This window comes from Pleurodeles waltl, chromosome 11, assembly GCF_031143425.1.
Source record: "Pleurodeles waltl isolate 20211129_DDA chromosome 11, aPleWal1.hap1.20221129, whole genome shotgun sequence".
NCBI lineage: Eukaryota > Metazoa > Chordata > Amphibia > Caudata > Salamandridae > Pleurodeles > Pleurodeles waltl.
In genome coordinates this window covers 765,001,651-765,073,739 of record NC_090450.1, presented here as the reverse complement: position 1 = coordinate 765,073,739, position 72,089 = coordinate 765,001,651, and positions in this window count along the sequence as shown.

The window sequence follows — 72,089 nt, the reverse complement described above, 5'->3', positions numbered from 1 at the left end:
TAGGGTTTTCACTATGAGCACTGGGGCCCTGGCTGGGAGGATCCCAGTGACAAAGTAAAAACACCCTGACATATACTCATAAACAGGCCAAAAGTGGGGGTAACAAGGCTAGAAAGAGGCTACCTTCCTACAGTGACATTCCTGCAGCCAAGCCCACAGTCACCTGGAATGAACCAGTTGCCAGGAAATGGAGCACTGACAGGACCTGCACAAGGGGGGAATTTCAGTGGTGCAACAGATTGCGGGTATCAGATCAGGCTCCAATTGTGCACACAGGTCTGTCATTGTGGCCCTGTCCAGACGATAGGTGAGTATGCTGTGGAAGTCCTCCAATGTAGCCATGTCCACAAGGGATCTGTACATGGCTGCATGCCTCCTCCTCCTATTCCTCTCCAGTTGTTGGTGTCTACGTGGGCCAAAAGGAATATGGGTGTGACAAGAGCACGCATGGACACACAACATCAGAGTACACAGTGCATGTATGTGATTTGGAGACCAGAATTGTCTAGGTGTGTACAGTCGACACCAATGACGCACAGACAGAATCCAAACATGAAATAGCAACCGACTGTCCTGTAGGAAGGGACAGGTGAAAGTGACCTCACTCCACCTGCGTTAGGCGTCATTGTGGAAGGCAGCCTGCACCGCCGTGCAATTCCTTTATTGGCTAACATGGGGCTCTATGGAGTATAGGAACCAATGATGATCACTGCCATGGACGTGACTTCCATTTTCTTTCTACAACTTCACTTGATTTCTGACTGTCCACTAGACAACATCTCCACTGCGTGCACTGCTGTGACCTTCTGTCTGTTTCCTCTGCCGGTCACTGCCCATCAGAAGAAGAGGTTGTGGCATGCCATCGCCAAGGACGTGCAAACCCTGGAGCTCCATTGCCGGTGGAGCACCCACTTGAAGAAATAGTTGAGGACCTGAGACGCTGGGCCCAGAAGACACTAAAGGCCCAGCTGGGGACAGGCTCCCAACGAGGGAGGGGTGCCCGCTGGACCCTGACCCCCTCAATGGCCTGCTTACTGGTGGTGGCCTAATCAGAGCTGGATGGGTGCTTGACGGCAACACAGAAGCCACAAGGGGGTGAGACCAGTGTGTGTGGCATTCATCATTTCTTGGCTGGCATGGGGTTTGAGTGCACGTTTCTAGTCAGTTGATGCCCCCATATGCCAGAGTTTACATTCCTGCATGGTGCTGCTTAGCTCTGTGGGGTGGTATGCATTCTTGGTATTGCTAGATAGCTACCTTGCCATGGCTGACAGGGCTTAGCTGTTTCCAGTAAGTGTGCAGATAGTAGTGTATGGGTTCCTAGCTGCTGTAGTGCCTAGGCAATGGTTGATCACTGTGGTCCATACTGCCCAATCTTTGTTCCAGGGAGTGACTGTGATGTTTATGCCATCTGTGCTATTTGTGCTGTGATTGAACCTGTGTTCCATTTCTTTCTTCCCTCTCTCCTTTTGTCATCCCGTCCATGTGTGCATTAGCATCATCTGGTGAAGGAGCAAGGGCACTGGCGAGTGAGGGAGCAGCAGCCCACGGGACCCACGAAGCAGTGTCCACCGACACCGAGGGGACCAGTGGGACGGAGGATGAGGGGGGCCCCATGGGGGAGATTAGAGCTGAAACAACTGACTCTGATTCCTCCGATGCAAGCTCCCTGGTGGTGGTGGACCCCTCTGGGACCACCCCAGCTACATCATCTTCTGCCACCCGCCTACCAGCACCGCCCTCCCAGTTGTCCCCCACCTAGTTCCCCGTGCCCACTCACCCAGAAGGGTGGGCATCTCCTTCGCCCCAGGATCCTCAGGCCCTGCCCCAGTCAGCCCTGCTGCCCTCAGTGAGGAGGATTTTGACCTCCTGAGATCCATCTCTGTAGGGCTTTCAACCATAGTGAATGCCATCCAGGGGCTGGCATCCCCGATGCAGCAATGCAATGCCTTCCTGGAGGGTATTCATGAAGGCTTGGCGGCCCTACAGTGATTGTTTCAGGCTCTGCTTCCTCTCTGACGGCAGCCAGTATCCCTGTTTCTTCCATCCCCCCTCTAACTTTCACTTCCCAGTCCCAGTATTCTCTCCCCAACCCATCCCACGCACACATTCTGACAAGTATGCACCCAAAGCAACAGTCAAGACTCGCACAGACAAACACAGGCAGCACACATCAGTCCACAGGCACACACAGCCAACACACAGTTTCACACACAAAAGCAGCCAGCACTTCCACTGTCTCCCCCTCTTCCTCCTCCCTCACAGTCACAACAGCACTCACACCTGCATGCACAACATCAACAGTCCCATATTGTGCCACCCCCACAGCCTTGCCCACAGTCACTACAACAGCAGACCTGCAGACATGCATCCCACACACCACATGCACAGTCACCACCACCACCATCACACCCTCATGCAGCACACCAACCTCACTTGCAGACACCACCACAACATCCATTCACATGTCCTGTTTGACCTCCCCCACCCTTTCTACCCCCTTCAAAGACACACACACGCTTGCACTCAGACCCCCAACAGCTATGCACCTCACACACGCAAAGTGTCCATGCACCTGCACCCAAGTCTAGCACACCTCCTCCTCCTACAACCCTCTACCTCCACTCCCCATCCTCCTCCCACACCCCACCCCACTGGTCCTAAGAAGCTTTTCGTTTCCCGCCTTGACCTCTTCCCTGCTGCACCCCTGTCCTGACCATAAATGAAAGGTCCCACCCCCCTAGCCCAGTACCTCCATCTCCTGTTCGACTCCTGTTCCTCCCCCTGAGATTGCAGCTGCCACTAAGGGGCCCAAGAGTGGCTCTCCGGCCCCACAACCTAAGCCCACTTCTCTGCCCCTAAACAGAAGGGTCAAGTTCCACCTCCTCCCAAACCCAAGCCCAAGGACCCCCTACCAAGCACAACACCACCCCCTGGCCCCTGAGGTGCCAGCCTATTCCACACATGATGTCCCTGCCCAGTTGAGTGCCTTGGTTGTCAGCAGTCAAGCTGGACTTTGGATGTTGCCCTGTGGGTTGAACTGAACATTGGAGTGGCCAACGGCCGTTTATGCATATGTTTATTTTAATGTGGTCGCTATTCCCACTGGAACAGAGTGTTTGGACCAAAGATATGTGTCCTGGCTTTCTTTACTTCTGGGTTATGTTGTTGTTGATTTACTCTGCTGATTGTCCTGGGTATGTGGCATGTGTGTTTCATGTGTGTTGTGTTTGTTTGTGTGTCACTCTCTCCTCCCTCCCTTGTGTGCTAGGCAGCTGTACTCACCGTCATCGTCTTCGTTGGCATTGGTGCTACTGGACTACCATGGCGTCGTCCCACATTGGGAAGACTTGCAGCTCTGGTTTGATGGCTGCTGTGGACTCCTCTGTGTCCCTGGAGGTGGGTGTCTCCTTTATATGATGTGTTTCCACCAGTCTTTTGGTGTTGTTGCTAATGCCCCTGAAATCCCGGTGGTCTGCTATGTCATGATATGGTAGGCGGATCATTGTGTTCCGCCTGCCTGAAGAGGCCTAATGCCGTGGTGGTTGGTGTGGTACATTGGCTATCTATCAGAGGGATCATCGCCAAGGTCATTATTTGGCAGTCATTACCACTGGCCTGGCGACGGTACTACTGCTACTGCCGGCGTGGCGGTAACCTGATCGACAAGGTCATAATGACCACCAGAAGAGTGATTGAGGCTCTGAATGTTTTTGTCAACTAAAAAGAGTGAGATCACCTTTCAGTTTGTAACCTAAACATTTATAGTTAAAAAGAAACTAAAGCAGGAAATAACCACAGACTCACCTAGTCTAGGACCCTTAACTTGTAGTGTGAATGTATAAGACCTTAACCCCTAGGGAAGAGGAGACTTCTTACTGTGGAGTGTACAGACTTAGCTATGACATTCAACACTGCCAAACGATACTAGGATTTGAACCTTGAGGCTACTGAGTGACAGCAGAAGATATTAACCATTAGCCTATGAAAAAGTCTCTTTGGAGTTGAAACGTGTTAGCTGATTTTTTTTGCATGGATTAAAATACTGGTAATTATTTCTGGTGAAATGGAGTGCAGTGGTTTATTTCGTTTAGATTTACATATTGAAATATGGAGTTTGGGGTCTCTGAACTCACAATTTAAAAATACATCTTTTAGTGAAGTTGTTTTTTAGATTGTGAGTTTGAAAATGCCACTTTTAGAAAGTAGACATTTTCTTTCTTAAACCATTATGTGAATATGTCTGTTTGTGGATTCCCCATCAGGGTATGTTTGACAGTTGGGCTGTTCACACCTCCCCTCTAGACAGTGAAACAAAGGGAGCTGGGGTGTAGCCTGCATATCATGATGTGCCATCTGAGCTAGAGTGGAGTTAGAAGTGGTCACTTATACCTGAAAGGACTGCGCCTGCCCTCACACAATGCAGTCTTCAGCCGCCTGGGGTGTGTCTCGGGCTTTGCCTGGACAAGGAAGGATCTTTCAAACACCTGAGACTTTGCTGTGAAGTTTGACAAATTCAAAGGCAGAAAGGGGTATAAGAAGAGGACCCAAAACTCCAGACTTTTAGAATCTTTCTGGAATCAAGAGGAACCTCTGCCAAAGAGACGAGCTGAAGAACTGGAGGGGAGCACTGTCCCTTTGCTGTGTTGTTTTGCTGGACTGACCTGCAGTTGCTGCTTCTGCCTGAAAAGAGTGCAAAGGGTGAACTTTGCAGTGTGTCCTGTTTGAGATTGTTCTCCAGGGGCTTGGAGTAGAGCTTGCCTCCTGTTGGAAGTCTCAGGGATATGCAAGACTTCAGTTTGCTCTTCCTGCAGCACTGGGAACTGTGTGTTTTGTGCTGTTCAGGAGAAAAACTACAGCAACGTGGTCAACGACGCCACTGGCCTGCATCGTGACCTCTTGATGCTGCACGGAGATGCATCATTGGAAGACTTCAGCAAGCCGCTGCTCGCACCTCAACCTGTGGGCCCCACGCTCCGGCATTGCCTGCTGACACCGCAGCCTGGGCATCCTCGATGACACTGCTCCTGCTTGCTGAGACCGGCACTGCTGCCTGTACCGTGGCCTGCGGACGCTGCTCGTGAGGTACACAAAGCACCGTCCCATCCCGCACCACAGCCCCGGTCCACCAACGCCAGCACCATCAACTCCAGTGTCGTCACCAGCCATCCTGCCTGTACTGTGGCATGTGGACACCGCTCATGAGGGTCACAAAACACCGTCCTGTCCTACACCACCGGCTTGGGCCTATCAATGAAAGCGCTTCAACAACGACGACGGAGCTGCCTGCACCGTGACCTGGTGACTCCGGACCTCACACCGCCCCAATTTACACCGCAGTCCTGGTCTCACTGACACTGCTTGATGCCGCCACTGAGCTGCTGCCTGCACCGTAACCTGTGGGCACTGCACGTTGCATTGCCCAGCTTTGCACCACAGCCCTGATGACATACACGCCAGCGCTCCTGACTTCATCAGCCCGGAGTTCGATCTGCAACATGTGTGACTTCTAGGGCCCAACGACTCCCGCACAGACTCCGGAACCTACACTGCGACACCAAGGACGCCGCACTACTGAGCTCACTGCAAGGATCACGATGCCCTGCAATTCCAAAGGTACTGTTCCTGACACTGCAGCTGGCCCACGATACTGCGGCTGCCCTGAACTGTAGGTTTTGCTGATCACAACGCAGGTGGAGCTATTGACTTCAAGGAACTGTATTTTTGAGTACATCTTGCAGAATTCATATTTTTATTACTGTATCTTCGATTTTTATCCTATTTGGTCCTGTTTTATATAGATAAATCTTGGTTATTTTTCTAATTCTGGTGTGGTGTCTTTTTGTAGTGTTTTCATTTATTACTGTGTGTTATGTGTTAATGCTTTATACATTGCTTCTGAGATAAGCCTGACTGCTCATGCCAAGCTACCAAGTGGATGAGCAGGGGTTATCTAAGCGGGTATGCCCCTTATCCTGACTAGAGTGAGGGTCCCTACTTGGACAGGGTGCCAACCGACTGCCACCTAGAATACTGGTAATTATTTCTGGAGAAATGGAGTGCAGTGGTTTATTTCTTTCAGATTTACATATTGAGGAGGATTGGTCTACCTCCTACCACTGGCACCGGCAGTTGGCGTGCACCGTGTCTGGACTATGACCTCATGACCTTTTGTTTATATAGACCGGGAAGGTCAAAACACGTTGGTGTTAGTTGGTGGGGTGTTCTTTTATGAAATAAAAGAAGATTGACGGAATCCTGTGAGTGCTGCATTTTTAACTTTAGTGTTAAACTGGTGGAAAGATTAATGGGAACAGGTCCCTCCCTGATGCTGGCACCGACCAGAAACAGAAGCGTGCCTCTCTTGGACCTGGTGGAGTTGAGATATATATATATATATATATATATATATATATATATATATATATATATATATATATATATATATATATATGTGACTCACACAGATGATCTCACCAAAGAACATAAATATATTTCTACTAACTACAGCGTTTCAGCTTCCACCTTCCTCAGGTATTATAAGATGATAAGATGGTTTGCTCAGTGGCTGCACAGCTGACACTGCTTGATTTTCAAAAAAACAATCTTGAGTGAAGATTCCAATTGGATTGTGGAATCAATGCAGTCCTGAGAACTCTTCAGATATGCAGAAATCAAGTGGTATTGTCAGTGATGTTCAGTCCATCTCAATGCAGTGATTTTAAACGGTACATTCAGAAGTTTTCTCTGATGTCCAGTAGTTCTTGCTTTAAAACATGCTCCACAGGGAAAATCTTCAAATCGGATAGTAAATGGTCCACAAGGTTAAAACTATTGGCTACTGGTTGGTCAAGTTTCTTGTTAATTATTGCAGATTTATTGTTACTGAATCGTGTACGGAGGTCATTCACTGTTTGGCCTACACATTGTTTTTTACAGCTTTGGCGTTGGCACTGAATCACATAAATAATGTATGTTGAGCAACATGTAAGATGCTGTCTTATTCCATAGGTCCTTCTTGTAACAGAGCTAGTTACTGATGATGTTTTTAAAAGGCATTCACTTGTGATGCACCTTTTAAAATCACTGCAACTGTACTTCTGCATTTGTTACAGCTTTCTTAAGTTCAGCTCTAACAAAAAGCGATCGTAATTTGGGAACTCTTTGGTAAGCAATAACTGGCGGTTTTGGAAAAAGGTTTTGCAATTTTTCACAAGTGGATACTAAGGGAAAAGTTGTTTGTATTATATTTCTGTAGTTGGGAGCTGATGGATGATTTTCAACCAAAAATGGGATTCTGTCACTTTTGCTTATTCTATTGATGTTCCAAATAAGTGCTTCCCTGGGTAATTGCAAAGACTTGTAAAGTTGTTGCAGAATGATATGCAGAGGATAGCCATGCTTTTTAAATAATGTAACAAGCTCATATAGATGGTCTTTACAAGTGTCTTCATTGCTGCAGATGCTTCTTATTCTGAGTGCTTGCCTGTAGATGATGCTGAGTTTAGTGTGGCATGTTGGTGTTCGTTAAGTCCAGTTTAGATACAAATGAGCATCTGTAGGCTTATGGTACAGACCAGTTATAGTTTTTTGTTCATGAATGCTGAGTAACACATCCAGAAAAGGGAGATGACTCTTCTGTTTAGTATTGCTGCAAGTGAATTTGATGGTAGAATGGATACTGTTGATAAAAGCTGTAAATTGCTCCAGTGTTCTGTTTTCTGCATTCCATATTATAAATATGTCATCAATGTATCTTAGCCATACCGGTGATTTGATGTTAGAACTCGCAAGTATATAGTCCTCCAGTTTGCCCTTGAAGATATTTGCATAGGAAGGAGCCATCCGAGTGCCCGTGGATGTCCCTTGTATTTGCAGATAGTGTTTACCATTGAAGGTTAAATTGTTGGATTTAAGGATAACTCTTGCAAAGTTGGTGAGCACAGTTGTTGATGGTTATATATATATATATATATATATATATATATATATATATATATATATCTATATATATAAATATATATATTGTAGTGTATTTGAAAGGTAGGACATGTGCTGGTGTGTTGTACATGTCCTAACAGTGAAATGCTGTCAATTTGTTTTTCACTGTTGCAAGGCCATCTCCGTCATAGGTTAACATGAGGGCTGCCTTTAAATATTTTTAAAGCGCAGATTCTCTTTGAGGGCAGATAGAAATCTGGAGTTTGGGGTCTCTGAACTCACAATTTAAAAATGCATCTTTTAGTGAAGTTGGTTTTTAGATTGTGAGTTTGAAAATGCCACTTTTAGAAAGTAGGCATTTTCTTTCTTAAACCATTCTGTGACTCTGTCTGTTTGTGGATTCCCCCTCTGGGTATGTTTGACAGTTGGGCTGTTCACATCTCTCCTCTAGACAGTGAAACAAAGGGAGCTGGGGTGTAGCCTTCATATCATGATGTGCCATCTGAGCTAGAGTGGAGTTAGGAGTGGTCACTTATACCTGAAAGACTGCGCCTGCCCTCACACAATGCAGTCTTCAGCCGCCTGGTGTGTGTCTCGGGCTTTGCCTGGACAAGGAAGGATCTTTCAAACACCTAAGACTTTGCTTTGAAGTTTGACAAATTCAAAGGCAGAAAGGGGTATAAGAAGAGGACCCACAACTCCGGACTTTTAGAATCTTTCTGGAATCAAGAGGAACCTCTGCCAAAGAGAAGAGCTGAAGAACTGGAGGAGAACTGTCCCTTTGCTGTGTTGTTTTGTTGGACTGACCTGCAGTTGCTGCTTCTGCCTGAAAAGAGTGCAAAGGGTGAACTTTGCTGTGTGTCCTGTTTGAGATTGTTCTCCAGGGGCTTGGAGTAGAGCTTGCCTCCTGTTGGAAGTCCCAGGGATATGCAAGACTTCAGTTTGCCCTTCCTGCAGCACTGGGAACTGTGTGTTTTGTGCTGTTCAGGAGAAAAACCACAGCAACGTGGTCAACGACGCCACTGGCCTGCATCGTGACCGCTTGATGCTGCACGGAGATGCATCATTGGAAGACTTCACCAAGCCACTGCTCGCACCTCAACCTGTGGGCCCCACGCTCCAGCATTGTCTGCTGACTCAGCAGCCTGGGCATCCTCGATGACACTGCTCCTGCTTGCTGAGACCGGCACTGCTGCCTGCACCGTGGCCTGTGGACGCCGCTTGTGAGGTACACAAAGCACCATCCCATCCTGCACCACAGCCCCGGTCCACCGACGCCAGCACCATCAACTCCAGTGTCATCACCAGCCATCCTGCCTATACTGTGGCATGTGGACACCGCTCATGAGGGTCACAAAACACCGTCCTGTCCTACACCACCGGCTTGGGCCTATCAATGAAAGCGCTTCAGCAACGATGACGGAGCTGCCTGCACCGTGACCTGGTGACACCGGACCTCACACCGCCCCACTTTACACCGCAGTCCTGGTCTCACTGACACGGCTTGATGCCGTCACTGAGTTGCTGCCTGCACCGTAACCTGTGGGCACCGCACGTTGCATTGCCCGGCTTTGCACCACTGCCCGATGCCATACACGCCAGCACTCCTGACTTCATCAGCCCGGAGTTCGATCTGCAACATGTGTGACTTCTAGGGCCCAACGACCCCCGCACTGACTCCGGAACCTACACCGCGACACCAACGACGCCGCACTACTGAGCTCACTGCAAGGATCACAATGCCCTGCAAGTCCAAAGGTACTGTTCCTGACACTGCAGCTGGCCCACGATACTGCGGCTGCCCTGAACTGTAGGTTTTGCTGATCACAACGCAGGTGGAGCTTTCGACTTCAAAGAACTGTATTTTTGAGTAAATCTTGCAGAATTCATATTTATATTACTGTATATTGGATTTTTATCATATTTGGTCCTGTTTTATATAGAAAAATCTTATTATTTTTCTAATACTGGTGTGGTGTCCTTTTGTAGGGTTTTCATTTATTACTGTGTGTTATGTGTTAATGCTTTATACATTGCTTCTGAGATAAGCCTGACTGCTCGTGCCAAGATACCAAGTGGGTGAGCAGGGTTTATCCAAGCGGGTATGTCCCTTATCATGACTAGAGTGAGAGACCCTACTTGGACAGGGGGCCAACTAACTTGAGACCTAGAAACCCCATTTCTACATTGGTTGACTGCGGTGAAGATAGGACTTGCGTTTGCACTTAACCTACAGTGATTGGTGTACACTACTACCATATTGCTTGATTTTTTTTTTTTCTTTGATCTATTTTTGATCTTGAGTTCAAGTGAACTGCAACAACATCATGGCTCAGTCAGGAGCATCATCAGTTGCATCCCTGGATTTGTTTGAGGTGGATAGGTTGGAAACCTATACCATGAAGGAACTGAAGGCAGTTTGTAAAAGCCTCAAAGTCCAGGTCAGCAGCCTCACCAAAAAGGAGGAGCTACAAAAGGCACTAAGGGCCTGGGTAGCAGCCTGAACTGCCAGTGGGCAGTCCGTCGATCCAATGGGGGAGTCTGTGGACCCAAATCCAGGAGAAGATGTGCTGAGGGTGCAGGAGCTGCTTGGGAGGGAGGTACCACCTGGGTCAGGCAGCAGTGGTGCTTCTAAAAGGCTGACTCCAGAGGAGGTGGGGGACAGAAGTGAAGCCAGGAGGCATCAGATTGAGTTGGAGAGATTGAAAATAGAGGAGAAGAATATGCTCTTGGAGCATGAACTTCAAGTAAAGGAGCTGCACGTGCGGAGCAGGTCCAGCACTGATGGTGGCAGCAATACCTCAGTGCAGCCAGACAGAATTGTGCACATTTCTAAGAATGTAGGGAGAGATTGCAAGAAGGGAGATGACATACTGAGGTGGTTTCTGGGATATGAGGCATCCATCCACATGAATGGGGTCCCTGAGAAGAATTGGGGGCAGGATTGTGGAACCACCTCACAGAGGAGAGAAGGGACACTTTGTTAGCTTTGGGTAAGAGATGCAACCTCACCTACGCTGACATGAAGGAGGCTCTTCTCACTAGATATGGCCTCACTCCTGACAAGTACCCAGATCAGTTTAGGCATAGTAGGAAAACTGATTCCGAGACCTGGTTAGAATGTGTAGATTCTTTTTGCAGGGCACTGGATGGTTGGGTAAAGGGCAGTAATGTGACATATTTTCAGGGGCTGTACAACTTAATTGCTTAGGATCACTTGTCTAATCTGTGTTTTGCAGAGCTGCGCCAGCACTTGACTAATAGTAAGCTGACTGACCCCAGGAAGCATGCTATGGAGGCAGACCCCTGGGTGAGTACCAGAATCCTCAAAAAGGTGTATGGGGGAGATTCTGCCAAAGGTGGTCAGGGTTCCCAGCAGCAGGAGGGGTAAGGGTAAACAAAATGAGTCTGCCAAAGGGACCCAATCCAGCAACCCAGGTAAGAAATCCCACCCCCCAGGAGATAAGAAACTATGGACCCCTTCAGGAAAGCCTGCAGAGGCAGGGCACCATAAGTACTTTGCATGTGACCAGGATGGTAATATGAAGGGAGATTCCAAATGTCTCAAGTGGACACCACCACCCAGCAGTGGGCAGACTAAGGGGGTGGCCAGTGTAGCGCTTGAGAGGAGGTGGTCCCAGGTGGGTGTGGGGATCCCACTGAGATGACCCTTGTCTCACTAGGGGACAGCGAGATGGCCCAGTGAAATCTAATGCCTAACACTAAGAAATACAGGCAGTGGGTGACTAGCACTGGGCAGAGAGTTGAGGCTCTCAGAGATACTGGACCCAGTGTGACCACGGTCCGGTGTCAACTGGTGTATGAGGAGCACATAGTCCCTGATGTATTCCACCAAGTAGTTGCAGTGGACAACTCGGAGCGCCAATGTAAGGTGGTGCAGGTTCTCTTTGAGTGGGGAGGAGTCTCAGGTTCCTTGAGGGTAGCTGTGAGTCCCACCATGCCAGTTGACTGTCTGCTGGGCAACAATCTGGAGACTTCCGCCTTGAAGGAGGTGGGGCTCAGGTCGCACTTGGGGATGTTGGAGTTGCCGGAGTGGGCATGCATGTCCATTCGGTCCATGGCAGCCGGACAGGGTGATCAGACAGACCTGGACTTTGAAACAGTGGCCCGAGCTGACTGCTAAGAGGAAGGGCAAGGGGTACAGGAAACCCGCCGCAGAGGTTCCCACGGTCTGGGAGAAGGCTGACCTCAAGGGGGACGCCCTGGTACCTTCAGGGGAACAGGTGGCCGAACTGGGAGACATACCTGAGCTGACCAATTGGCAGCAAGAAGGGGGTCCCACCAGGAAGGAGTTCTGTGCAGAGCAGAAGGCGTGCCCTGCTCTCTTGGGTCTTAGGCAGCAGGCCGAAGACCAGGCAGCTGGCGCTGAGCCCAAGGATCACCTGATCTACTGGGAGAATGATCTCCTGTAAAGCGTGCCTAAGGCTGCTTAGACTGGGGCATCCCGTGTGCTGGTGGTACCCCATTGCTTCAGAGACTTCCTACTGGGTTTGGCTCATGACGTGCCTCTGGTAGGACATTTGGGGCAGGGTAAGATCTTTGACAGGCTTGTCACCAACTTCTATTGGCCCCAAATGAGAAATCATTCAGATGCGTTCTGTTGCTCCTGTCAGACTTGCAAAGCAAGTGGCAAAAGTAGAGGGAAATTTAAAGCCCCCCCCAACCCTTTCCTGTTGTGAGCACCCCTTTTGAGGGGGTGGGCATAGACATAGTGGGGCCTCTGGACCCCAAGACAGCCCTAGGCAACAGGTTCATCCTGGCCTTGGTGGACCCTGCCACCAGGTACCCGGAAGCTATCCCTCTGAGTACAGTGACGACACCAGTTGTGATGCACTGATGGGGATCTTTACCCATGTGGGTTTCCCCAAGGAGGTGGTATCTGACCGGGGTACCAACTTTATGTCCGCGTACATAAAGGCCATGTGGAAGGAATGTGGAGTGAACTACAAATTCACCACTCCTTACCACCCCCAAAAGTAACAGGTTGGTTGAGAGATTCAAACGAACCCTGAAAGGTTTGATTGGGGGTCTGTCAGACTCCATGAGGCGTAAGTGGGACGTCCTCTTACCATGCCTTCTCTTTGCCTACCGGGAAGTATGACAGAAGGGGATTGGCTTTAGCCCCTTTGAACCGTTTTATGGGCACCAGGTTAGAGGACCTCTGAGTCTGGTGAAAGAAGGCTGGGAGCAAGTCACTAGGTAGCCACCCCAGGATGTATTTAGCTACTTCAAAGGCCCAATGATTCCTGCACTGACTCCAGAACCTACACCTCAACACCTGCAATGCCACTCTCCGAAGCAAACATCGAAGATCTCAACACCCTTCAATTCCAAAGGTACTGTTTGCGGGTCTTCCCGACAACGTAGCTGGTCCACAACACCATGGCTGGTCTGAACTTTGGTTTTGTTGAAGTCTGGAATCCCCAAGGTGCCTCCTGCATTATTTGTCAGCATCCCCAGGGATTAGGGTTAAATCATATCTCTGTTCTTGGTTAAACCTTCATGTTTCTAAGTAAACATAATGTGCTGTGTCACCCAATTAGTTTTATCAATGCTTGTTTTACCAATGCTTGTTGGCTAATGTGAGCAGGTGTAGACATGTGCTTCTAATTGGGTGTGGTGTAGACATGTGCTTCTAATTGGGTGTGGTGACTCATCCACATGTGGAAACTCAACTGTTTTCCTGATTGGCTATAAATAGCAGAGTGAAGCATGCCTCCCTGCTTGGCTTTATTTTGTTTCCTGATCTCAGCATCTGATTTGGCAGTCCAGCCCCTGCTGTCATCCTCATAGTCAGGACTTTTGAGGCAATTATTTCCTTTGTTCCTGTACCAGCTGACACCAGGCATTCCTCCAGCACTCCGGAAAGAGTGCTTATCTTGAAGAGACAAATGCATTTCTGAACATTCTACTTGACTAAATGTGCTTCAGGAAGTCTGACTTTTCTTTCTCTAATAGCATAACTCTTGGATTTAAATTATGTCATTCATGTCTGTGTTTCAGGTTTGAGGAAATTGCTTTTGAAGGGTTTTTCACACACACACACACAGTGAAACCAAACCAAACTGTGCCACCCTAACTGTTTAAACCCACAGTGGAAATTTGAATTTCTTGGATTGTTTTTGTTCCTTTTAGTTTAACCCTATGCATTGCGGAAAGTTATACGTGATATCACTAATGTCCTTGTTTGTCTTTCTTGTGCATGATAAGTGTAACCACAGTTCTAATTGTGATGTGCAACAGTGAATCTCTATGAAGCCAGCCCTAGTGTCACAGTACTTATTGTTATGGTACTCAGTTTGGGTTTTTTGTAACGCAGTGTTAGTAATTGTGCCAACAGTTATTATTATCAAAGAAAAGTGCTGGAGCATCCCTGTGTTCTTCTACCACTCCCGTGCCCATATCAGAAAGAGAGATTCAGTTTCAAGGAAGTTGAGTGCACTAACTCTACTATCACTCTGTCAACAACGACCTGTTCCCTAAAGACACAGTGTGCCTGGCTGGACCGGCAAGACGTAGCAGTGATTTCTCTCTTTCTCTTCCACTCCCCCTTTCCTTTGGGACATCTGCTGGGGTTTCTATGTCTACCAGGAAGTGCCGAGAGGTATTCCAGGAGGTCAGGGGCATACTATCTCCACTGCAGGCATCTTGCTTTTCAAGTGAGTGGCCCAGTTTCGTCAGTTGATCAGAACGCTGTGATAGCAACAATTGGAGCTATCGACTTCAAGGAACTGTATATTTGAGTAAATCTTGCAGAATTCATATTTTTATTACTGTATGTTGGATTTCTACATTGGTTGACAGCGGTGAGGATAGGACTTGCGTTTGCACTTGACCTACAGTGATTGGTGTACACTACTACCATATTGCTTGATTTCTTTTTTCTTTGATCTATTTTTGATCTTGAGTTCAAGTGAAATGCAACAACATCATGGCTCAGTCAGGAGCATCGTCAGTTGCATCCCTGGATTTGTTTTTTGAGGAGGATAGGTTGGAAACCTATACCATGAAGGAACTGAAGGCAGTTTGTAAAAGCCTCAAAGTCCAGGTCAGCAGCCTCACCAAAAAGGAGGAGCTACAAAAGGCACTAAGGGCCTGGGTAGCAGCCTGAACTGCCAGTGGGCAGTCCGTGGACCCAAAGGGGGAGTCTGTGGACCCAAATCCAGGAGAAGATGTGCTGAGGGTGCAGGAGCTGCTTGGGTGGGAGGTACCACCTGGGTCAGGCAGCAGTGGTGCTTCTAAAAGGCTGACTCCAGAGGAACTGGGGGACAGAAGTGAAGCCAGGAGGCACCAGATTGAGTTGGAGAGATTGAAAATAGAGGAGAAGAATATGCTCTTGGAGCATGAACTTCGAGTAAAGGAGCTGCACGTGTGGAGCAGGTCCAGCACTGATGGTGGCAGCAATACCTCAGTGCAGCCAGACAGAATTGTGCACATTTCTAAGAATGTAGGGAGAGAGTGCAAGAAGGGAGATGACATACTGAGGTGGTTTCTGGGATATGAGGCATCCATCCACATGAATGGGGTCCCTGAGAAGAATTGGGGGCAGGATTGTGGAACCACCTCACAGAGGAGGGGAGGGACACTTTGTTAGCTTTGGGTAAGAGATGCAACCTCACCTACGCTGACATGAAGGAGGCTCTTCTCACTAGATATGGTCTCACTCCTGAAAAGTACCCAGATCAGTTTAGGCACAGTAAGAAAACTGATTCCGAGACCTGGTTAGAATGTGTAGATTCTTTTTGCAGAGCACTGGATGGTTGGGTAAAGGGCAGTAATGTGACAGATTTTCAGGGGCTGTACAACTTAATTGCTTAGGATCACTTGTCTAATCTGTGTTTTGCAGAGCTGCGCCAGCATTGACTAATAGTAAGGTGACTGACCCCAGGAAGCTTGCTATGGAGGCAGACCTCTGGGTGAGTACCAGAGTCCTCAAAAAGGTGTATGGGGGAGATTCTGCCAAAGGTGGGCAGGGTTCCCAGCAGCAGGGGGGGGTAAGGGTTGAACAAAATGAGTCAGCCAAAGGGACCCAATACAGTAACCCAGGTAAGAAATCCCACCACCCAGGAGATAAGAAACTATTGACCCCTTCAGGAAAGCCTGCAGAGGCAGGGCACCATAAGTACTTTGCATGTGACCAGGATGGTAACATGAAGGGAGATTCCAAATGTCTCAAGTGGACACCACTACCCAGCAGTGGGCAGACCAAGGGGGTGGCCAGTGTAGCGCTTGAGGAGGAGGTGGTCCCAGGTGGGTGTGGGGATCCCACCGAGATGACCCTTGTCTCACTAGGGGACAGCGAGATGGCCCAGTGAAATCTAATGCATAACACTAAGAAATACAGGCAGTGGGTGACTAGCACTGGGCAGAGAGTTGAGGCTCTCGGAGATACTGGACCCAGTGTGACCACGGGCCGGTGTCACCTGGTGTATGAGGAGCACATAGTCCCTGATGTATTCCACCAAGTATTTGCAGTGGACAACTCGGAGCGCCAATGTAAGGTGGCGCAGGTTCTCTTTGAATGGGGAGGAGTCTTAGGTTCCTTGAGGGTAGCTGTAAGTCCCACCATGCCAGTTGACTGTCTGCTGGGCAACAATCTGGAGACTTCCGCCTTGAAGGAGGTGGGGCTCAGGTCGCACTTGGGGATGTTGGAGTTGCCGGAGTGGGCATGCATGTCCATTCGGTCCATGGCAGCCGGACAGGGTGATCAGACAGACCTGGACTTTGAAACAGTGGCCCGAGGTGACTGCTAAGAGGAAGAGCAAGGGGTACAGGAAACCCGCCGCAGAGGTTCCCACGGTCTGGGAGAAGGCTGACCTCAAGGGGGACGCCCTGGTACCTTCAGGGGAACAAGTGGCCGAACTGGGAGACATACCTGAGCTGACCAATTGGCAGCAAGAAGGGGGTCCCACCAGGAAGGAGTTCTGTGCAGAGCAGAAGGCGTGCCCTGCTCTCTTGGGTCTTAGGCAGCAGGCCGAAGACCAGGCAGCTGGCGCTGAGCCCAAGGATCACCTGATCTACTGGGAGAATGATCTCCTGTAAAGCGAGCCTAAGGCTGCTTAGACTGGGGCAGCCCGTGTGCTGGTGGTACCCCAGTGCTTCAGAGCCTTCCTACTGGGTTTGGCTCATGATGTGCCTCTGGTAGGACATTTGGGGCAGGGTAAGATCTTTGACAGGCTTGTCACCAACTTCTATTGGCCCCAAATGAGAAATCATTCAGATGGGTTCTGTTGCTCCTGTCAGACCTGCCAAGCAAGTGGCAAAAGTAGAGGGAAATGTAAAGCCCCCCCCCAAACCCTTTCCTGTTGTTAGCACCCCTCTTGAGGGGGTGGGCATAGACATAGTGGGGCCTCTGGACCGCAAGACAGCCCTACGCAACAAGTTCATCCTGGCCTTGGTGGACCCTGCCACCAGGTACCAGAAGCAATCCCTCTGAGTACTGTGACGACACCAGTTGTGATGCACTGATGGGGATCTTTACCCATGTGGGTTTCCCCAAGGAGGTGGTATCTGACCGGGGTACCAACTTTATGTCCGCGTACATAAAGGCCATGTGGAAGGAATGTGGAGTGAACTACAAATTCACCACTCCTTACCACCCCCAAAAGTAACAGGTTGGTTGAGAGATTCAAACGAACCCTGAAAAGTATGATTGGGGGTCTGTCAGACTCCATGAGGCGTAAGTGGGACGTCCTCTTACCATGCCTTTTCTTTGCCTACCAGGTAGTATGACAGAAGGGGATTGGCTTTAGCCCCTTTGAACCGTTGTATGGGCACCAGGTCAGAGGACCTCTGAGTCTGTTGAAAGAAGGCTGGGAGCAAGTTACTAGGTAGCCACCCCAGGATATATTTAGCTACTTCAAAGGCCCGATGATTCCTGCATTGACTCCAGAACCTACACCTCGACACCTGCAATGCCACTCTCCGAAGCAAACATCGAAGATCTCAACACCCTTCAATTCCAAAGGTACTGTTTGCGGGTCTTCCCGACAACGTAGCTGGTCCACAGTGCCATGGCTGGTCTGAACTTTGGTTTTGTTGATGTCTGGAATCCCCAAGGTGCCTCCTGCATTATTTGTCAGCATCCCCAGGGATTAGGGTTAAATCATATCTCTGTTCTTGGTTAAACCTTCATGCTTCTAAGTAAACATAATGTGCTGTGTTACACAATTAGTTTTATCAATGCTTGTTTTACCAATGCTTGTTGGCTAATGTGAGCAGTTGTAGACATGTGCTTCTAATTGTGTGTGGTGTAGACATGTGCTTCTAATTGGGTGTGGTGACTCATCCACATGTGGAAACTCAACTGTTTTCCTGATTGGCTATAAATAGCAGAGTGAAGCATGCCTCCCTGCTTGGCTTTATTTTGTTACCTGATCTCAGCATCTGATTTGGCAGTCAAGCCCCTGCTGTCATCCTCATAGTCAGGACTTTTGAAGCAATTTTTTTCTTCGTTCCTGTACCAGCTGACACCAGGCATTTCTCCAGCACTCCGGAAAGAGTGCTTATCTTGAAGAGACAAATGCATTTCTGAACATTCTACTTGACTAAATGTGCTTCAGGAAGTCTGACTTTTCTTTCTCTAATAGCATAACTCTTGGATTTAAATTATGTCATTCATGTCTGTGTTTCAGGTTTGAGGAAATTGCTTTTGAAGGGTTTTTCACACACACACACATTGAAACCAAACCAAACTGTGCCACCCTAACTGTTTAAACCCAGAGTGGACATTTGTATTTCTTGGATTGTTTTTGTTCCTTTTAGTTTAACCCTATGCATTGCGGAAAGTTAAACGTGATATCATTAATGTCCTTGTTTGTCTTTCTTGTGCATGATAAGTGCAACCACAGTTCTAATTGTAGTGTGCAACAGTGAATCTCTATGAAGCCAGCCCTAGTGTCACAGTACTTATTGTTACAGTACTCAGTTTGCGTTTTTTGTAATGCAGTGTTAGTAATTGTGCCAACAGTTATTATTATCAAAGAAAAGTGCTGGAGCATCCCTGTGTTCTTCTACCGCTCCCATGCCCATATCAGAAAGAGAGATTCAGTTTCTCAAGGAAGTTGAGTGCACTAACTCTACTATCACTCTGTCAACAACGACCTGTCCCATAAAGATAGTGTGCCTGGCTGGACCGGCAAGACGTAGCAGTGATTTCTCTCTTTCTCTTCCACTCCCCCTTTCCTTTTGGGACATCTGCTGGGGTTTCTATGTCCACCAGGAAGTGCCGAGAGGTGTTCCAGGAGGTCAGGGGCATACTATCTCCACTGCAGGCATCTTGCTTTTCAGGTGAGTGGCCCGTTTTGTCAGTTGATCAGAACGCTGTGATAGCAACAGGTGGAGCTATCGACTTCAAGGAACTGTATTTTTGAGCAAATCTTGCAGAATTCATATTTTTATTACTGTATGTTGGATTTGTATCATATTTGGTCTTGTTTTATGTAGATAAATATAGGCTATTTTTCTAACACTGGTGTGGTGTCCTTTTGTAGTGTTTTCATTTATTACTGTGTGTTATGTGCAAATGCTTTATAGATTGCTTCTGAGATAAGCTTGACTGCTCGTGCCAAGCTACCAAGGAGGTGAGCAGGGGTTATTTGAGTGGGTATCTCCCTTATCCTGACAAGAGTGAGGGTTTCTACTTGGACGGGGTGCAAATCGACTGCAAGCTAGAGACCCCATTTCTTATAACCATGCTTTAAGCAGAGAGCACATGTACTTTAGCACCGGTTAGCAGTGTTACAGTGCCCAGAGTTCCAAAGCTGGCAAAACTGAGATCAGCAAAACAGGAGGTCTGAAGTCAAAATTAAGGGCAAACCACACCAAGGATCCTAGGTTTAACTGGTAAGGCTCCTGGGGCGAGCTGGTCTCATCCTCGCACACGGTTCCCATGTGCCGGGGACGAGACCAGGTCTTCCTGCATCCTGCCTAATGGGGGGAGCGCTAGCGCTCCTTCTCACACCCCCCCCTTTGGGGATGGAAGGGGAATTGCTTCCCCTTCCACCCCCGACCCCTCCCGGCAATCTGAGGAGGTCATCGCGCTCAGAGCGCGCCAACGGCATCAAATGCTGCAGAGGATGCGCTGGAAGCCATTTTCTTCCAGCACGAGTGGAGAGAGGACGGGTCTAAGGTGAGTCCTTCTCCTATAGGGTGGTTGGGGGTAGAAAATAGACATGGGGGAAAGGAAACAGTTTTTCCTTTCTGCCTCTGCCTGTTTTCAATGGATTCCTGCTCCACGATCGCGGGCGAGGCCCGCGATCTTGGTGCAGGAATCCACCCCTAGGCACCAGGGTTGTTCTTTTCAGTTTATTTTGGGGCGCAACCCCTTGGACAAGGGTCGCTCCCCTGGGGGCATATGTATATCTGTGTTTCGGCCCCCCGGGGGCAAATCAGCAGTTTTTTCGGCCCATCTGCCCCAGGGGGTGTGAAACCAATTATACACCGGGGATTCCATTTTTGGGCAGCAACCCATTAGGCAAGAGTAACTGCCCTGGGGGCAATATTTTTTTTATATGTTCCCCCCCCCTGGGCTAGGTCAGCCATGTTTTTGGCCGATCTCGCCCCCAGGGGGGGTCGGAAACCACTATCCCCTAGGGATTGTGTTGTGTTTTGTGTCTTGGGGGCACCCATTGGGCAAGGGTCGCCCTCCCCAAAGGGTGGACATTAGTGTTGGCCATTTCTGCCTCTCTTTGGGGCACATCGGCCTATTTTTTTTAGGCTCATCTGACCTCAAGGGGGGGCAGAAGCCACCAAGACGCCAGGGATAATTTTTTTGTTTTTCCTTTTTGTGCTGGAGCACCACCTTTGACAAGGGTCGCCCCCAAAGGGGACACAGAACTCTTGGCCATTTCTGCCCCCTTGGCGGGGAATTTGTCAACTGGAGAAGTATTTGCGTTTGTGATTATAACAGTTGATTTCTTCTTTTTGTTGTAGTTCACAGCTTTTGATTCCTTTGCTGTGGATTCTTGCGGTTTTGGCAGTAGTTGTGGTTTGCGTAGTTGCATGTTTTAGGTAAATAAAAGCAATTTACTCCAAAGGAGTATTGTTGACATGCATGAATGACATGTTTGTAGGTGGTATACTAAATGCAGGATTTTATGTGAAATTGTCCTTAGATTTGTGCACAATAGTATTTGTGTTGTCTTATGTCTAATTTGATTTTCTTTTTTTCTTTTTAGTGGGATATCATTGGTGATTGCTGTGTCTGTGCAGAGTAGTTGCTGGTGAGTCTAGATATTTCAGGCAAGTGAGTGGTATAGTTGTTTAGTGCAGAACTTTTTCTGATAAAGCCACACTTGTTTATTACTTGTTTTAGAAAGTGCTAGTTGTTGGCAATCCATCTGTTGTAAGAAAGGATTATGGCTAGCCGCAGAATGACTGCTCAGCAGGTTGTTGGCATTCTTTTGGAGACATCTTCTGACTATGATTATGAGACTGACTCTGCATCTGAGGCAGAGGATGAAGTGAGAGATTCTAGCAGTGAGTTTTCTCTCTGAGAGGAATCTTCTGATGAGGTGGCTACTCTGAGTGCACATGAAGGGCCTGTTTTAGAGGACAACACTGATGTGCCATTAGTGCAGCATCCTGGGGCGGAAAGGTTTCCCTTTGGAAGACCTGACACTTGGGTTGCCCCAAACATGGAGCAGCCACAGTTGCCTGCCTTTACTGGTCTCCCAGGATGCAGAGTAAATACGGAAAACTTTTTGCCTGTCAATTACTTTGAGTTGTTTATGGACAATGTATTTTTGGAAGAGATTGTTGAGCATACTAATTTGTATGTGGAGCAGTATTTGAGGGACAAGCAGCCAGACTTAGGCTCAGTCTAGAGCTACCCAGTGGGTTCCCACAAATCTGGAAGTGATTAAAAAGTTCTTAGGTTTGACTTTTTTGATGGGGTTGATAAGGAAACTGTCACGGGCTTCTTATTGGTCTACTAGTCCCTTGATGGCAACGGCTATATTTCCTGCAACCATGACTCGTAATCGCTATTTACTTCTTCTTCGGATTCTACATTTTGTTCACAATGCTTTAGCCTTGCCACGAGATCACCCTGATTGTGACCGTCTTTTTAAGGTTGGGCCTCTCCTTGATCATTTTGTAAATCGGTTTTAAGAGGTGTATGTTCCAGGCAAAGAAATAAGTGTGGACGAGTCTTTGGTCCTGTTCAAGGGGCATTTGATTTTTCAGCAGTACACTCCTAGCAAGAGGGCACAGTATGGAATTAAATTGTATATGCTGTCAGGAATTAGTATAGGATACGTGTATAATTTCCGGGTCTACACTAGTAGGGATTCCAGTATTGACTCCCCTGGTTGTCTGCCCACTTTTGGAGTTAGCAAGAAAATTGGTAGATGACTGTTTAACAAAGGTCACTCTGAACATAGATAATTTCTACACTGGAGTGCAGTTGTTCAAGGAGTTGTTCAAAGTGGACACTGTGGCTTGTGACACAATCCGTTCTAACCGGAAAGGCTATCCAAGGGAACTTGTCTGTAAAAAACTTGAGAGGGGACAGTGCAGTGCCTTGCGGAATGATGAGCTGCTAGATATGAAATTTTCAGACAGTAAGGATGTGTACATGCTAACTACCATCCATGATGAGAGTACTTCCCCTGTGACTGTTTGGTGTCAGGTTGCTGAAGTGCGCAAACCTGCTTGCATTTTGGACTGCAATAAGCACATGGGTGGTGTTGATAGAGTAGATCAGAGGCTGGAATCTTACACTGCTGTTCGCAAGTCTTACGTGTGGTATAAAAAGTTGGCCATACATTTATTTCATTTAGCAACTTTTAATGCTTTTATTGTGTTCAAGGATTGTTCACCTGAGTCAAGGATGAAATTTGTTAATTTTCAGGAATCAGTGATAGAGAGCCTTATTGTGGTGGAACAGGCAAGAGTTCATAGAGTAGCAGTGGTGGAGGATGTGGCTAGATTGAAAGATCACCACTTTCCTGATCACATTCCTCCCACTCCCAAAAAAGACTTGCCCACTAAGAAATGTAGAGTGTGTGCCTGAAGAGGTATCCGGAGGCAGAGCCAGATGTACTGCCCCAGTTGCCCTTCAAAGCCTGGGCTGTGTGTAGCCGGCTGTTTCAGGAGTTACCACACCAAAAAACAATTCTGGGAAATACCGAGAGTGTAAACTGCCTGTTTAATATTTTTCATATGTTCAGTTTCACGGTTGGTATTTCTGTTATGCTTTCAGTTAGAGCTTTTGTGTTTGTAGTTTTTTACTAATTTATAATTAGTTAGTGGTTGATTTGTTGTTTAAAAACAAAAAAGTGATGGTGGTGTGCGTGGAGTGGCACTTGGCTGGCGGTGTGTGTGGATTGGTGCTTGGCTGGCGGTGTGTGTGGGGTGGCGCTTGACTGGCAGTGTGTGTAAAGTGGCACTTGGCTGGCAGTGTGTGTGGGGTGGTGCTTGGCTGGTGGTGTGCATGGGGTGGCACCTGGTTAGCGGTGTGTGTGGAGTGGCGCTTGGCTGGCGGTGTGCATGGAGTGGCGCTTGGCTGGCGGTGTGCGTGGATTGGCGCTTGGCTTGTGGTGCCTGTCAAACGTCAGTCCACACACTCCCATCAGCTGGTGTTATTGCTGTATGAGGCATGTGGGCGTATGAAAGTGATGGGCCCTTGAATGTTGCTGTCTGTTGAAGCGAGTGTTGTAATGTGCTGGACCCGCAGCTGGCAGCGTGCATGGTCTTGTACATGTCATGTATGAAAGGTGTGTGAATAGACTGTAAAGTGGTTGGTGCCTTGACGTGGCTTTACAGCTCATGAGTTGTCAGTCATTGGTTCACTTTTTTGGCCATTCAGTAATTAACAGTGCATTTCATTTTTGTGAAATCTCTTGTTATTAAAATTTGATCTTCTGAACCATCACTCACCCTTGTACCAAATCCAACCAGTATGTGTGGTAAAAATGACAAAACCTGCTCTGCTGTAATCAGGCGTTGCAGCACACCTGTGAGATGCTAGGTGTCTAAGGTGGGACATCGATGATGAAGTATGCCATGAATGAGGGGTCTTTTTAACGTAACCTAAGTGCATTTCTTTCACAATTTCAGTGTTTGGAACATCACAGAAGTATGTGGACACATCAAAATTATCTATTACAAAACTACCTGTGTTTGGGGGAGGGGGCACCTATGTTTTTAGTCCTGGGTACGGCCTTCATCTAGGGAAACCTACCAAACCCAAATATTTTTTTAAACTAGACACCCCAAGGAGACCAAGGAGGTGTGGCTTGCATGGATCCCCCAACATTTTCTTACTCAGAATGTGCTTTAAAAAGCATATTTTCCTCACTTTTCTTTCTAAGATCACAGCTCGGGCACAAATTTCCTATCCCCCAGTGTTTCCCTCAGTCTCCCAAGTAAAATGATACCTCGCATGTGTAGGTCCCCAAAGCAGAGTCAGCCTAAAGATATATAAAAAGAAAAATATGTGGTTATCAGCTCGCTCTGCTAACCCCTCAATCTCTAAAGATTTTTGGCCTTTTTCTGTTGCAGACACCTGGGCCACCCAGACAAGTGAGGTATCATTTTTATCGGGAGACTTGAGGGAAAGCTGGGTAGAACAAAATGTGTGGCTCATCTCAGATTCCAGAACTTTCCATCAACGAAATGTGAGGAAAAAGTGTTTTTTTTCCCAATTTTGATTTTTGCAAAGGATTCTGGGTAACTGAACCTGGTGAGAGCCCCACAAGTCACCCCATCCTGAATTCCCCGAGGCATCTAGTGATTAAAAATGCACATGTTTGGAATGTTTCCCTAGGTGCTGGCTGAGCTAGAGGCCAAAATCCACAGCTAGGCATTTTGCAAAAAACACCTCTGTTTTCTCTGGGAAAATGTGATGTGTCCACCTTGTGTTTTGGGCCATTTCCTGTTGTGGTCACTAGGCCTACCCACACAAGTGAGGTACCATTTTTATCGGGAGACTTGGAGAAACGCTGGGTAGAAGGGAATGTGTGGCTTCTCTCAGGTTCCAGAACTTTATGTCACCTAAATATGAGGAAAAAGTATTTTTTTAACCAAATTTTTTGCAAATGATTCTGGGTAACAGAACCTGGTGAGAGCCCCACAAGTCAACCCATCTTGGATTCCCCTATGTGTTTAGTTTTTAAAAATGCACAGGATTGGTAGGTTTCCCTGGGTGCCGGCTGAGCTAGAGGCCAAAATCCACAGCTAGACACCTTGGCAAAACAGTTCTGTTTTCTTTGGGAAAATGTGATGAGTCCACGTTGTGTTTTGGGGCATTTCCTGTCATGGGCACTAGGCCTACCCACTCAAGTGAGGTACCATTTTTATTGGGAGACTTGAGGGACTGCTGGGTGGAAAGAAATGTGTGGCTCCTCTCAGATTCCAGAATATTCTGTCACTGAAATGTGAAGAAAAAGTGTTTTGTTTACCAAATTGTGATGTTTGCAAAGGATTCTGGGTGACAGAACCTGGTGAGAGCCCCACAAGTCACCCCATTTTGGATTCCCCTTGGTGTCTAGCTTTAAAATGCTCACAGGTTTGTTAGGTTTCCCTAGGTTCCGGCTGAGATAGAGGCCAAAATCCACAGCTAGGCACTGCGCAAAAAACAGCTCTGTTTTCTTTGGGAAAATGTGATGTGTCCATGTTGTGTTTTGGGGAATTTCCTGTCGCGGTCATTAGGCCTACCCACACAAGTGAGGTACCATTTTTACCGGGAGACTTGGGGGAAAGCTGGGTAGAAGAAAATTTGTGGCTCATCTCAGATTCCAGAACTTTCTGTCACCGAAATGTGAGGAGTAAGTGTTTTTTTTGCTAAATTTTGAGGTTTGCAAAGGATTCTGGGTAACAGAACCTGGTGAGAGCCCCACAAGTCACCCCATTTTGGATTCCTCTAGGTGTCTATTATTAAACAATGCACAGGTTTGGTAGGTTTCCATAGGTGGCGGCTGAGCTAGAGGCCAAAATCCACAGCTACGCACTTTGCAAAAAACAGCTCTGTTTTCATTGGGAAAATGTGATGTGTCCATGTTGTGTTTTGGGGAATTTCCTGTTGCGGGCGCTAGATCAACTCACACAAGTGAGGTACCATTTTTATTAAGAGACTTAAGGGAATGCTGGGTGGAAGGAAATTTGTGGCTCCTCTCAGATTCCAGAACTTTCTGTCACCAAAATGTGAGGAAAAAGTGTTTTAGCCACATTTTGAGGTTTGCAAAGGATTCTGGGTAATATATCCCGGTGAGAGCCCCACAAGTCACCCCATCTTGGATTCCCCTAGGTGTCTAGTTTTAAAAAATGCACAGGTTTGGTAGGTTTCCTTAGGTGCCGGCTGAGCTAGAGGCCAAAATCCACAACTAGGCACTTTGCAAAAAACAGCTCTGTTTACTCTGGGAAAATGTCATGTGTCCACCTTTTGTTTTGGGGCATTTCCTGTTGTGGTCACTAGGCCTACCCACACAAGTGAGGTACAATTTTTATGGGGAGACTTGGGGGAAAGCTGGGAAGAAGAAAATTTGTGGCTCATCTCAGATTCGAGAACTTTCCATCAACGAAATGTGAGGAAAAAGTGGGGTTTTTTTGCCCAATTTTGATGTTTGCAAAGGATTCTGGGTAACTGAACCTGGTGCGAGCCCCACAAGTCACCCCATCCTGAATTCCCGAGGCATCTAGTTTTTAAAAATGCACAGGTTTGGAATGTTTCCCTAGGTGCTGGCTGAGCTAGAGGCCAAAATCCACAGCTAGGCATTTTTCAAAAAACACCTCTGTTTTCTCTGGGAAAATGTGATGTGTCCACCTGGTGTTTTGGGCCATTTCCTGTTATGGTCACTAGGCCTACCCAAACTAGTGAGGTACCATTTTTATCGGGAGACTTGGAGAAACGCTGGGTAGAAGGGAATTTGTGGCTCCTCTCAGGTTCCAGAACTTTATGTCACCTAAATATGAGGAAAAAGTATTTTTTTAACCAAATGTTTGCAAATGATTCTGGGTAACAGAACCTGGTGAGAGCCCCACAAGTCAACCCATCTTGGATTCCCCTATGTGTTTAGTTTTTAAAAATGCACAGGTTTGGTAGGTTTCCCTGGGTGCCGGCTGAGCTAGAGGCCAAAATCCACAGCTAGACACTTTGCAAAAAACAGTTCAGTTTTCTTTGGGAAAATGTGATGAGTTCACATTGTGTTTTGGGGCATTTCCTGTCATGGGCACCAGGCCTACCCACTCAAGTGAGGTACCATTTTTATTGGGATACTTGAGGGACTGCTGGGTGGAAGGAAATGTGTGGCTCCTCTCAGATTCCAGAATATTCTGTCACTGAAATGTGAAGAAAAAGTGTTTTGTTTACCAAATTGTGATGTTTGCAAAGGATTCTGGGTGACAGAACCTGGTGAGAGCCCCACAAGTCACCCCATTTTGGATTCCCCTTGGTGTCTAGCTTTAAAAGGCTCACAGGTTTGTTAGGTTTCCCTAGGTTCCGGCTGAGATAGAGGCCAAAATCCACAGCTAGGCACTGAGCAAAAAACAGCTCTGTTTTCTTTGGGAAAATGTGATGTGTCCATGTTGTGTTTTGGGGAATTTCCTGTCGCGGTCATTAGGCCTACCCACACAAGTGAGGTACCATTGTTACCGGGAGACTTGGGGGAAAGCTAGGTAGAAGAAAATTTGTGGCTCATCTCAGATTCCAGAACTTTCTGTCACCGAAATGTGAGGAGTAAGTGTTTTTTTTGCTAAATTTTGAGGTTTGCAAAGGATTCTGGGTAACAGAACCTGGTGAGAGCCCCACAAGTCACCCCATTTTGGATTCCTCTAGGTGTCTATTATTAAACAATGCACAGGTTTGGTAGGTTTCCATAGGTGGCGGCTGAGCTAGAGGCCAAAATCCACAGCTACGCACTTTGCAAAAAACAGCTCTGTTTTCATTGGGAAAATGTGATGTGTCCATGTTGTGTTTTGGGGAATTTCCTGTTGCGGGCGCTAGATCAACTCACACAAGTGAGGTACCATTTTTATTAAGAGACTTAAGGGAATGCTGGGTGGAAGGAAATTTGTGGCTCCTCTCAGATTCCAGAACTTTCTGTCACCAAAATGTGAGGAAAAAGTGTTTTAGCCACATTTTGAGGTTTGCAAAGGATTCTGGGTAATATATCCCGGTGAGAGCCCCACAAGTCACCCCATCTTGGATTCCCCTAGGTGTCTAGTTTTAAAAAATGCACAGGTTTGATAGGTTTCCTTAGGTGCCGGCTGAGCTAGAGGCCAAAATCCACAACTAGGCACTTTGCAAAAAACAGCTCTATTTTCTCTGGGAAAATGTGATGTGTCCACCTTTTGTTTTGGGGCATTTCCTGTTGTGGTCACTAGGCCTACCCACACAAGCGAGGTACCATTTTTATCGGGAGACTTTGGGGAAAGCTGGGTAGAAGAAAATTTGTGGGTCATCTCAGATTCCAGAACTTTCCATCAACGAAATGTGAGGAAAAAGTGTTTTTTTTGGCCCAATTTTGATGTTTGCAAAGGATTCTGGGTAACTGAACCTGGTGAGAGCCCCATAACTCATCCCACCCTGAATTCCCAGAGGCATCTAGTTTTTAAAAATGCACATGTTTGGAATGTTTCCCTAGGTGCTGGCTGAGCTAGAGGCCAAAATCCACAGCTAGGCATTTTGCAAAAAACACCTCTGTTTTCTCTGGGAAAATGTGATGTGTCCACCTTGTGTTTTGGGGCATTTCCTGTTGTGGTCACTAGGCCTACCCACACAAGTGAGGTATCATTTTTATCGGGAGACTTGGAGAAACGCTTGGTAGAAGGGAATTTGTGGCTCCTCTCAGGTTCCAGAACTTTATGTCACCTAAATATGAGGAAAAAGTCTTTTTTTAACCAAATTTTGATGTTTGCAAAGGATTCTGGGTAACAGAACCTGGTGAGAGCCCCACAAGTCAACCCATCTTGGATTCCCTATGTGTTTAGTTTTTTAAAATGCACAGGTTTGGTAGGTTTCCCTGGGTGCCGGCTGAGCTAGAGGCCAAAATCCACAGCTAGGCACTTTGCAAAAAACAGGTTAGTTTTCTTTGGGAAAATGTGATGTGTCCACGTTGTGTTTTGGGGCATTTCCTGTCATGGGCACTAGGCCTACCCACTCAAGTGAGGTACCATTTGTATTGGGAGACTTGAGGGACTGCTGGGTGGAAGGAAATGTGTGGCTCCTCTCAGATTCCAGAATATTCTGTCACCGAAATGTGAAGAAAAAGTGTTTTGTTTACCAAATTGTGATGTTTGCAAAGGATTCTGGGTGACAGAACCCGGTGAGAGCCCCACAAGTCACCCCATTTTGGATTCCCCTAGGTGTCTAGCTTTAAAAAGCTCACAGGTTTGTTAGGTTTCCCTAGGTTCCGGCTGAGCAAGAGGCCAAAATCCACAGCTAGGCACTTCGCAAAAAACAGCTCTGTTTTCTTTGGGAAAATGTGATGTGTCCATGTTGTGTTTTGGGGCATTTCCTGTTGCGGTCATTAGGCCTACCCAGACAAGTGAGGTACCATTTTTATCGGGAGACCAGGGGGAACGCTAGGTGGAAGGACATTTGTAGTTCCTCTCAGATTGCAGAACCTTCTGTCACCGAAATGTGAGGAGTAAGTGTTTTTTTTGGCTACATTTTGAGGTTTGCATAGGATTCTGGGTAACAGAACCTGGTGAGAGCCCCACAAGTCACCCTATTTTGGATTCCTCTAGGTGTCTAGTATTAAAAAATGCACAGGTTTGGTAGGTTTCCATAGGTGCCGGCTGAGCTAGAGTCCAAAATCCACAGCTCCGCACTTTGCAAAAAAAACAGCTCTGTTTTCATTGGGAAAATGTGATGTGTCCATGTTGTGTTTTGGGGAATTCCTTTTGCGGGCGCTAGATCAACTCACACAAGTGAGGTACCATTTTTATTAAGAGACTTAGGGGAATGCTGGGTGGAAGGACATTTGTGTCTCCTCTCAGATTCCAGAACTTTCTGTCACCAAAATGTGAGGAAAAAGTGTTTTTTAGCCACATTTTGAGGTTTGCAAAGGATTCTGGGTAATATATCCCAGTGAGAGCCCCACAAGTCACTCCATCTTGGATTCCCCTAGGCGTCTAGTTTTTTTAAAATGCACAGGTTTGGTAGGTTTCCTTAGGTGCCGGCTGAGCTAGAGGCCAAAATCCACAACTAGGCACTTTGCAAGAAACAGCTCTGTTTTCTTTGGATAAATGTGATGTGTGCACGTTGTGTTTTGGGGCATTTCTTGTCAAGGGCACAAGGCCTACCTACGCAAGTAAGGTACCATTTTTATCGGGAGACTTGGGGGAACGTTGGGTGGAAGGAAATTCGTGGCTCCTCTCAAATTCCAGAAGTTTCCATCACCGAAATGTAAGGAAAAAGTGTATATTTATCCACATTTTGAGGTTTGCAAAGGATTCTGGGCAACAGAACCTGGTGAGAGACCCACAAGTCACCTAATCTTCGATTTCCCTAGGCGTCCACTTTTAAAAAATGCACAGCTTTGGTAGGTTTCTGTAGGTGCTGTCTGAGCTAGAGGCCAAAATCCACAGCTAGGCACTTTCCGAAATACAGGTCAGATTTCAGGGTAAAAATGTGATGTGTCCATGTTACGTTTCCTGTTGCAGGCATTAGGCCTACCCACGCAAGTGAGGTACCATTTTTATCGGGAGACTAGGGGAAACACAGAATAGCAGAACAAGTGTTATTGCCCCCTTTCGTTTTTTTCTTCCAAATGTAAGACAGTGTGTAAAAAAGATGTCTACTTGAGAAATGCCCTGTAATTCATATGCTAGTATGGGGACACCGGATTTCAGAGATGTGCAAGTAACCACTGCTTTTCAACACCTTATCTTGTGCTTATTTTGGAAATACAAAGGTTTCCTTGATACCAATTTTTCAATCTTTATATTTCAGCCAATGAATTGCTGTATACCCGGTATAGAATGAAAACCCATTGCAAGATGCAGCTCATTTTAGGCTCTGGGTATCTAGGGTTCTTGATGATCCTACAAGCCCTATATATCCCCGCAACCAGAAGCGTCCAGCAGGGGTAACAGTATATTTCTTTCAAAAATCTGACATCGCAGGAAAAAGTTACAGAGTAAAACATTGAGGAAAATGGCTGCTTTTTTCACCTCAATGTCAATATTTTTTTATTTCAGCTGTTATTTTCTGTAAGTAAACCTTGTAGGATCTACACAAATTACCCCTTGCTGAATTCAAAATGTTGTCTACCTTTCAGAAATGTTTTGCTTTCTGGGATCCAGCATTGGTTTCACACCCATTTCTGTCACTAACTGGAAGGAGGCTGAAAGCACAAAAAATAGTAAACATGGGGTATGTCCCTGTAAAATGCCGAAAATGTGTTGAAAAATTGGGTTTTCTGATTCAAGTCTGCCTGTTCCTGAAAGCTGAAAAGCAGGTGACTGCAGCACTGCAAACCCTTTGTTGATGCCATTTTCAGGGGAAAAAACACAAGCCCTCTTCTGAAGCCCTTTATTCCTTTTTTTTTTTTTTAAACAAAATCTTTGCTGTATTTTGGCTAAATTCTTGGTCTCCTTCAGGGGAACCCCCAAACTCTGGGTACCGCTTGAATCCCTAGGATATTGGAAAAAAATGACACAAATTTGGCATGTGTCAAAAGTTTATGTGGACAAAAAGTTATGAGGGCCTAAGCGCGAAATGCTCCAAATAGCCAAAAAAAGGTCTGGCACCTGAGGGGTAAAAGGCCTGGCAGCGAAGGGGTTAATAATATATGTATATATAGATAGGCACACCTGAGCTCTATTTTGTGTTGCTGTCTAGGAGAAATAAACAAAGCCTGTCTCTCAGCTACGCCCAGCCATGTGATTGAGAAACAGGCTACAGGCATTAAATGGCTAAGATAGGAAAAAGCCAACTTTCTAAAAGTAAAAACAACATAGGAAAGACAGAATGCAGAACAATGTGAATATTCACCCCCAGTCACAGATCTTGGGTTTAATCCATTGTTATTTTGCTCACTCAGCCCAGTTGGACCCAGTTATATGTAATCAGTCTTGACTCTGCTCCCCATGGGAACAGTCCAGCCTGAACTGCCAGGCCAGGTCCTCCCTAGACCAGAAACAAGCCTCCTGGGACTGGTTTTGGGGTATCACCAATATCAGCCAGGCAAGCTTGAATCCAGTGGCACTGTGAGCCAGGGACCCACATCTGGGCACACCCTTCCGTCCATCACTTGTTCTTTTGCAACTTTCCAAAAGTGGCATTTACAACATTGTAATTTAAAATCTGATTTTACCGTAAGAGAAGATTTATGACTACAATCCCAAAGACACCAAATATGAACTGGTCACATGTTCCCTTTTGGTAGCTACAGTTCTTAAATTAAGTAATGCAACTTCAAGTTATCCTTTGGGGGAGGTAGGCTTTGCAATAGCGAAAAATAAATGGAGAAGTTTTTCACTATCAGGAAATGTAAAACTTAAAATAATATGTCCAACTTTCTAGCTACACTGCACCCTGCCTTCTGGACGGCTCAGGGACTACACTAAGGGTGCCATATGTTTAAAAAAGAAAGGTTTGGGCCTGACAAAAGGTTTCTAGGCAGGCCTGAGGCGTGTTTCAAAGGCTACTTAAGTGGGTGTCGCTGGCACGATCAGTGCTGCAGGCCCACAATTAGTGATTCATTTACAGGACCTGGATACATGTAATACCACATTACTAGGGACTTATAAGTAAATTAAAGAAGCCACTTGGACACAAGCCAATGTTACCATGGGTTAAGAAATAAGCATGTGCACTTCATCACTGGTTATCAGTGGCAAAGTGTGCAGAGTCCTAAGGCCATCAAAAATGAGATCAGCAAAAACAAGGGGCGGAAGGCAACCCTAGTTCTGGTAAGTCTAATAAAGATGATAACACATCTGTCACCAGCTACTCAAATGCCCTTTCAATCACCTAACCCTTTACTTAGTCATTCATTCGCCTACACTCACATTCTCCAACCTATTCATGCAATACCCCAGTTTAACCCCATGCAGATTATGCCATGGAATAATTCAGTGTATATAGTTTACGGAGTCTCTCCTAGCAGTAAGACAAGGGAAGGAGCAGATGAAATATCTCTTCATAAGGGTGGAAATGAGAAACAAATGTTTTCAATATTTTTCGCGGTTTTAAACTGATATTCATCAAACGGTAAGACTAGAGAAAAAGTTATTAATACATGTTAGAATTTAAAAAGCTTGACTTCCATGCCTTTGAATGTTTTCAATATTTTTCGCGGTTTTAAACTGATATTCATCAAACGGTAAGACTAGAGGAAAGTTATTAATAAATGTTAGAATTTAAAAAGCTTGACTTCCATGCCTTTTTGTGACAATATGTAGGACCAAGAAAAGATGCCGTGTTTCCAAGGACAGGGCTTGGTTGGGCAAGGAGGGATTATGCTTACTGAGACAGAATCAAAGGAGGATTTGTTCTCTTGACAGTATGATGCTCTGAATATAACACTTTAAATTGGAACTCTAGTAAAAGGCTAAGCTATAATTATGCTACTAAGCACCCACGATTCCATAAGAAAAAGCTGTTGCTGTTTTTATCAGTCTTAATATTTTATTCTGACGCGCACCTGCTTTTACACAAACACTTAATTTGCCATTAAGAACTGCTTTACCTCTCGTGCGTACTTCCATTTCGGTGTTTGTAGTTTGCACACAAAGCTTTTACTGCAGCCAATAGATGAGTGTTAGGGGCTGAAAAGTGCATGAAGGCACAAATGCGAGGTTACTGCATAGTACGTGCTGGCATGTGAAGTCCTTGTACATTTACAGTGCCTTAAGTGTTATACACTAATGGCTTGTATAGTCTAAATTATAATGATTTATGGTAGCTATCCTTCATATACCATCAACCACTGGCGGGTGGTGAAATGTGAATGTGTTCGGGCGTAATCAACTGACCCGAATTCAGTGAGAAATAGGGGTTACGTTAATTAAGGATATTAGTCATACTCATCTTTATGTGGACATCTTGACCACCAGTGTAGCAATGATCTATCGAATCCACCCTGACCAAAATGATGTGGAAGGAGGGAGGATGGGTGCTCGTTCCTTTCCTTTCCTGTCTTGGTTTTAATTTGATTTTTTTAAGCTAGACTGCAGCTGCATTGCATGCTGGACTGGAGCGAGTGACAGACCACACATTGGGCATTATTCACAAAGGTAAACTTACACTTTGTAATACGTTTGTGTTATTCACAAACAACAAGTGCCAACCAGCAATTTTATGACGGCAGAGACTCTGCACTTGTTGTGGAGACTCCACAGTGGTGGCAGAGAACTCCACACACAAAAAGATAGGCCAGGTGACGACATAAGAGTCGGCGCATAGGTCGTGAACTACATACGGAGTCTTACACCTCCACCTGTCCTATCTCTTTATGAGTTTTCTACCCCGACTGTCGAGTCTCCACATGAGTTTAGAGCCTCCACGATCATTACCTTTGGAAATCAGGCTCATTGTGTAACTATCTCAAGAACAATTAACATTTATTCATATTTCAAATGTATGATCAAAATGTTTCGTTTTAAACAAAGCATCCCTTTAGCAGTCGGAAAATAAGACTGAAAAACAACAGTGTTACCCTTCAGCGAGACAGTTGTTAGGCTGGCCTAGTAACAGTTCCTCATTTTCGTCAGCCTTATGTAAAATATATATATGCATATACATGCATAGAGTGCCTTTGGGTTAGCCATCTTCATCCATGGGTCTGTGCAACAGTTGTTCACATTTTGCTTCCTCCCATCACAGAATACAGTAATGTCAATGGTTCTCCCATCACAGTATAGAGTATAGTCAATGGTCAACCCACTTCAGCTATTGGCATTAACCTAAATAGACTTCAGTGCACTTTAGTGGCAGGGTTACTGTACTCATTTGTACTTTGCTATTTTTTTTGCTTTAATACTTTATCCTATTTTGTTGTGTTGGAATGCATGTCTGTGTGTTTACATTACTTCTTCAGCTTACAGTAGTAAAGCTAATAGCTATTTTCTTTGCAACAGTATGCATCATTTGTACCTGTGACATGCATTACAGCTAAAACTGTTTCTATACCTTTTCTAAGTACACCTGCCTGCCAGGAAGCACTTCTAATGTTATAATAAAATTATATATAAATATTCCTTTGTTTTTACATTTAAAATTGTTATTGTAAGCATATGATCTTCAGGTGTAGACAACATGTTTTCTTTTGTTGTACTGTTTTTATTTCTTTGTCATGTGCTTGCATAAAAAAATGAAAATAAATATAATCGTTGCGCCAGCTTGCCAATGCAAGCTCTAATGACACAGCCAAAGTTTGTTTTCCATTCGTTATTTAATGCACTTGATTTAAATGATGTACAACAGTGGGCAGGGAGGGATATGATGGTTAACATTATTTTCCAGTTTGTGAGACCACACGCTCAGTATGTGGTACCAAGCAAGTTGAGGCAAAATTATTATTCACATTCAATTGTACTTTGGGGGCAGATGTATTACAAGTGGATTGGCAAAAAGTGACCAAAAATTGTGCGCCAACTTTTGGACAATCCAATGAGAATTTATGAACCAACCCATGTTCTTACAGGTAGGCTCGCAAAATTACTGTTCGGAGTGAGTTGCAATTCGACCTACCGCAAAAACGTTCATAATGTAGGTCACAGTTTGCAATTCACTCTGATTCAATGCTAGCACACTGATGATGACCTGCTGGGGTCCGCAGACCACTAGGTCTTTTTTATCACATTTGAATAATGTATGTTTTTTTTTTTTTTTAATGAAGCCTGTTTTTCTTTTAGTAAGTGGGTCTGTATTTGAGAAAAACATTTCGAAAAAAAGTTTATGATTTTGAAAAGGGCCACTGCACCACTGCACATTCACAAACTTTTTTTTTTAATTCAAAAAAGGGGAAAGAGTCCCTAAATAGCACATGCCCCTTCCAATTTGTGATTTGTATTGCATTTCCAAACCACGTACACGATTCATGAAGCTCTTACTGAATCACAAAATGGGGTTATTACAGTTAAAGTAATTTAGCATTTGCAAATCCTGTGATTTAGCGAATCGTAGGTTTTGCAGCAGCTAAATGGCTTCACACAGCTAGCCCACACTGTTTTACATTGAATAAAGTTCCTCATTAACAATTGGCAATAACTATGAATTTCTGAACAAAACCGACATGACACACAGTAATTGTCCATACACGAACATTACTGTACCTTGATTGAATGTTTTTGTTTTCCTGAGGTTCATTTTGTTTCCGTAATAGTGATTATTGCAGATTTAGCGGCAGATGTAGCAAAAAGAAAATTTGCGAGTTGCAAATTGCGAGTCCATGCGACTCGCAATTTGCAACTCGCAAATTGGTATGCAGTACGGTGTCTCAGACACCGTCTGCGAGTCGCTATGGGGTCGCAATGACCCACCTCATTAATATTAATGAGGTGGGTCGCAAATTGCGGCCCAATAGCGAGTCTAGGCACTCGCAAACATGGAGGCCTGCTGTCGTCAGCAGACCTCCATGTTCGTGACTGCTTTCTCAATAAAGCAGTTTTTTTTTTAAGTGTAGCCCGTTTTCCTTAAAGGAAAACGAGCTGCACTTAAAAAAAAAACGAAACCTTTAGTTTCGGTATTTTTTCAGGGCAGGTAGTGGTCCCTTAGACCACTACCTGCCCTGAAAAAATAGTATTGGGTCCATTCGCAAAGGGGAAGGGGTCCTATGGGGACCCCTTCCAATTTGCAAGTGGGTTACCATCCACTTGAAGTGGATGGTAACTGCGACACCCTTTGCGACCGCATATGCGGTCGCAAATGGTATTGCATGCCACTCCGAATCGCAAATAGGAAGGGAACACCCCTTCCTATTTGCGATTCTGAAATGCATATTGCGAGTCGGTCCCGACTCGCAATATGCATTTCTGCATAGCAAAGAGGCATTTGCGCCTCGCAAACGGCGATTTTCGCCGTTTGCGACGTGCAAATCCTTTGCTACATCTGGCCCTTAGTTTTATATTATTTCATTGAGACTCAACTTGATAGTGAACCGTAGCTTGAAAAGAACTAAGGGATCGGAGACACGGGTGTTCTGGCGTCAAATGATATGTGAGAGTGGTTGGCGAATGCATTTCTCTTATTTACTTATGTATGTTTTTTGACCTTGTTTGAAAGGTGAAAAGGGTGATTCGCCGTCAACGAACGGTGCAACAGGAGTCAAAAGCATGCGTTCTGGACTACTGTAGTAAGGGGAAACACGGCCTACACAGATCAACTCGGAATATACTTTTGACAAGCACAAACTGAAGTCACAACAGTGATAGTCTAGTCATGGACGTCGAGTCACGAAAATGCCAGAGGTGGTGAAAGTGACATCAAACACCCTTCTACCAGTGATTACATCAAAGAAAGTAACACCAAGTAATCATACTCCTGGGAAGTGATGTCATTAGACCTTGGACCATTATGACATCACAGAAAGTGATATTACCAGAATATTAAAAAAATACAGTAATGGAAACATTACATAAAACTTTTGAATCAATAAATTAATGAAAATGTTGCCAGAAGTGGTACAAATCTATTTGAGCTATACATGTACCAACAGGGATACTACCATGTCAGTAATACAGCCAATGCATACCAAGAGGCAGCCACCATTTGCCAGATGCAGCCCATTTAGAGACCCTGGTAATTGGTTATAGCCACCAATGTCTAAGTACTGTATCGTGTCATGGGTTAGATTAACAAATTTCATATATTTGCCGATAACACTGCAAGGATTGTACATTTTCCCAGACATATTTATGTAGACAAAGCTGTGAAGGTAATATACTTAAGTATCAAAATTAACAAGTTTGTTACTAATATTTCAGATAATTCTAGGGAGGTAAAAGATTGGAGGAGGCATGTTCCTGGGAAGCAATAGAGAAAACGATTTTATAACATTGGTAAGTGGCTTAGTAGCCTTGGTTTGCTTGGTATGATATTAATTACTATACAAATCATTGCAATTTCTGTGATGTCCCCGAGTAGTGATTGATCTAAGGGGAGTAAAATGTTTACTGCAAAGGGTGGGTAAACTACAATGGAGGAAAGTAGCTGTTTGAAATGAAAGGGAGAAAAAGGAGATATGCTGATACTTAGTTAGAAGAGTGGCAGGGCCGCGTTTGCGATGAGCTGAGAGACCTGGAGGAATCCAGACTTTAGCTGTGAAAGTTGACGACTGTTGTAAAAGAGGAGGTTTCAGAAAGAAATGTGGGTGTAATGTTTTGTGACTCCCAGAGTCAATGGGGAAGGGGCTATCCATTTAAATGAAAGATTTGGAGGAGACGTTTAATGGAGAGAGAGGTTTGGATTTAAATATAGATTTTGGAGGAGACAGGTTTACGGACAGCAATAGAGAAAAGATTTCCTGACATTGGTAAGTGGCTTAGTAATGTTGGTTTGCTTGGTATGATATTAAACTTAAAGCAATAGCTACCAGGATGTATTACAAATTATGAATAATGCACTACAACAGTACATAGATTAAAAAATGACAAGCAAGAAAATACATATAATAAATAGGTTAAAATGACAATTAATCAAGTACATATATCAAATAGATTAAAAATGAGAAGCAGACAACTACGTAAAATAAATAGTTTAAAAATGACAAGCAAGTAAGTACAGGCTGAGTGCAAACATAATCAAACATATAATTAGTCCACTACAGCTCTTAATTAGCAAACAACCACACTAACCTCCCCCACCTACAGTTACCCCTTGCCAAATTGTCATATGTAGTATGCCACAGTGGCTCACATCTTCAAAGTTTACCACAGCAATTCCAAATCCCACCCAAGACGATCCATGCAAGGTCAATTATTACTACCCTCCAGATCCTCCTGAGAAATCATGAAGCTATTGGACGGGTCTGTGTCATCATTCGGGGCCAACAAGACATCGACAAGATGTTCCAATGCTCTAGCCCTTTCAATTCTTCCCTGCCCAATTTTCAGCTCTCTAAATAACATAGCACTCTCAAAACTAGCCTATTAGCCTATTAACCAGTTCTTATCTCCATTTAATAATTTGAGGGCCTTGTGTAGACTTCCAATCCAATGTCAGTTCTAAATAGTTGATCCTTAAGGTAGGCCTAGGCAGCTCCAAGGGCAGGGTGCAGTAAATTTAAAATGCTGGATATGTACTTTTAAGTTGTACATGTTCTGGTGATGAAAAACTCTTAAATTCATTTTTCACCACTGCAAGGACTATCTCTCCCACAGGTTAACATTGGGACTCCCTTACTACATCGTTTAGGTGTAATTCCAAAACTGGGAGAGATTGACTTTTTGAGTTTCGTGTCTCTGGAATCACAGTTTAAAATCATTACTAATGGTGAATTGGATTTTAAATTGCTATTCTGAAAATGCCACCTTCAGGAAGTGTTCTTGCCTTACCCATTTGGTCATTGCTGCCTGTCAGAAATGGGGTCTTTGGTTGGCAGTCAGGTTACCCCGTGTCCAAGCAAGGACCCTCACTCTAGTCAGGGTAAGTCACACACAATCTAAAATAACCTGTGTCCACCCTCTGGTAGCTTGGCACTGAGCAGTCAGGCTTAACTTAGAAGGCAATGTGTAAAGTATATTGTGCAATAAATCATACAATAACACAATATAGCACCACAAAAATACACCACACAGTGTTCAGTAAAATATATATTATTTATCTGGATATTTGCAGGTCAAAATGATCAAAAATGCAAAAAGTAAAGTCTTTTTAAAGCAAACAAAGTCTCTCTCAAGCACAAAGTACCTGGTCTGCATGAAAAATCTCCGCAAATGGCCGCAAAGGAGGAGAAGCCTGGAAACAAAGGGATGTGCGTCGATTTCTCGGACCACACATGCCGATTCGTTGTTTAGTTTCCACGCAGGGATGGCTGTGCGTTGATTTCCGGCGCTCGGTCATGGATCCTCTTCGGGTTGCAGGGTTTTCGGACGCCCAGGGTCTGTGCGTGGAATCCTGGGCTTGCGGAGCGAAGTCACAGGCTCTGTGTCGTTCTGGAGGGCATTGCATGGAAGTTTCTTCCACATGGCAGGCGCTGCATCGATTTCCCGTCTGGAAGTCGGGCTGTGTCGTCCCAGGTCAGCTGTGCGTCGATCCGGTGGGCCATGCGTCAAAGTTCTGGTCACAACGCAGGTGCAGTGTCGATCTTCTCCTTACGAAGTTGCGGTGCGTCGTTCCGGTTCAGCGCGCTGTGAATTTCTCACTGTGGGGCAGGCTGTGCATCAGTTTTAGCAAGCTGTGCATCAAATTTTCACTGCACAAGGAGTCCAGTTGCAAGAGAGAAGTCTTTTTGGTCCTGAGACTTCAGGGAACAGCTCTATCCAAGCCCTTGGAGAGCACTTCTTCACCTCAGCCAGAGAGCAGCAAGGCAGCAGGGCAACAGCAAAGCAGCAGTCCTTCACAGAAAGCAGTCAGGTGAGTCCTTTGGGCAGCCAGGCAGTTCTTCTTGGCAGGATGCAGGTTCTAGTTCCAGTTATCTACTCCAGGAAGTGTCTGAGTTGGAAGGGGCAGAGGCCCTGTTTATATACCCAAATGTGCCTTTGAAGTTGGGAAGACTTCAAAGAGTGGCTTAGAAGTGCACCAGGTCCCCTTTCAGTTCAATCCTGTCTGCCAGGGTCCCCATACGGGGTGTGACAGTCCTTTGTGTGAGAGCAGGCCCTCCACCCTCGCAGCCCAGGAAGACCAATTCAAAATGCAGATGTATGCAAGTGAGGCTGAGTATCCTGTGTTTGGGGTGCCTGAGTGAATGCACAAGGAGCTGTCAACTAAACCCAGCCAGACGTGGATTGTAAGGCACAGAGGGCCAGATTTAGCAAAGTGTTTGCGCCTCGCAAACAGCGAAAAACGCCGTTTGCGAGGCGTAAAAGCCTCTTTGCTATGCAGAAATGCATTTTGCGAGTCGGATCCGACTCGCAAAATGCATTTCCAACTCGCAAATAGGAAGGGGTGTTCCCTTCCTATTTGCGACTCGCAATGCTATTCAATTTCATTTGCGACCGCGAAAGCAGTCGCAAATGAAATTGCAGTTACCATCCACTTAAAGTGGATGGTAACCCAGTCGCAAACGGGAAGGGGTCTCCATGGGACCCCTTCCCCTTTGTGAATGGAAACAAAAATAATTTTTCAGAGCAGGTAGTGGTCCTATGGACCACTGCCTGCTCTGAAAAATACCGAAACAAAAGTTTTCGTTTTTTTTTCTAACTGCAGCTCATTTTCCTTTAAGGAAAACGGGCTGCAGATAGAAAAAAAAAAACTGCTTTATTAAAAAGCAGTCACGGACATGGTGGTCTGCTGACTCCAGCAGGCCACCATCCCCATGAGTGCCCATACTCGCAATGGGGTCGCAAAATGCGACCCACCTCATTAATATTAATGAGGTGGGTCTTTGCGACCGCATTGCGAGTTGCAGAAGGTGTCTGAGACACCTTCCTGCATACCAAATTGCGAGTTGCAATTTGCGAGTCGCACGGACTCACAAATTGCAAGTCGCAATGTGTTTTTTTCCTACATCTGGCCCAGAATGATCTAAGTGCAGTGAAATGCTCACTTTCTAAAAGTGGCATTTCTAAAATAGTAATATTAAATCCAACTTCACCAGTCAGCAGGATTTTATATCACCATTCTGGCCATACTAAAAATGCCCTTCCTACTCCTTTCAGATCAGCAGCTACCACTCAAACAACGTATAAGGGCAGCCTCAATGTTAGCCTATGAAGAGAGCAGGCCTCACAGAAGTGTAAAAACAAATTTGGGAGTTTTACACTACCAGGACATGTAAACTACCTGGGTACATGTCCTGCCTGTTGCCTACACAGCACCCTGCCCTATGGGTTACCTAGGGCATATTCTAGGGGAGTTTTAGGCTTGGCAAGTACTTTTAAATGCCAAGTCGAATTTGCAGTGAAATTGCAGGCCATACAATGGCAATCCTGAGACAAGGTTAAGGGGCTACTTAAGTGGGTGGCACAATCAGTGCTGCAGGCCCACTAGTAGTATTTAATATACAGCCCCTGGGCACATATAGTGCACACTACTAGGGACTTATAAGTAAATTAAATAGTCCAAATGTGTATGGTCCAATGGAACCTTGCTCCCACACCTTGATTCTGTCATCTGTAAGTCTGTTCGGCCAAGTCAGAACACTGCAGTCCTGAACTCTTGAAAGGAAGCCTAAGTGCTTGCTCCTGCGGAACAGATGCATCCTCTGCTGCAGGAGCAGAATTGACACATCGCTGCTGGTGCGTGGAGGAAATCCATGCATCAACTCCACTGCATCGGTCTGTACCTCACATCTTGAAACCAGTGCGTAGCCCTTTAAACCAACACTGTGGCATTTTTTCTGGCTCAAAGTTTTCACATCTCCTTTGCCGACAGCCTTGACGATGATGCCGAAACTCTGCATCACAGCCCCTGTGCTCTTCTGAGATGACGCATCATCTCTGCCACCCAATGCACCCTGGGTGTCATATCTGGAACTTGCACCACAGTCTCACTGCATCGCATTGCTGCTGTTGCCTGGAGAACATCAGCGCATCCCCTCTTTTGTGTGGTTCAGAACTGTTGCATCCCTTCAGAATCCAGATTTAAGGTACTCTGGCTCCGAGGGCCCATCTGGGCTCCTGTAGTTGGCTGACACTCAGGTACAGTCAGCCTCAACATCTCACTTTGCCCTGGTCCAGTATGACCATATATCCCTGGTTGGAGCTTTGGCTTCTGAACACTATTTTACAATTTATTAAAAAACAAAATACATAACTCATGCTATACTTATTGGATTTTTGTCATCTTGGTCTTGTTTTATTAATTAAATTAAGTTCCATTTGTCTAACTCGGTGTGGGATCCTTTTTGTGTGGTGTTTTCACTATTTTACTGCTTGAAGTGCTGCACAAATACTTTACATATTGCCTTCAAGCCTGAGAGCTATGTGCCAATCTACCAGATGATAAGCACAGGTTCATTTGGCATTTAGTAGTGTAGTAGTGTAGTGTAGTAGGCAGTGGTAGTGAAGTAGCTGGTAAAATGCGAATACTTTGCAACTGCATTTCAACCACAAAGCTTTGTTACATACCTCTGTGATTCGGTATTAGGAAAGGGCGCCCTAAACATGCCCATTCCTAATACAAATCGCAAACCCTATTTGTGATTCGGTATTAGTTTACAGAATTGCGAATAGGGCTTTGTACATTTCAAAAATACTTTTTGCATTTGCAAATGGGCCAATTCTGCATAGCATCACATTTGCTAACACAAAGTGCATTTGTACATGTGGCCCTTTGTTCCATGCAGTGTATATTTCCTCATTTCAGAAGGAGCTGAACTAGCAATATCAAAAGATGTATCTTTTGGTTTCTGTTCCCATGTGAAATGTTTTCCTTATGCAATCCTTGTGAAAAGTGCTAATGAGCACCTGCAGAGTACTGCTTGGCTTAAATGTATCTCATTATGTTGCAGATAGCTTTAAGTTCAAAGGACTTTTATAGACGCCTCATTATGCAGTATCAAAAGAAAAAAAAATAGTTTCAGTTTGTGCCTTCATGTGATTGGTCCTTTATCCGGGATTCATGTGTAGGTGTGTCAAGTATTAGAAAATGTGTGATGTTGACTAATACAATGCAGAGGATTCCCCAGGAGCTTCTGGCCTGGTCCTTAGGCAGATGCCTTTGCAGATGCCTTTAGAGCAGATACCCTTTGGCTTGCCTTTACTGCAGAATCCTTTTTCTTCATTCTTAGTAGAACTTTTCCATGACTAAGCAGAATAGCAAACTGTCTTTATGGGAGAACTTATCTTGCTTAACTTTCCTTTTGAGAAAACTTTATAAGAGATTGTATTTGCTTTAGAATTTTGAAATGCATTGAACTATACATTCTTGTACTGCTTTTTGATTACAATTAATTTGATGATGCGAGTTTGTAACTTTGCTAATCCTTAAATACACCTTTATGTTTTTTCAAAATTAACTACTTTCTGGCTACCCTTGTGTGTGAGAAAAGGTCTCTTTTTTACATGGCTAGCCCCAATTGTTGCCTGATGTTTGATAGCCTAGAAGTTGTAGTGCTCAGGTCCCCTGCTAACCAGATTCCCTGGCCAGAGCTCTTTTCCCTAAAGCTGCTGTGATGCATTGGCATAATTGGATACACCCTTAGCTACCACTATAAGCCTCTAGTAAGTGGTCAACTATGTGCCCAGGACATGGGGTACTACAGGTAGGCCCCTGAGGGCAACAGCACTGATTGTGCCACACTCTAGGGCCACACATCCAGATGCAACCAGCAATGCCATTGCAGGCCTAGTGCAAACCTAAAACACAAACTCAACATGGCCCACTGCCAGTGTGCCCTGTCCACCATACACTGCATGGAGTATGGGTAAGACACCCCTCTGGCAGGCCTTACAGTCCTAAGGCATAGCTGCAAGAGCAATATTCCCCCACTGTGTCCTTGCCAAACCTAGGACATAGTGAGTAAACAGAGCAGCCATTTTAATACATTTGCTGGACACTGGTCAGCACAAGTTTCCCAGCTACAACATAGCCATTCTGAACCCTGGGATGTTTGCTATCAAACAACTCAGAATGATAAATCCAAACTAGTACCAGTATTGGATGTATCCCTAAATGTGTCTCTTTGGTTTGTGAAACAATGCCCTTCCTGGGTGGAGGAGCTAACATCCCCTCCCTCAGGAACGTGCACTGCCCTGGTGGTGAGCTTCAAAGGGCTACCACCCTTGAAATTCAACCTCCCAGGCCTGCTGCTATCAGCAGATGGCCTCCCCTTTTGCAAACCCCCCCCCTTTTAATAGGAGCAAAGGCGGGAAAACACACAAAAGGGTAAGAGGAGTGGCCCCTCCTGACATGCATCACCCTAAGGTGTTGACTGCAAGGTGGACCCTCCATTTCATTTTCATCCATCTTAGATGGAAGGAAAGTAGCCAATTAGGTTTAGAGAAGTGACCCTTCCTACAGGAAGTGGTAACTATAGTGGGTGTAGCCACCCAAAGGTAAGTGTCCCATTGGACACTACCACATTTTCCCTAAAATGCCCACTAAATTCAGTATTTAGTGAGCATCCCTGACCAAGAAATCAGATTCAAAGGACACAAAGAAGACTAGCCCAAAAAAGACCTGCTGTTAAAAAAAAAGGCACCAAACCCTGGATGCTGTACCCAGGATCTGACAATCGCTGCTGAGGAGGAGCTAGACACTGGACTGACCTCAAGAAACCCAGAGAACCTCCAGGCTTCACCAGTCACCCAAGATCTCCCTCCAGAGTGGAGGTATCACTCTGAAACAAACCAAGAACCATTTACTTCACTGATCGGCTGATAGTTCCTGAACCCAAAGTTGCAGCCAGACTCAACAACACACTGACAACCACAAGGACAAACCCAGCAAGTGTGCCAAGTTTAGTGGCACTGTGCCCTCTGGTTGCTGGACTGTATTATTTCCCTGGGTACTGGTCAACTGACATCGGACACCAAGAAAACCAGCTTGCCCAGAGCTGTAAAAGGACCAGGAGGAAGCACTAATCAAGGGACTTCAGGACACCCTGCACCTACCACCATAGTGTCCCCGTTGTCATGTAAGCAACTGACAAAGAGACCTACCTCCAAAGGGCAACTTTGCGCACAGCTTCTAGCTCACTGATTCTCTCTGCACCCAGCCATCCTGTGCCCTGCAACAAAGAACCAGCTGTGCCCCAAGGATCCCCCACCCCTTGTGACCTCGACACTCCAAGGGGTCCCTCAGGCACCACCTTCAAAATCTGCAAGAACAGACCATTTCAAAATGGTCTCTCTCAGTGGCCCTGCACCAGCTCCAAGAGGCCTTCCACCGTTGCTCCCTCCAGAACTAGGAGCCGCCAGAACTTCTCCAGATGGCATAGTGTGTCCACCCATGACCTTGACCAAGCAGCAAAAGTGGAACTTGATAAACCAACTGTATGATTTTATATGCATTTATAAAAGTGACTGCCTATTGATCCCTATGGTGCTTAATTACGCACAGAAAGACTGCATATAATAAGACTTCAAAAATTAATATCTTAAAAAGTACTTAACCAATTTTGATAATCTTGGTCTTAAAATTTAAAATGAGTCTGAAGTATTTTTATATATTGATCTCGAGTTATTCCTTCGAGGGCATGAGTTTCATGATTGATACTGTGAGCACAACAAATGCTTTGCACTAAATTAGAGTGTTAGGTGATCTAGTTCTTACCTCTGGAAACCAACATGTGGTTACCTGGACCTCCTGCACAGTGTGCCTAGTTTTGCACACTACATAGAGGTCCAGTCTCCTACATTGTACACTTACATGTGCTTCATGTTATTGAAATGTACTGAATTTTGATGCTAGCCTCACTGAAAACTAAAGATTCCGAGAGAGCTCTCTGAATCAGGATTTTCACCCAAATTTGCAAACAGCAAAGTGCTATAACAGTTGTTTCCGATCTGGAGTACCCACAACAGAAGCTCAAAGAGGTGTGAAGTATCTGCCGCTGTCTATGAGCAGAACACTCCTCACTCTGAACAATAGAGACTGCAGTCCACTTTTCATCAAATGGCAGTTCTACAGGTAGGCTAATCAGCACCTCCTCTTGGCAAAAGGACCTAATGGAATATCTAAAATAATCTTGCCTCCTTTGTTCCCACTTTAGTGTCCAGGTCTCCTCCATCCTGCAGCTCTCCTTACACACTTCCACTGTCTAGGATAACAACATCACCCTCATCTGGTTCACAGGAGCAAGTCAAGGTGTTCCAACATGGAACCCCCAGGCCTCCATTATTATGCTTCACTCTTGCATACAATTCATACACTACATTGGCCACATACACAAATAAACATACTTACACTTGGAATGTTAGTTGTAGGCATCATTCATATCAGTGATTGCTCTGCTGTGGCATAAACACCTGGAATCACACATTACTTAAGAATTCTTCAAGATTATTCTTGAATTGCTCAAGAACAGTAATTCTGCATGTAGCACTATTTCTTCGTGCACAAATGCCCTCTCGCATCAAAAGTGGATATGACGATACATCATGCACTAAGAAATAGCACTAAATGCAACAGAACATAAATGCCAAACACAAACAGAGAGCACAAGCAGCCCCTAATGATTGTTAGATGTGCTTTTGGGGACAGACTTTTACCCAACTTACCACCAGCATTTATTGCTAATTTGCCAGAGCAAAATGCACCCTTCCATCCCAAATGTACATGAGGATTCATTTTGCACTAAAAAGCAGTGCCAAATGGAGCAGAACATACATAGCAAGCAGAAACAGCTGCTCCCGCTACCTAACTGTGCTCCTACAGTCGGATCTCCCCTCAAATTATGATTTCATAATTATCGGTGCTTTCGAGTCAAAGAGTAATACAGAATTACCAAAATTACTCTGATTACTCTGGCATAGTTGAAATTCCACTGAGACTATGTCTCCCAGTCGCATGTCTGCTTAAATCTCTCTTATTGTAATTCTTTAATTGGCTGAAATCTAATTTCAATTATCACAACCTCTCCTTTTTAAAAAATCCTTCCTCTACAACACGACATTACCTGATTGCAGTCAGCCTAAACCACATAGCCCTTACTGATATTCACACTCAACTGGCAATAATATAATCTGTCACAAAGTGGTTTAAGTGCATGCAATGTTTTTCTAGAGAGCACATGTCTAATCATAACAAACAATAATGATCACTGGATGAAGCACTTCTTTTCGTAAAGTAATTCAACATCCTTTCAGGGATAGTAAGGGTTATAGAATTACAATTAAAAGCATGTACATGTATACCTTTCATCCTGCCTCACAATGGTTCACCAATTCATTCCTGACAGAGTAGTGACAAGTCATTGCTGCTGGGACGCACACATCACATTTGGTCATGGGTACAGCACTATTCAATACAATTAGTCAAATGCCGAACTCTATTTGAACAGAGCTTCTATCCCACCACTGATTGGGTGACTAGTAATTCTACTTTGACCTGACCCCACATATGCTATTTTGTGCAACCACTGCCACCGTACTGGAGAGTCATGTGAAAAAATAACTATGGAGGAGTGGAGCACCTCCCTTTTTTACAATGAGGGCTTCCATCACAAGAGTGTGGCCACTGGGATCATTTGACAGCGAAGGCTCCCAAGATACCACAAGAAAATGTCCCTACATATTACGAAATACATTTATGTGGCATACATGTGTGCCCAAATATGCTTCTCCACTGGTAGCAGCTCACAGTTACCAGCAACTCAATTCTGAACCCATCGCTTGCAGGACAACAGTGATCAGTTTGGATGCCCTGCCCTCAACCCTCTACCCCTTTACCTGACAGAACCTCACCCATTTCACTTACGGTCCTCTCGATGATAGAGCACCAGTAGCACATTTTTGTATTTGTGGACTGGATAGTAATTCTGCATCCAACAGCTGCAATAGGCGATGTGCTATGGAGTGAGTCACAGGCACCAGTTTCTCATGTTGCTGATGCAGCTGATTGGAATGCAGCAATACTCTTTCTGGTCAGGTGCAGGGCACGGCTGCAAGCTGAGATTCTACGTTAGGCAGCCTGCGTCCTGGGACTATGACTCTGAGTATTCTTCTGGAACCAGTCATTTGAAGGGTTATACAACCAGATAGGATGCATCAGGTGCCTGGGTCTTTTGCAGATCCTACGCCAGCCAGGATTGAGTGGAACAGGTTCAGCATTCAGTCCACAACATGTAAAGTTCCCTGGTAGCTATGGATCCATATGGCCAGCACAAGCACAGCCAACCACCTGAACTCCCCTCAGCCAGCAGGAAAACCTAGAATGGAAACTAAAGCTTTCCAGCATGCCCACTCAGACACTGCAGGTAACAAATATTTATTACATGGTACTGTGTGGTTAGAGTTAGTGCTTGGAGCTCCTAATAAATGTGGGACAATTTAAATCAGTGTGTTAATACCATAATACTAATTAATTTGCATTAGTCTAACCAAATACTCATGAGTGACACTTGGCAGGGCTGATATATATAGTGGTGTTTTTGACACTAACAGTCATACAGTAATGAAAATACTAACATGTCCAATGGAAAACACCAAACACCATAGGCCAGATTCAATTCGTAAAAATGGTTGTAAATCGCTCACTGACTGTTTGCGAATGGAATCTGATTTTTCAAGTCACCCTGTGTTCTCTAATGTCAGTTTACGAAATCACCATTAGCATTAAGACACAAAACACCCTGCCTTTTTAACATTTATTAGGCAGATCACAATTTGCTACTTTGTGTTTGTGTTTCCAAATAGATTTTTGTCTTTTTAAAAAAAGGGCATCCTCCATAAAGGAACATGTGCTCTATTAAAAAAAAAAGGTTTCCATTTGCTAAAAACTTCAGGAAGAGCAGCCATTATGCCACTGCCTACTCCAGCGTGGGCTGCCAATACAATTCCTAAAGCAGAAGGAGTCCCAAGGAGATCACCTCCCCTTCGTAAATCAATTACCACCTTCTTTGAGGCGTCAGTAATTGTTCAATCGTTTATCGTTAATCGTAATTCATATGGAACAGCCCTTTCAGGCTGCTTCCGTATTGTGATTCGGTATGGGTTGCAGAACCCGTTTCACAAGCTGGAAGAACTTTTCACATTCTTAAAATTGGTTTTGGTCATGTCAAGCAGGGTTTGTGTGGTTGCAAATCCAGTGCTTTTATGAATAGCTGGGTTAGCAATCTTAAAATCCTATCTTACTTGTGGCCCTGTATTTTGTTCGGTCCATTCATGAAACGTATCTCTTTACCAAGGCACATTTGCTTAGTTTTATTGGCAGTAAAATAGCACTCAAAGTGTTACACCGAAGACAATTAAATGACACACCTAAAGGCATTGAAATCATGGAGAGTCACACATAAGCATTATAAAAACTTGAAAGCTAGTGGTAAATAAAAAAATAAAGCACTTTATATGACTGTTCAGCAGCATGGAGGAGAGAGCAAGACTGCTGAACTGTGCCTTATTATCTTCTTTTTAATGCCCGGACCAATGAGTCTGGGAGCTAGGAGCTCTTGAAGGTTGTGTTGCTAGGCAATAAGATACCAACTCCTTAGATAGTGGAACAAATTAAAACAGTTGCAAGCTTCAACTGTGGCCTGTCTCCTAGAAATTGCAGCCTCGAGCTGCAAAGCTGTCATTGTTTCAGTTTAAAATGCCTTAGTTTCTCTGACCCTGATGCTGTTGTCTGCAACCTGAGCTCAGGCTTCCCAAAGGCAATGCCTGGGGTTGCAGAGTGCAAGCTGAGGGTCACAACTGTAATCCCAAAACAATGTCCATAAATGAAGTGCAAAGCCGAGACAGCACTGCAAAACATGGCTAATCACCCCCTGGTTTACAATAAAAACAGCAGGGTGATAAGCCTGTTTTTTAGCCGTGGTACCACTGTGCTGTTATTCAGAAGGTTATCCTGTGCTGGAAGTGGGATAAATCGGGTTGTTAGTTAAGTGGGGTGTTAACCCTACTCAAGAAGCAGCCACAATCCCTGTCAGAGTGTACCAAAAAACTTACTAAATTAACCCTCTGGTAGGTAGGCTCAAAAGCAGTCAGGCTTAACTTAGAGGCAATGTGTATAAAAAAAATAATGCAACAGTAATAAAGTGAAGACACGACACAAGAAAAATCCCACACCAGTTTAGAAAAATAGAGTGCATTTTAATAAATTATTTGACACAAAAATTACAAAAATCTAATCAGTAGCAAAGGAGATATGAATTTTTAAAGTTTAAGTTAAAAACTAGCACCCAAAAGATCAAAGCATAAACCATGGACAGCTACTCGTGCTAGATCAGGTAAAATCCAAAGAATATGGCAGACTATGACACAAAAAATGGATTGGGAGGTAGATACTTACTTTTGGACTTACAATCATTTTTTGCAAAATAGTTTGCTGAGATGGTTAAAGTGGAGAAAGCCTGCAGCCGGTGTCCAAGGAGGAAGCGTTATCTTAGGGGAGCCACTGGACTAAGTCACAGTGAGGATTTCCATGTTAGAACTTGGGGCCTGATTTAGAGTTTGGCAGATGGGGTTACTCCGTTACAAACATGATGGATATCCCATCTACCATATTATGATTCCATTATATCCAATGGGAATCATAATATGGCGGAAGAGATATATATAATGTTTGTTACTGGGTAACCCGTCTGCCAAACTCTAAATCAGGCCCTTAGTCCCGTTTTTTTTAAAGTTGAAAATCTCCAGCAAGATGAGGCTAGAGTCTGTACACAACAAGAGTTTCACAAGGCTGGATACCCCCTTTGGTGAAGACCAGCTGAACAGGATTTACTACTGCAGAGATGAACGTAGCGGTAGCTGCTCTAAAGTCAGGTCGACAGGTAATGCAACTTGGGTGGATAGATGAGCTGGTGGCTCCCGGTCTCGCTCAGTTCTCAGGGCAGATATTAACCAAAAATAACCTAAGTCCCAGGTTTTGGAGTTTGGCTATCTGCACACCCTTAACACCACTGCCTGGGTGGGGGATGGGGTTAGGACTCACCCATCCTGGGTCCAGGTGTGGGTCCAAGATGGTTGCCTTCTTTTGCTGTCCCTGATGCTCTGATCAGCAGACTAGCCAACTAGCGAACTAGCCATCTGTCAATTTAGTAGTCCTGTGTTCAAGCAGTGGAATAGTTATCAAGCAGCAAAGCAGGCCTCTGAAGGTTCAAGCCGGGCTCCAGGTAGCAAAGCTGTCCTTCCAGATGCAGTAAAGCAAACTTATTGAGCATATAGCAAACAACAGCAACAGGCAGTCCACTGAAAGGGCTTCACACAGGTTCAGAAAGTGAGCTGAAGAGTGAGTCTGATAGTCCTATTTTTATACCTGGTGCCTTATTTAAACTAGGAAATGTTTCTAGGGAATTCACTTTGAGGTCCTCAAAGTTTCCTGCCTCCCCTGCCCTGGCTCTAAGTTGGAAGTATGAATAATGCAGTGATGGCAATTCATTTGTGTGAAGGCACAGCACAGCACAGCCCATGGATTTGCAAGTGTGGTTGTGCCCAGTTCCACCCCTCATCCTGCAAGTCATGACATATCCAGGCACACTATTGTGTGACTGCCTGGGAGGAATAAATGAAGTCCAACTGACAACTACACCAGTCATAAAATCCAGGAACAGGCTGCAGGCACCAAATGGTTGGGATAGGAACATGCCAACTTTCTAAAAGTGTTATTTCAAAATTGTAACTTAAACCTAGACTTTACTATTAAAGAGGATTTTTAATTACTATTTCTCAGACACCAAACATAAAATCTTCACCTGTTCCCAATCAAACATAAGCACTTATTAAAAGTAATAAGGCAACCCAATATTATCCGATGGGAGAGATAGGCTTCACAGTAGTGAAGAACAAATGTAGGTGTTTTTCATTACCAGGACATGTAAAACATAAATGTATATGCCCAAACATTTAATTACAATGCACCCTGCTCTATGGGCAACCTAGGGCCTATCTTAGGGATGACCTGTATGCAATAGAAGGGGAGTTTAAGGGTTAACAAGTGCTTATTTTGCCAAGGTGAATTGGCATTTTAAAATTGCAGTTAGACTGCAATGGCAGCCCTGGGACATGTTCTAAGTGGTTACATAAGTGGATAGCACAATAAGCGCTGAAGGCCCACTAGTAGCATTTCATTTACAGGCCCTGGATATATGCTATACAACTCAACAAGGGGCTTATAAGTAAATAAAATATGCCAAACAGGTGTAAGATAATTTTACAATGTTTAAAGGAGGGAGCAGAATCCCCTTAGCAATGGTTAAGAGGGATAAAATGCACATTGCCCTAGGGCCAAATAGTGACAAATTGGGTTGTTGGTTGACTGAGTGAGCCCTGGTCAAGGAACAGCCACAATCCCTTACATGATAAATCACAAAAAGTCACCAAATTAATCTGTGATTAACCCTGGGTAGCTTGGCACAAAAACACAGTCTGGCTTAACTTAACTGTGTAAAGTATTTATGCAGCACACAATCAGTAATGAAGTAAACCCGACTTATGAATTTTTAAAGTTTAAAATAGTGTTTACATGATAAAAGTGCCAACCATGGACATCTGGTTACACAAGCCTGGGTCAAAGTTGAAAGTTAAAGCCGGCCAGCAATGAAGCACAGTTCACATAGAAGAAGTGGATTGGGCCCTGTCAGGGCTTACCTTCGGACCTAGAAAAAGTTTGATGAGAAAATGTCTGATAAAGTCGAATTGCAGCAGGTCAAGGCTGCAGGAGTGTCTGTCCAAGGAGGTAACATCATCGTTGGTTAACAGTGAAGCAGAGCCTGGTGAAGGTTGTAACCTTTGGGCATATTTTCTCTAGGTTTTTATAGAGTGCATAGCTACCCAGGACCAGGCTTGCCAGCACTAACAATCCCACTGAGGAAATACACTGGTGTAATTGAACAGAAGTGTTTGCAGCTGTTTCCTAAAACTTAACAGATTCTCATTCACCCTGAGACTGAAGGGAAGGGAGTTCTATGGTCAAATAAGCAAATGACTGACCTCCACCTCTTGTTCCCCTAAGTCTAGCGATCATAAGAAGGGAGAAGTGATTAGATCTCTGCTTTTGGCAGCTTTGTGTAGAATGATGAGATTTTGAAGGATATTGGAGCTGGATGTATATTTTAGCTTGTGGGCAATACACAGCCCTATTGGCAACCAATGAAGTTTAACAATGACATGACATGCTGATTGCGTTTTGGAGATACCTAACAAACCATGGGCAGCGGCATTCTGGATGACTTGCAGTTTTTTATAACACAGGAGGGACTTTCCAAATAGAGGCAGTTGCCATTGTTCAGGTGTGAAAGAATGAAATCTTGGACAATTATCCTTCTGGTTCCCTTGGGGAGCCACTTAAGCATTTTTCTGAGGGCTCCTTAAAGACTGAAGCATGTCCATGCCATTTTCTTAGCCTTAGAGGCCATAGACAAATCTTTATCCAAAACCACCCTAGGCTTTTAACTTCAGATTTTGGGAGAGGACGTTTTCTCAAGCACGGGGTCAGAGAAGCTGGTCTCATAGGGATGCATTGTTTCCTACCACCATGTCCTCTGTCTTCTCCCCATTTAATTTGAGGCAGTTAGCCGCCATCCAGCTGGACATCTATTCCAGACACATAGAGAGTTTTCCTGTTATTAAGTCAATGTTAGGTGACAAAGAGACCATGAGCTGGGTGTCATTCACACCGGACACCATGGTAAATCCTGAAACACAGATGATGTCAGCTAATGACCAAACATACACATTAAAAGGTGTGGGGTTCAGGGAAAAACCCAGTGACACTCCACACTTTAACTGATGTGTCTCTGATGAAATCAACCCTTCAATGACCTGAAAACTCCTATTCTCTAAAAACGAGGTCAACCAGCTAACAGCCTTGTCGGTAATTCCAAACTCTTCCATCCTCTGACATAGAGTAAGGTTTGCCACCGTATAGAAAGCTATGCTTAGACCTACAAGAATAAGCTCAGCCAAGCCTCCCCGGTCCAGTATCTTTTTAAATATCTTCTGTAGCTAAGAGTAGGGGTGTCTCTGTACTGCAACCATGACGAAACCCCATGTGTGCCTAGTGGAGTAAGTTGTTAGTTTCCAGATAGGTTGTAAGATGTCAGTTGATCAGCTTTTCCAATATTTTGCTGATCCCTGGGTGTAGCAAAATAGGTCTAAAGTTTTCTGCCTGATCTGGGTCCAGGGAGGGTTTCTTCAGCACTGGACGAACTGTAGCATGTTTAAAAAAATCCAGAAAACTTCCACTTTCTATTGACTGATTATAAATGGTCATTAATGCTGAAATGATGGTATCTCCCCATTTCAGCAGAATTTATTTTGGGGCTGGGTCCAGTGGGGAGCCAGACAGTTACTAACAGTCATCAGAATATTATCTGTACTGAGTGGAGGAAAAATAGCAAGTTCCACTCCACACATCCCTATGGTGGCTCCCACTGTGGAATTGGCAGAAGAGTCGGAGACCTCTGATAGTGATTCATATATATTCCAAAACTTTCCCAGGAAGTAAGTGGCTAACTGATCACATTGAGCCTAGGACAGAGGAGGGCCCACTCCTGTGACCTTAGGTTTTAAGAATGAATTCAGGATAGAATAGATTTCTTTGAAAGGCTGTGGAGATTGATTGGTTGTGTCCCCAAAGTATTGTAGCCTAGCTCTGCGGATTGCATGCTGGTACTTTTTTAGAACTTTCTTATAAATTCTTTTACTGTTGTCACCATATTAATGTCTTTAGACATTCCTTCTTTATTTTCCTTAGTTCAGGAGAAAACCAATTAGCATGGGCTCTGACTCGAGGAAACTTGTCTCCTTTCAGAGGAAGTAGCTTTTCTAAAGCTGAGGATATCCACTTCTTGAATGATAAGTACGAAGTTGTGACTTTGTCTTCCAAATGTGGATTAGTATTGGCGAGGGTTGTCTCCCAGCTCTTGATATCTAACTTGGACCATTGTCTAGTTGGATTTTTGGTAGAGATACCTTAGAGTTGGTTGCTTTTTTCCAAGGGATGAAAAATTGCACCAAAAGATGATTTGAACAAACTACTGGCAAAGGGGACAACTACCTTCATGCTAGGCATATTTGTATAAATATGATCCAATATATGACCTTTAACAAGTGTGAAGGACAATATCAATTAGGTAAGCTGAAGCGCTGATAAATCTTGGCTACACTTAAATGCCTGAGTGCATGTGATGTCATCTACATGAATGATCAAGTACCCCAACAGCATACAATTTGCAGACTGAAGGCTGTGTGTTGCTATCATCTCTGGCATCACCTGAACAAATTCAGCAACAGGTCCCAGTGGTTGGTATATGAGTATACAAGTGAATGTAAAAGAGTGGGACAGTTTAATTAAGAAAAGTACATTTTCAACTCCTACAGTCTCCAATGGAGATGCTTTCCGCTCAATGTTTTCATTAAAAATGATAGCTACTCCTCCATCTTTACTCTAAAAATAGTCATCTCTCACAATAGCATACCCAGGTGTATGTGCGACTGCTGTGGCTGGCCAGCTCTCCACTGACTGGAAGGTTTCCCTTAGAAAGAGGACTTCAGGCTGCTTCTTTTCAAAGAGAACAAACATATCAAGTTTTTGTTTAGGGAGCCTGTTCAAAAATAACATGTGCCAACAGGAAGTAAGCTGTTTAGATTCTACCTGTGCTGGTATACTCCCATCAACATGGAACTCATGAGTTTTTTTGCCCTGGGCATAGCCACATGTCGGGCACTTACTCAACATGTTTGCAGGGTCCAAAGAGTGCCCACACACAATATTAGACAGCTGGTTATGGCTAGTCAAGACCTCTCTAGAGTAGCGTAGATGATCTGGACTAAAAGGGGCAAGAGTTCTGGACCCTGGACCTGGACAATCACGGACACAGACAGACAAGCCTTCCATTGGTGTGCCTTTGGCGCGCCACAGGCACAGCTGCGCACCGAGCTGCATTAAATACTCGAGCTGGGTGGGGGAAAAATATTGACCACTAACCAGGATGGAGTCCTGCTTGCATGCTGTCAGGAGGCAACTGGCTCTGAACACAGCCAGGGAAAGCTAAATTCTGATGAATGCCCTCTCACACCAAAAATAGCGAGCGTAGCTAGTGTGGTTAAGTTGGTTTTATAAGTAACAGCAATATTGAGGTAAAATTCTCCTAAACATCCCTAAAGATTCATAAACAAAGTGCCATCACTTGTGAGTAAAAGTTGTGCAAAACAAGCAATGGCTTAATACGAGCAGCATATCTGGGCAGTTACAACAACATTTTTGGCTGAATCAATAAAAGGTAAAAGTTAAAACACCGTTAAAGCAAACACAACTCACTGTATCGTGGTCTACACTGCAGTGCACAGGCAGCATTAAATACTCTGACTTGGCGGGGGAAAGGCTGGACCACCAACCGGATGGTGTCCTACTTGCATGCCATCGGGAGGCAACTGGTTCTGAACACAGCCAGGGAAAACTAAATTCTGATGAAAGCTTCCACACACCAAAAATAGCGAGTGTAGCCAGTGTAGGTATGTCGGTTTTATAAGTAGCTGCAATGTCAAGGTATAATGCTCCCAAACCTCCCTCCCGGTTCATAAACAAAGTTCAAGTGCTTGGCTATAACATCCGTGAAAAACAAGCAATGGCTTAACATGTGCAGCACATCTGGGCTGCTACAACAAGGTGTTTGGCTCAATTAATAGGTAGCAATAGGGGGGTATGTGAAAGGTAGGAGAGGTTTACGGGAATGGGAAATAACTTGAGAGCATGATTAAAAATAGTTTTTGTGAAGGTAAGAATTTTGTTAAATTCAAAAGAGATGATAAGAGATTTCTCCAATTGTTGTCACAAAGGGGGGTGTAATGGAAGCTCAGAAGAAAGCTTTCAGGCAGCTTGTTTTTAGAGAGAAAGCATAATGGTATTTTTTAAAAACTTGGAAGTTAAGTCCTCCATTAGAGTTACCCTTTTTTAATAAGGAAGGAACTATACAGGGAGATTTGCCTTTCCAAAGGAATTTTGATAGTAGAGAGTTTACTTTTTTAAATAGTAATCAGGGATGCTAACAGAAATAATAGCAATATCATATAAAATCAAGGGAGTAAGCATAATTTTATTATAATCAATTCTGCCCCACCAAGAAAGAAAGTGTGGATGTCATTGAGCAATAATATCATATAGTCTGTTTGTAATATCATCAAAGTTCAGTTCTAAAGTTCCTTTAATCATTTATGCAAACCGTAATCCTAAGTACTTTATCTCGGATAGTTGTCAGGCAAACCCTTTGTGATCAAAAAATGGTTTATTACACAAAACAGTTAAAGGCAATGCCTCACATTTATCAGTTTTCAGCCGATAACCTGAAAAATGGGAGAAGGTAGTGATTTGTTGGAGAAAAGGAGGAAGAGAAGTTGTAGGACTGGAGCAGTAGAAAGGAATGTCATCACTGTACCCTGACATCTTAACTTGGTGGGATCTAATTTGAAAACCTGAAATATGTGTATCTTGTCATGTTTTAGTTAGAAAAGGTTCACGTGTAATAATAAACAGAAGAGGTGATAGAAGGCAACCTTGGTGTACCCCACTGAACAAAAGATAATAATCTGAAAGCATAATGTTAACAAAGATTGCAGCTTTAGGGTCGATATATAGTAAGGAAATTAATGCAATCAATTTGGGAAGAAAATCAATCCATTTTAATTCCTAAAACATAAAACCTCAGTCAATCTGATTAAAAGTTTTTCTGTGTCTGCAATTGGATTATCCAATATAGAGGCTTTGCTCAGAACATCAAAACATACTCAAGCATTATCTGAGGACAGTCATCCATCACCAAAACTAGATTGTTCCGGGCCTATGAGATCAGGTAAAATAGGATCAATATGTAATGCTAAGATTTTTGCAAAAAAAATGTAATCTTTATTAACAAAAAAAATGGGATGTTATTTCTTACATGTTGAGAGATCTTTATTATCTTTTGGAATTAAATAAATCATAGAATCTTTGAAACAACCCTGAAAGGCACCTTTAGTGATGAACTAGGTTAGGAAGGAGTAGCTTGGCAAATTGATTATAAAATTCAACAGTAAAGCTATCAGGCAAAAGGAGCTTTCCCTCTGCATAGTATTGAGATTGGGTGAGTGATTTCTGAGAGTGAAATATCTGCCTCTGGTGGATCAAAGTCAATATGATGTGAGGAAGGGGAAGGCATGGTTGGAAAGTAGTTCATCAAGTCTGATTGTGATGGTTGCTTTCTGGAGAATATAAATTTATATAGAAGTTTACAAATTCATTTAAAATACCTTCGTCTTTACAGAGAGGTGTTCCTACACTATTTCGCAAGGACTCTATTCTAGTTCTATCTTTCCTGATTTTTAAATAATTTACAAGAAGTTTTCCCATTTTTTTTTGGCCCTTTTAATAGCAGGCAGTGTTCTTCAATAGATAAGAAGTGGCAGTGTTTGTGGTTAATCTATTAAATGTGAGTTTAGCTTAAATCAATTGTTGTAAAGAACTTTCAGTTTTAGAATGATAATAAGTGTACTCCAGTTTTTTAAAGTTACCTAGTATTTTGTTGCATTGTGCATCCATAACTGTTTTTCTTACGGAAGACAAAATCCTTTATATCCTCTTGCAGCTAATTTAAAGGCATCCCAAATTGTTGGAAAGGAAGTATCAGGTGTATCATTAATAACAAAAAATCAGAGGCAAAGGCTTCAAATTGGGAAGTGAAATTAGTACTTTAAAGCAGTGAGTTATTAACACAACATCTACTTGGTGAAAAGGACATAAGGTCAAAGTCCTTGTATACTGGTGGGTGATCTGATATCAAAATTGATCCTATTTCAGACCGAAGAATGTGCTGGGCCAATGATTTACTGAGGAAAAGATAGTCTATGCAGGATTGTGAATGATGCAGGGCTGAATAAAAAGTATATTCCTTAGCTAATTGTGAGATCACCCTCTACCACATAATAAGGTTACCTAACCCTTTAATATTCTATGTAGTAACCCGGAATGAAATAGCGGGTATATAGTATGCACAATTGACATGTCTACATTAGTAAAATGAAAAAAGTAATATATATAACATATTTGGAAGAATAGGATTTTTGTTTAATGAAAAAGGGAAGTGAGAAAGGGTAAGATGAAAGGCAACAGGAGAGAAGTATTGAAAAGATTAGGAATTGTGTTTAATGAGGAATTAGAGGGGGGAAAGGGTGGTAAGGAGTGAGACATGGAAATAGGGTGGACAGAGTGGGAATAGAAAAAGAAACATAAAGGAAAGTTTAACAAAACAAAGAACATAAAGACAGTATAGGTCATACAAATGACAACCAAGAAACATACCAAGAAAACACAAAATGAGAGGAAGAGTTGCAACACCAGAAGGTCAGGGCAACAACATCTGAATCCCAATGGATGGTGTGCGGCATTGACTCGGACGAATACATCACATAACAGTGAGACTGTGAGGAAACAAGATGGGAGGACATATACCTGTATTATAAAGAAAATAAATTAAGATATTAAGGCACGTTATACGTAAGAAAAATATCTTTGCAATAAGGTATAGGAGAAACTGATAATTCAAGTATATACAATTATATATACAATACACAAAAATAGACATAAGAACACATGAAATTCAAGTAATTTTTCAAAACTCCATATGCTCTCCTCTCAGTTGTTGAAGAAATGTCTTGAGTGCACAGGCTCCTTGTTAGACCTGACAGCCTTAAGGTGGTCACCCCTAATTTTTTGCCTTCCTCACTCCACTTTTTAGACACTGTTTTTGCTGGTTTTAAGACTCTTGCACTTTACCACTGCTAACCAGTGGTAAAGTGCATATGCTCTCTTCCTTTAAACATGGTAACATTGGATCATACCCAATTGGGCTATTTAGTTTACTTATAAGTACCTAGCAGAGTGCACTATGTGTGCCCAGGGCCTGTAGATTAAATGCTACTAGTGGACCTGCAGCACTGATTGTGCCACCCACTTAAGTAGCCCCTGAACCTTGTCTCAGGACTGCCATTGCAAGGCCTGTGTGTGCAGTTTTACTGCCAATTCGACTTGGCATTTAAAAGTACTTGCCAAGCCTAAAAGTCTCCTTTTTCTACATATAAGACATCCCTAATGGTTGCCCTAGGTAACCCATAGGGCAGGGTGCTGTGTAGGCAAAAGGCAGGACACATACCTATGTAGTTTACATGTCCTTTTAGTGTAAAACTCCTAAATTAGTTTTTACACTGCTGTGAGGCCTGCTCCCTTCATATGCTAACATTGGGGCTGCCTTCATACATTGTTTGAGTGGTAGCTGCTGATCTGAAAGGAGTAGGAAGGTCATATTTAGTATTGCCAGAATGGTGATATTAATTCCAGCTGACTGGCGAAGTTGATTCATTATTACTATTTTAGAAATGCCACTTTTAGAAAGTGAGCATTTCTCTGCACTTAAATCTTTCTGTGCCTTACAATACACGTCTGGCTGGGTTTAGTGGACAGCTCCTTGTGCATTCACTCAGACACACCCCAAACACAGCATACTCAGCCTCACTTTCATACATCTGCATTTTGAATGGGTCTTCCTGGGCTGGGAGTGTGGGGGCCTGCTTTCACACAAAGGACTGCCATACCCCCTAATGGGACCCTGGCAGACAGGTTTGAACTGAAAGGGTACCTTGTGCACTTCTAAGCCACTCTTTGAAGTCTCCCCCACTTCAAAGGCCCATTTGGGTATATAAACAGGGCTCTGCACCTACCAACTCAGAAACTTCCTGGAGAAGAAACTTGTAACCAGAACCTGCATCCTGCCAGGAAGAACTGCCCGGGTGCCCAAAGGACTCACCTGACTGCTTTCTGTGAAGGACTGGTGCCTTGCTGTTGCCCTGCTGCCTTGATGCTCTCTGGCTGAGAGCTTGGATAGAGCTTGCCTCCTGTTCCCTGAAGTCTCAGGACCAAAAAGACGTCATTTCTTCAAGAAGGACTCCTTGTGAGGCGAAATTTGATGCACAGCCTGGCAGAAACAACGCCCAGCCTGCACTGCGGTGAAAATTTGCAGGGAATCCATATATCATCCCTGGAGCATCTGAAAACCCTGCAACCTGAAGAGGATCCACAATCGAACACTGTCCCTGCATGGAAACTAAACGACGCATTGCCATGTGCGGCCCGAGAAATCGACACACACCCCTTTGTTTCCATGCTTCTCCTCCTCTGCGACCCTTTGGGGAGATTTTTCATGCGAACCAGGTACTTTGTGCTTGAAAGAGACTATGGGGGTCATTCCAACCCTGGCGGTAAAAGCCGCTTACCGCTGTCAGAAGACCGCCAACATACCGCCGCGGCCGCGGTAAACCGCCACGGTCATTCTGACCCACAACAGGCAAACCACCAAAATACAGACATCCACAAAAGTCCGCCACACCAAAGGGCAGCAAGCAACTGGCGATGACCAAACCTCCACCGTCACGCCAACAGAAATACGCCCACACTATCACGACACACGAATCCACACAGCGGTCTTTCAACCGCGGTATTCCATTGGCGGTACACACCGCCGCTCTCAAAATACACACACTCTTACAAAACACATCCACATTGGACAATTCAAAATACACACACCTGATACACATACACACACCACTCCCACACACCCAACACAATATAAAACACAGACCCACATCACTCACAAACCCCCACTTCTACAGAATCGGGACCACGCACTGAGAAAAAGAGAACTGAGCACCCAGACGCGCATTTTACTTTCACCCAGCAATATTTCCACGCACTTCACACAACACACCAATACACATCACCACACAATCCACCCCACACATCACCCACACCACACCATGGCACCACAAAGACACCCCAGGTTCTCGGAGGATGAACTCAGGGTCATGGTGGAGGAAATTGTACGGGTAGAGCCACAGCTCTTCGGGACACAGGTGCAGCACACTACCATTGCCAGGAAGATGGAGCTATGGAGCAGAATAGTCGATACGGTCAACGCTGTGGGACAGCACCCAAGAAATAGGGACGACATCAGGAAGCTGTGGAACGACCTACGCGGGAAGGTGCGTTCAATGGTATCCAGGCACAACATCGCATTGCAGCGGACTGGCGGCGGACCCCCACCTCCTCCCCCAGAATTTACAACATGGGAGGAGCAGGTCTTGGCAATCCTGCATCCTGAGGGCCTCGCAGGAGTATCTGGAGGAATGGACTCTGGTAAGTCTCATCTTCACTACTTCATCCCCCCCACCCCACCAGAATGCCAACTCATACCCCCATCCTCACCCTCACCCCATCACATCCTGCACCTTGCAAATGTCTCACCATCACAGCCCACCCATCCCAACACCAAGCCCTGCATGCGACCACAAAGCATGGACACCCATCACCAAAGCATGCCCACTGCACATACCCATCCCCCACCAAATCACCGTCACAAAAGCCCCCACACGGGAATGCCAGCACTGGGGTACAAGGGCACCCACCCATTACACGCTATGGCACACACAAATCCAATAACCATACTTTTATACCCCTGCAGGACCCGAACGCCACGTCACCGCGCAGGAGGGTCCACAAATGTCCACTCCACCCCCAGAAGAGTCCCACAGTGAGGACAGCACCTCTGTCGACCTGGATCTAGATGACCAGCCCGGCCCATCGGGGACCTCAGGACAGTCGGTTCCCCTCAGACAGCCACAGCCCATAGCAGACCTTCCCCCCTCTGGGAACACCAGCACAGCACCCACCCAGCGGGCCCATCCCTCAGTCCCCAGGACACGTCAATCAGCGGTGTGTCCACCACTACAGGGCACCCAGGTTAACCCACCACCCCAACAACAACAGGGACCAGGGGGCAGTGGTAGTGGGCACACGGTCCAGGGGACAGAGGCACAGGGAAACAGGGGAACTGGGAGGGCTGCTGTGCGACAGGGGGGGGGACAGGCCCAGGGAACCCACTCTCCACGAGGCCCTCTCCAACATCATGGGAGCCTACCACCACTCCTAGGAGACGATGGCGACGGTCCTGGCCAGGTTTCAGGAGATCCAGCTTCTGGAGGAGGAACAGTATTTGGGGTTCAGGGAGGAACTACGAAACATCAATTCCGCCCTGGCCACTATTGTAGGGGCTCTGAATCAGGTAGTCACCACATTGCGGGACACTGTGGCAGGACAAAGGGCCCCTGACACTAGCATGGACCAAGAACTGCCTACCACCTCCGCCGGCGCTAGTGGACAGGAGGCCCCGCCACAGGACCAACAGGCCACCAGCACCCCACCCCCTGCAGAAGGAGAACCACCCCGCAAGCGGGCCCTGAGATCCAGGAAGAAGACAGAGTAAGATGCCAAGACCCCCGCCAGGAAAGGATACCTCCCTGATTGTCATCCCACTGTCCCACATTGACACCCTGTCCATTCTTATACTGCCCATGCTCCACTTTCCACAGGCATTTGGACATTGCACCTGTGATACTTATAGTCTGGACTCTGCCATGGACAATCCTCCACCATCACCCCTCACCGACTTGCAACCACCCACCAATATAGATCACTGAAATAAACAGTTATACGACCAAACAATCAGGAGTCTGGCTGTGATTTTGTACTAATGTATTAGACATTACCGTCCCAAAATGCATTTTTACATTGTGATGCCAACATACCACTGTCACACAGCTGTAGTCCATGGGGGAACAAAGCAGATGTCACGCAGTATGGCCAACATCTCTGAAATTGGAAGGGAAAGTCACAACTCAGTTACCATACACAGTGGGAAAAGGTGAGATAGTAGAGAGGTAGTAGGGGTTAAGTATATGTAATATGACAGTTTGGACTCTTACCTGTGGGTCATTGAAAATACTGCTGTATTACTGTGTTCCTGTTGTCTATGTCGTCCTCTTCGGCTTCCTCTTCTTCACTCTCCACAGGCTCCACAGCTGCTACAACAACACCATCTGGACCATCCTCCTGCAGAAAAGGCACCTGGCGTCGCAAAGCCAGGTTGTGAAGCATACAGCAGGCCACGATGATCTGGCACACCTTCTTTGGTGAGTACATTAGGGATCCACCTGTCATATGGAGGCAGCGGAACCTGGCCTTCAGAAGGCCGAAGGTCCGCTCGATCACCCTCCTAGTTCTCCCATGGGCCTCATTGTACCGTTCCTCTGCCCTTGTCCGGGGATTCCTCACTGGGGTCAGTAGCCATGACAGGTTGGGGTAACCAGAGTCACCAATTAGCCACACACAGTGCCTCTGGAGTTGACCCATCACGTAAGGGATGCTGCTATTCCGCATGATGTAGGCGTCATGCACAGAGCCAGGGAAATTGGCATTAACATGGGAGATGTACTGGTCTGCCAAACACACTATCTGTACATTCATCGAATTATAACTCTTTCTGTTTCTGTACACTTGTTCACTCCTGCTCGGGGGTACTAAAGCCACATGGGTCCCATCAATGGCACCTATGATGTTGGGGATATGTCCAAGGGCATAGAAATCACCTTTCACTGTAGGCAAATCCTCCACCTCAGGGAAAACAATGTAGCTCCGCATGTATTTCAGAAGGGCAGAAAACACTCTGGACAACACCTTGGAAAACATAGGCTGGGACATCCCTGATGATATGGCCACTGTTGTTTGAAATGACCCACTTGCAAAGAAATGGAGTACTGACAGCAGCTGCACTAGAGGGGGGATCCCTGTGGGTTGGCGGATGGGTGACATCAGGTCTGGCTCCAGCTGGGCACACAGTTCCTGAATAGTGGCTCGGTCAAGCCTGTATGTCAGTATGACATGTCTTTCCTCCATTGTCGACAGGTCTACCAGAGGTCTGTACACGGGAAGATTCTTCCATCTCCTCACATGTCCCAGCGGACGGTGCCTATGAAGGACAACAGCGAGCACAGAGTCAATCAGCCCACAGGTACGTAACCACAGTTTGCACAAAACACGAATTCCCAATGCATTGAATGGTTTGTATGAGTGTTGATGCAAGGCCTAGGTATATGTGATGCAGTTAAAAGTAAGCCATGTGGGCCCTTGAAATGGCGGCTGCCTGACCTGTGAAGTGTGACAATGGGATGTGAGGGCAATGCGCTTGCTTGGCACACCGTGGCGGTAGGCGGTCGAAGACCGCAGCGCAAAACAGCATTGGTTAACATTGAACCCTATGGGTCTCAGGAGCCAATGATGATGTGCGCCGGCGGTTGCGGCACGCACCGCCGCGGTACGCACCGCCGCGGGCGTGACCGCCATTTTCTATCTGCTTAATCACTCGATACCTGATCTTCGACAGGAGAGGACCTACACTGCAAGTGCTGCTGTGACCTCGGTCTGGAAGAGACAATGGCTCATGCGACTGGGGAAAGGGCCCCTGCCTTCACTGCTCAGGAATTGGAGAAACTCGTGGATGGGGTCCTCCCCCAGTATGCGCTACTCTACGGTCCTCCAGACCAACAGGTAAGTACACTGGGACCATGCTTTGGGGGCAATGCCTGTGTTGAATCGGGTGGATGAAAGATGGTGGGGAGGGGAGCGAATGAGGCATGCATCAAACGACGGATGACAGAATGTGCCACATGGCAAGGGTAGGGATGGGGGGGCCACTCACATTGAGGGTGCAGAAGGTGATGACTCTTTTTCTCCCCCTGTACATTTCACATAGGTCAGCGCCCACCAGAAGATCGACATTTGGCGTGCCATCCGGGCCCTGGGGGTCCACCAGAGACGGGGCACCCACTGCCGGAAGAGATGGGAGGATATCCACCGCTGGAGCAGGAAGACGGCGGAGGCTCAGCTGGGGATGGCCTCCCAACGTGGGAGGGGTGCCAGTCGGACTCATTGTTGGGAAGTCTACCCTTTTGAATGCCATCCAGGGTGTAGAAAGGGAGGTGCACCAGAGTAATGCATACCTAGAGGGCATTCATTCTGGTCAGGCTGCCCATCAGCGATCGTTCCAGACTCTGGCCTCAGCACTGATGGCAGCCATTGTCCCTGTCTCTAGCCTCCCCCCTCCAACTTCCTCCACCCACACCCTATCACCTGTACCTCTGCCTATCCCAGACACACCATCAGACCAGCCTGCACACACCTAAACACCCAAGGGAAGCTCATCCAGACATAAGCACCACACATCACACAAGCATTCACACAAGCAACATCCACATACAGAAATACCAACACCCACTGCCTCCACTGTGTACCCCTCCTCCTCGTCTCCCTCCTCCCTCCCTGTCACGTCTCCACTCACACTTGCATGCACAACATCTTCAGCCACTACGTCCATTACCAGTACACCCACCAGAACCCCCCGCACACGTGCAGTCACCACCCCACTACCATTTACACGTCCCCTGTGTCCTCTCCCAGTGTGTCTGTCTCCCCCTCTTCCAAGATACACAAACGCAGGCAGCCACCCACCCAACAGCCATCCACCTCACGACAGCCTCCAGCCCAAGCACCTGCACCCAAAGACACCAGACTTAAAACTCCTACAACCACAACCTCTTCCTCCACTCCCATTCCCACTACACCTACCCGTCCCACTGGTCCTAAATTGCTATTCCTGTCCAAACTTGACCTCTTTCCTACAACTCCCCCACCCCGTCCATCTCATAGGACTCCAGTCAGCACCTCAGCCACGACAAAACCGGGCCCTGGGATGACAGTCTGCCATGGACTGTGGAGTCCCCCACCCTCAAGGGCAGCCAGTTCAGTACGGAGCCAAGGCACGGGAAGCCCACCCCCGGACAAACACCCGAAGATAGTCAGTGGCCGGCGCGAGAGGGTGAAAACGCCAGGCACTAAAATCCCTACCATGGCTACGGCACGAAGTGTGGAGACAGGTGGCACACCGCCCAAGGTGGGGAAGGGCCACAGGCGAACAGGGAAGGCTGGGAAGGGCAGCACGCCCGAGGAGACCGCCATCAGCCCAGCTGGCCAGGAGGGCCCCGCCCCATCCCAGGTGGGCAGGAGGACACCAACAGGCCCGGTACTGCAGACCAGGAAGGCCCTGCCAGCCACCCGACAGATGGCCAGGAAAGCCCCGCCAACCACAGGACAGGTGGCAAATGACCTGCACGCCATGGCCGGATCCGTTGAACTGGGCCCTTTCACTCAAGCACCGCTGAACTGGGCACTTTCACTCAAGCACCGCTGAACTGGGCACCGCCGTCTCAAGCACTGCTGAACTGGGCCCTTTCACTCAAGCACCGCTGAACTGGGCACCGCCGTCTCAAGCACCGCTGAACTGGGCACCGCCGTCTCAAGCACCGCTGAACTGGGCACCGCCGCCTCAAGCACCGCTGAACTGGGCCCTTTCACTCAAGCACCGCTGAACTGGGCACCGCCGTCTCAAGCACCGCTGGCCCATTCACGGCTGGGGCAGGCCCGCATCTGTGTCGGGCAGGGCTGCACGTAGCACTCTGGGCACCAGTCCCCCTCCAGAACCAGTGGAGACTGTCATCCACTTGAGAGACTGTGACTTTGCACTCCCCAGGATGTTACAGTGAGCAACCCACCCACTGTAGAGACTTGTGAGACTGTGGCTTTGCACTCCCCAGGATATGGCAGTGGGCAGCCCACCCACTGCGGAGACTTGAGAGACTGTGGCTTTGCACTCCCCAGGATGTTACAGTGGGCAACCTACCCACTGTAGAGACTTGTGAGACTGTGGCTTTGCACTCCCCAGGATATGGCAGTGGGCAGCCCACCCACTGTAGAAACTTGAGAGACTGTGGCTTTGCACTCCCCAGGATTGAACAGTGGCCATGGAGGCCCCTCGTGGATCTGGCGTTGTGCACTCATCTGGCTGAGGTGCCTCCCCTTCCCTTCCCCCTGAGGTGCCTGTAGTTTTCCTATCTGATGCCCCTGCAGTGTTTTCTCCGTTGGAGTCAGGTATCCTGTGTGGGCTTTGCCCATGTGATTTGGGCCCAGTGGTCCACGGACAATGCCTGCTACAATGCTCGGACTTGTACATATATGTTTATAAGTGTTTTTGATGTGTCGAAATATATATATATAATTCAGCCAGTATTACAATATATTACAATGTTTAGAATCATTTCCTTTTGTCTTTGCTTTCTTCCGGGGGGTTTGGTGGGGGGGAACAGTGATGTATTTCTATGCATTGATGTGTGTGTTGTAGTGGGTGAGGGTGGGGGTGAGTGTGTCGCATATGTGTGTGCCCGTAATATTTTCTCCTCCCCCCTCCCCTGTGTCGTAGGTGCAGTACTCACCGTTGTCTTCTGCGCCGGCGTTCGTGCTCCTGGTAGAGGAGCAGGAAGACAATCGCTGGGAGTATGTGGAGTTCGGGTTCCATGCTGTCCTGATTCCTCGTGGGGTGTATGGAGGTGAGCGTTTCCCGTTTGAAATGGCTGTTTCCGCCGTGTTTTTATCGGCGGGGCTACCGCCCCGGAAAAGGTGGCGGATTGGTGTGTTGTGATAGGGTGGGCGGTACATTGTCTCCCGCCTGTCTGTTGGCGGTGACCGCCGCGCTGTTTGTTTGTCCCGCCGTGGCAGCCGGTGTGTTGATGTGGCGGTCTCTGTTGGCGGTGTCCGCCAGGGTCGGAATTCCATTTTTTTTACCACCTGCCTGTTGGCGGTTTAGCCGCATCTTTAACACCGACCGCCAGGGTTGGAATGACCACCTATGTTTGCTTTTAAAAGACTTAAGACACTTAGGGGGTCATTCTGACCGCGGCGGACGGCGGTCGCCGCCCGCCAAGCGGTTCCCGCCGAAAGACCGCTCCGCGGTCAAAAGACCGCAGTGGTCATTCTGGCTTTCCCACTGGGCCGGCGGGCGACCGCCGAAAGTCCGCCCGCCAGCCCAGCGGGAAACACCCTTCCCACGAGGACGCCGGCTCAGAATGGAGCCGGCGGAGTGGGAAGGTGCGACGGGTGCAGTTGCACCCATCGCAAATTTCAGTGCCTGCAAAGCAGACACTGAAATTCTTCATGGGGCCCTCTTACGGGGGCCCCGCGGCACCCCCTACCGCCATCCTGTTCCTGGCGGGAGAACCGCCAGGAACCGGATGGCGGTAGGGGGTGTCAGAATCCCCATGGCGGCGGAGCGCGCTCCGCCGCCATGGAGGATTCTCAAGGGCAGCGGGAAGTCGGCGGTACACCGCCGACTTTCCGTTTCTGGCCGCGGCTGAACCGCCGCGGTCAGAATGCCCAGCGGTGCACCGCCAGCCTGTTGGCGGTGCTACCGCCGACCTCCGCCATGGCGGTAATTACCGCCAGGGTCAGAATGACCCCCTTTATATCACTTTTCAGTAATATCTCTACATTTACTTATTGCACCTTTGATTATTTTGACCTGCCTTCAACCAGATAAATATTACATATTTTTCTAAACACCATTGGTGTATTTTTGTGGTGCTATATGGTGCTATTGTATGATTTATTGCATAAATACTTTATACATTGCCTTCTAGGTTAAGCCCGACTGCTCAGGACCAAGCTACCAGAGGGTAGGCATTGGATCATTTGGATTGTGTGTGACTTACCCTGATTAGAGTGAGGGTCCTTGCTTGGGCAGGGGGTAACGTGACTGCCAACCAAAGTCCCCATATCTAACACTCCTCATAAGTGGTTGTCTTATCTTTATACGTCACCTTAAACAAGCAAGGTTGAATGAGCCTGAATCAAGCATTTATAGCTCTTAACTGAGGATGCATTTCCAAGAATTGTTCTCTTGAGAGAAAAATAATCTATTACCTGCCCAGATGATTTGTTTTTTATGTTTGACAACAGACATTACTTGTAAAAGATTTGTATATTGCAAGAAAAACAAAATGACTCCTTGTGGTTTAGTAGAAATTTTGGGTTCAAGTCTATGACCTCTCTGTATGTTGAGAGGAGTGGTCATAAACACATCCAAATGTTTTGGGAGAAAAGATTGAAAATAGACAGCTGGATTAGAGCCCTCAGTGTTTTCAGGAATTCTGTATAAGCGGTGGTTATTTCCCTGATTGCAGTTTTTATGGTCCTCAGTGTGTTTTTTAAGTAAAGAGATCTACAGCTCTACATGATACATATGAGTTGCAGTATGTTGAAGGCTATCCATTTTTTGCTCTATAAGTGATACTCATGAGTCCAATAAAGACCATTTATCATCTACATTTTGCAACCTCTATGTAGATTCTTCTGTGAAGGTGCACAAATCTCCTCAAGAACCATATCCATAGACATCAGAGAAGATTTCACTGGAGAAGACAGGTCTCTCTTTGGTATTTTATGTGACCCCATTGGCAATTTATTAAGTGAAGACGTTTTTGGGATGATACCTGAGTGGGAGTCAGGTTTCTAAGAGTTACCGTCTTCCATATCCTAGGACATTGAGTCAGAGTTTCAAAGTGGAATAGTATTGGAAGTGCCAGAGCGTTTAAGATTCTGTGTTTTCCTCCTCATATAAGAGGTAGAGTGTCAAACTGAATATTGATGTTACGCATGCAGTTGGGACAGGAAATTAAGTTCGGTACGTTAGAGGCACAAAAGGCATATGATGGCCGTGCAGGCACACACTGGGGTGAATTAATTCAAGTAAAGCATCAATTAGATAATAATATCGACCAGTTCCTTGCACGAAATGATAATACTTTTATTTAGAGAGGTCAATGTTTCAGAAGTTTGAGAAATATGAGAAAAAGCTCACAGAAGAATGTTAAAAACCTGAAAACATTTGATAATCCCCACCCACTGAGGATTATTGGTTATGCTCAAATTCTAGTAGTTCATTAAAATAGAAGAACATTAAAGAAGAGCATAGGAAAAGAACAAATGCATATCATCCATTTCCAATTGAAAGAAACACTTTCTGTGAGAAAAAAGAAAAAGTATATCCCTTTTGTTGTGTATTCAACTGTTAGTTTTTTAGTTTGTTCTTGGGCCGAGAAGTAATGAAGGCAACTAATTAAGGAGCTTGCCTGATTCAAATGGCAATATTTGCTGAGGAACGCACTCACCCCCTGTCAAAATGGCAGACACAACCTCGAATTGTGAGGTAAACTTCCCCAAGGCACGCCAACGCATGTTAATGATTATTCTGGAGTGCCAAAAAGGCTCCAACAACTCACGAAACATTCTGGAGGAGACACAGTGAAACGAGTCTCAGTGTGGTCCCAGTTGAAAAATGGTTGCCCCTGCCCATCAGAGGTTTAATAGAGCACTGCCATCTTTGCTGGCATCCAGACCATGTCCGCTTCAGTGTCTATTCTAAGATGGTGCTGGCTACCTTCAATCAATGTGGAACAGGCATAACAAATATATAAGGAAACAAAGACACTACCCATGCTAGACACCGACTATAGGTATACCTAGCTGTGGTTGCACAATTTCTACAGGATAGCTTTCGTAAGGACAGGCGGATATTTAAGCCATTTTAATTTTAGTTAATTCTTAATTGTATCTAAAAGTACTATGCTTTCATTGTACGGTTTGAAAAGGGCTTTACAATATTTTCTTTAACAAGTTACTTTGGTCTATTTTTGGGAAGTCACTTCTCCTCAATGACTTTTAGATGTAT